Below are 60,948 nucleotides of genomic sequence, written 5' to 3'. Positions count from 1 at the left end.
GAAGTATACGGGCTTAAGCTGTGAATTAGGGTTTATGAATTTTAGGTTGATTATGTAATACAATGTATTTAATTTCACAACAGATTTTTATGGTTTATCTTTGAGGAGCCCAGCAATATTCTTGTTCTCCGTGTAAGGTTTTTATTGCTTTCCCTCGGCAAATAGATCCCGGCAACAGATCCTGCCTCACTCACGATATTCTATATACATGTAGCTATATACCAGAACAAAAGTAAACCTTGAATCAAGGTGAACCTTATACCATGAAATAAATTACATGAAAAATCAGCGGAGGCAAATTATATATAAAATTTACAAATTTGACATTACACTGAATTAGAATACAACTTTTTAGGAAAATAGATAAGGAAATTTACTTTTAAAATATACATGTAATTAGTGTTTAACGAATGTAAATATACATGTAAGTGTTAAGTCCCTTTTTTCATCTACATGTACGCCAGTACGACATATATCGTTAGGTTGTGGTATCCTATACGTACGGAATCCGTTTCAACACATGATCTCATTATTTTCTGAAGACAAGTCGCAATGACAATAATGAAGAAGACCGATTAATAAGAACATAATCAAACCTGATACATTTAGTCTGAGCGGAAAGGCTTTGTCTGACCGCTGTATGGTGTTTTTGTTACGGTGAAAGATGACAGCGATAGCTTTAGCAATGTGTTGTGCAGAAGAATTTCATAATATGTCGACAGTAATTGTCCGTGAAGATTGTCATCTCAGTGTTCCTGTACGTCTTACAACACAGGTACTGCGAGATCGGAGTAATGGCTTTTTCTTATAGAATATACACTCTGACGAATGTGGGGGAGGTGTAGAATGTTTTTTTTTTATGTATAGATGACACATACATCTATTTTTTTTAGAACGCATCTGCATACGCGGATCCAGGATTTTTTCGGGGGGGGGGGGGGGTCCGACTCTGAAATTTTTTTAACAAGAAAAAAAATCTCTAAACCCTAAAAACCTATTTCCTGTGGGGGATGCAAGGTGCAAGTCGCTCTTCCTCATATATATGATTCTGCTTATTAATTTACTGGGTTTCGTGTAATATATTTGTTACTTTACCTTAACTTAGAAAACGCTGAAAATCCGGGGGGGGGGGGGGGGCGGGGAGGACCCCTTCTAGACCCGTGCATGCATCTGTAATCATCAATATTTTTGAATTGGTATCTAATAGGTATTGAGATTTGAACACATTTATAAATTATGTGTATACAATTAGATTGTAAACCAAAGAAAGATAATGCGCCTGAATGGTATAGTGGACAATATTATTTGTGATTTCCTTACTCACCAATTGATCATTCCTCAGTATATACGGAATATTTAAGATTTACTTAGAGCTCTATCGGTAAAAATTTATTGATTTATGGAACATGTTAAAATTATTCTAGCTAGATTTTCTCCTCTTCAATGATAAGTTTATCGTACTTTTATTGAAGTTTTGACACATAATGCTCTCCTTATATTAAGACACATCACATAAATAGAAGATATTTATAACCTTTGATAGAATGTTACTCACTTGTATAGACTGTAAATCGCAATAGCCTAACATAAAGTACCTTTTTTTAAAATTATTTGTTGCGAATAAACTGTACAATGCAAAATACAAATCGTCGTGCGAAAATAAAGTCACAAGAAATACTTGTGTGATTTACAGTAAACATTCCTTTCGCCCATGAACAAATACAAAGTATGCATAAAAAGTGAAATCTGACGAAGTTTTGCAAAGGAGTGGATGGGGTCTATATAATCACATTGTCGGAGCCGGACTTTTTATTCTATAGAAAAAATGGAATTGGGTTGGTCGGTATCGTGTATATGTATATTTAATTCTCATCCTTTTACTGAATGGATGACGATGCTAGGTTTGATGGAGGAAAGGTGAGGTTATGTCATACCGGTAAATATAAAGGACTACCAGAGGACCTTTCCTGAACAGCCTAACAACAGGTTTCTCTCAGCTGAGGTGACTAGATGATTGCATGGGGTAGGGCAGGGAAGGGGAGACTTGTAATTTTATCATGACTGGAAATAATGAGCTTTATTTGTGTCAGGATTTTTTTCAAAAAGTCAGTGCTCACTTCACATTTTCCCATGCAGTTTTTCGCATATACAAAATAAAATGAAACCATTGTTTTTCAAATCTCTCTTGCATAAGAGCTTTATAAATCTTTTTAGCTTATGAGATAGTTTCAACCAAGTAGCTTTTGTATTTACAGGAATGAGAATCCTTTAACTCGAGGAATATGTCGCGTTATCAAACCCTACCCGGTCAGAATTAAGCAGCGTTTCTAGCTTTTTAACCGCGATAAGATCATTGTATAGAACCTGGTATATTCTTTAGTAGCCCCACACCTGATTAAGTTTCTTTTACAGTATCTATGAAGGTCGACAGGGTATACTTAAGTTCAAACTCCGTAAGAAGATCTACGGGGTTTGCAATCGGCATTTCTTTGTATATGAAGTCTCTAGGTTTAACATCATAGCATTGTGTATCATCGTAGCAGATATGTGGATAGAAACGGATTTTGGTTGGTATAAATACTTTTTGTTGGTTAATTTTCTTTAATTTCATTTTTTATCTTTTAATTTTTTTTTCTTGATGACAAAAGAATACTCTGCTGTTAAAATTTAACGTTTCACCTCTAAAAATACAAATTTGTCTTTCTTGGACAGGTATGGTGAATATGCACAAAAATATTTAATTCTCTAATTTGATATATGTGCTTAAGTTTATAGTCAAATGGACGGATTAAAAGAAATTAATCCTAAGCGTATTAAAAACAGATTTTAATTGATTGATTGTCGTTCTGCGATATGATTCGGACATAAGAGGATTGTAAATCCGTGCAGGAAATGCCTAGTTACAGGAACAGTTTGACCATTACATGTTATTTTTGACTTAAGTTACTTTTATGCTTTCAGTGTAAAACATATATGTGATCTATTGGGGACTTTATCATGGCTGGAAGAAAAGTGAGTATTCAATTTTTTTTCTATTCTAAAAGCAAAATTATCCGTAGTAACGTTTCGATCAAAACATTCTTAATCTTCACTTTTTTTGGAGGTTAAGCACCTTTCTACTGTTTTTGAACTGATGTAATTCTTGACAATATCAGATTGACTCGGATGAGGAAATAGCTGGAGGGAACACACTGGTTGCCCACGAGTCCCCGTGTGGCCGCCCGAGGGTATTAAATATTGATTTCCTGATTTTTACATTTCCTCCTCCTATATATAAACTTTGAAGAGGATTCCTTTTCATTAACCAAACCGTGTTCATTTATGTGTGAGATCGTTACTGTCGCAGATCTGACCCCCCCCCCCCCCTCCAAAAAAAAAAAAAAAATACAAACAAACAAAACCAAAACAAACAACAAACAAACACACGTAAAAAAACACGCACAAAAAAAACCTCTTTTCATTTGCCTATCCAGTCATTGTCTGTTACTAATCTATCTGTAGAAAGATTTTTAAAAATCTTTTTTTTTTCAATCAGCATATCGAAAAATAAACATTTTTTTCGCTGAATTAAAAAAAGGAAAATAATATGGCAAAGGAAACAGTCAATTTCTATTTGTATTCTTTTTATTATTATTATTATCAATAATTATTATTAATTATTATTTTCGATTCTGTCTGTGGTGGTTTCATCTTATTAAATACTTTATTTTTCAGTCAACAAGAAAAGAGAAGGGAAAGAAAACGGTAAGTAAGAGTAACCGTCCTTTTGTAGAACTCTTTAATTATCGAAGTTAAATAATAGAAATTTGTTTTAGCAACAAACAAAATGGCGACGAAAAGTAATACGAAAGTTTCTGGAAAATCAAGCAAAACACCGTTATCTGGGAATAATTTGTCAAAAACTGATGCAAAGGGAAAGAAAACCGTCACTATAGCAGACGTAAGGCACTAGAAGACCCTTTTATCTTTCACTAAAACTTAAGGTTGTTGAAAATTTCGTTGTAAATCCTATTTGGCATTTGCAGCATAAACTTGACTGCTTGATGCGTGTATATGGGAGGGGATATAGGTTACTTACATACATTATTTTGACAAAATTTAGCATGTCATTAACAATATATGTCGAGTGTCTCAAAAACATGCTTTAACAGTAGTCTTGTGTTAATATTCACAGCTGTTTTATGTAGATGGACTCTATTATTTATGGATCTTCAATGGTGTTTTTTTAATTATTTACAGCTTGTTTGTGTAGATGGACTCCAATATTTATGGATTTGCAATGATTTTTTTTTTATTGTACTTCTTTTTAAAAGATTTTTTTTCTTCATTAAGCATAAAGAATTAGATAAATCTTTGAATTTTATATTGACATTACTGTCATTATTGTAAACTGATACAACACACCATATTAATTATACCCCCCGCAAACGAAGTTTAGGGGGGGTATATTGGAATCAGCATGTCCGTCTGTCTGTCCGTCTGTCTGTCCGTCTGTCCGTCTGTCTGTAGACGAGATTTTGTCCTGACCATTTCTTGGAAACTGTTGGAAGGATTTGTCTGAAAATTTGTACACTTATTATTCGCCATATGAAGGTGTGCACCTGGTATTTTCATTATGATTGGATAATTTTTCTGCATTTTACAGGTGTTTTTTCATTTTTATTATGTGGTTTTGTCTGGATCTGTTCCCAGAAACTATTGCATAGATTTGTATGAAAATTTGTACACTTATTATTTACCATATGAAGATGTGCACCTGGTATTTTCAACATTATTTGATAATTTTTCTGCATTTTACAGGTGTTTTTTTTCATTTTTATTGACTTAGTCATTTCGGGTTCATGTCTAAGGTTTGAGACATAGAATCTAGAACATCTGTACAAAAATGTGAACTACAGCAGCTTAAAACTACTCATTAGAACTAAAAAAAACCCACAAAGTATTAAAAACAGTTTTTACATTACACAGCAAATAGTGTAAATCCATTTGTCCCTTGGGAGTAATGAGTGGACATGCATCCAGTTAAAGATTAATTAATGAGTTCAGTGTGGGAAGCTGTTAGGGCATCTCTGATCAGGCAGGTCTTATCTATATCTCCGGGGAATTGGGCAGAAAGAAATAAAGATCTCTGTTGTCTAAGTCTATTAATTGTTATTTATGTCTGTCAAAATACATAGTTACTAAAACCAGCCTTTTATTTTTAAAATGAGTTTGATATAAAGGTATTAAAATCAATTTGATTTTGTATAATTAATTATGATATTTTTTTTTTCAACAATCAATTTGCAGAGTGTCATGTCTCACAAAGATGACAGATAGTTGCAAACTATTTTTTCAATGTAATAAAAAACACTGTAATTATTAGTGTTGATGTTTTATTAGGCTGCACCTTAGTTTCATTCATTAAAATAAAGTGCCCCACCACAGCATTATATGCCCATCAAATATTGTTAAATTATCATAAACAGTTTAGATTCAATTGGTCGAATGACATCTTAGTGAGACAAGGCAGTCTGCAATTTGTTGTAAAGATATAAAAATTCAAATAAAAAATGTACAATAAATAATTAGTTTAAATTATATTATACAATATCATTTAAGTTTTAATTATTATAAACAATATCAAATTAGTTTTAATTACATCAAATTTATCTTGAAAGTAAGACTAGCCAACAAGAACAATTCAATACAACACAAGCAATTAATTAAGAGACTGATTCCTTTTGCCCATTTCCCAAGAGATGTAGATAACACCTGCTTGATCAGAGATGCTCTACCAGTTAGCTCCTCACACTAAACTCATCAATTTATCTCTAATTTGACATGCAATTTTCTGCTATCAAAATTTTCCTTGACCAGTGCCTGATCATTACACCCATGGGAGAGGTGGAATTTTTCTTGTTACAGATTGCTGTAAAGAACATAATGAAAAAAATAAGACTAGTATTTTCTTGATTTAACACTTTTTTAATAAAGATACTGCAATACTCTGACATCTTTTGGGATTGTGTAATTTAAAAGTTAAAAGACATAGTTTTTTTGATTCTAAGTCTAATGGTTTTCTAGTTATGATTTTTCCATATTTGGCCATAGCGTCTTTATTAAATGTCAGAGCGACCTGGTTTTAATGTGCAACACACCTTCTACCCTAGATGTATCAGCTGACAAAGTTTGATAATTCTATGCCTAATAGTATTACTGTTATGAGCCGGACATGAAAAAGCTAACAGACGGACGGAGGGACATGAACGCTATAACATAATACGTACCGTCTTAAGATGGACATATAAAAAATATAATGAGTAATTAAATTTTCACTGGAAATGTGTAAGGAAATTGTGAAAACCTCTCACATCTAGAAAACATTAGTGATTTGGTACTTTCTCTGAAAAACCCAGCGGGGGGTATTTGTCCCTATTGGACAGTTCTAGTTGCATTTCTTAATATTTTTTCACTACAAATGCATATAATCTTCATATAAATCAAGTTTAAATCAACAGGGTAATTTATTATTTTAAGTGTGTGGGAATTGTTTTAATATAAAATTTCAATAAATATTGAGAGAGAAAGAGAGAGATGAAATGCTGACATGACACATCAATAGCCCCACCTCCAATGAATATTTATTAGATGTCCTGAAAACCACTCCGGATAGATGTCAAATTCTGGTCGGCAGCACTAGTATATCATTACTTCAAATAAAAGAACTGGGAACAATAGTATTGTTCTGCCTCCTGCCTCTAAGTCAGTTTTCTCAAGTTAACATATTTGAATGCTTTTTCAGATTTATATAGATATTCATATGATTTCTCACATATTTGGGAAATCAAAGAGAGATAACTCTTTAATTTGGGTAAAACTTGTTATTTACTGCAAAAATCAATGGAAAACAGACAAGATTTTTACCCCAACCCACACCCCAACAAAATTTCCCTTTTATGGGTATTATAAATTGTAAGTTTTATATAATTGTAGTCAACACTGTTTAATGATTTTGAATTAATTACACAGGGAGAAGATGAGGTTGATGATCAAGCTGAGAGTTTTGCATACAAGATTCTGTCACAGGAACAATGTACAGAGCTCCTGAGTCTAGAAGTCACAGATATTCAGAAGTAAGTACAGTTAAACCATGTTATCTGGAACTTGACAGGACTGAGATTCTACTTCAAGATATCAGACATTTCGAGATAATAAGGTTAAAAAAAACAGAGAGAGAAAAAAGTGGTTGGAACTGCAAAATCACTTGGACATAATCCCTGGTATCAAGATATCGGTGTTCGAGATAATGAAGTTCAACTGTACGCATACATGTAAGGGAGCTCCTCAGTTCTCCTGTTCTGAGAAAAAAAAATCTGAAAGTCAGGCTTTTAAATAACTACTTAGTGTTCCTAATGTTGATAACTTTATTTTTAATCTGTATAGAACAAGGATGTCAAAGCTAAATTTTAAACATTTAAAGCAATGCTTACTACTGAAGATAAAAATCATGTGTAAATTTGACTGTAATTCAAAGCATTTATAAAAGAAAAAAAAATAACAACAACAAATACAAGATATTTTAAAATTACTAGATGACAGACCTTATGAATGCCATTCTTATGATCTTCAATTTTATATGCACCCTGATTTTTTATTGGAACACAAATACAGTAATATGGTACATAAATTTTTAATTATCTCTAGCATTAATGTATTTTGTGTGTTTTTCATGTTTTTTGTTAAGAGGGCTGGGTGGTCGTGGCCATTTTTAGACTGTATTGATCTCCTTTAGAAGAAGAGCTCCATATAAAGATATACAAAAATGATCAAATTTTAAAACTAAAATGTATGAATTTTTCTTTGCCAAATGATAACTGACAGCTTAAGATATCATATCTAAAAAACATAAATTATATCTGATGGTTAATTGTTGACCCCCCAGCCTCCTTAATTACAATCATATCTTTTTGTCAATGAGTGTAAGCAATAAATAATGAAATTCATGCAGGTAATGGAAAATTTCAGTTTGACAAACTGAAGAATTATATGCAATCAGAATATATATAATACTTTATAACTTATATGATATATCATACTTCTAGGTTGTGATCATAAAATTGCAATCTGATGACCATACAAAAAATATGAATACATAAATGATGATTTAATTATTTTTCTGTGAACAAAATTCTTCTCTGGCACAAAAACTTGAAAAATTAAATATTTTAAACATTTGACTTACTATTCACTATGTAGGTAAAAGATTTTTAGAAAAAGATGCATATCTACTTTGATGTTGATTACTCAATCTAAGGTTGATTTTCAAGATTACTGTTATAAGCATACTGCAGGATCCAGTGTGATCATTTTTTAAAAATATATAATAAATAGTGATTTCTCTACAGAATATATTTCATTCCATTCAAATTTAAGTAATTTCATGCTATTTTACAGAAAATTATGTGAAACATTTTCTTTATCCAACTACCGCACGCACCTGCAAGATGCTGCTACATTAGACTACTACACAAGCGCCATCTGGTGGGGAAAACAACAGTCATTTACTCCTCAACAGCTGTCCGGATTCTTTACAGTGGTGCATACATTGTTTACAAATGTCAAAGGTTTGTATTTGATTTAATCATTAAGAGTTAAATGAATAATATAGTGATAACTTCAATCTTTGGTTTGATTTATGCAATTGCTAATATTTTTATATACCCATGTACTTTTTGTACAAATAATCACAATGAATTGTGTACAGATTTTAATGTTCCCAAGTCTTGACAAGGAGCACATGGTGAGTGTGACCTGTAGACATGGGATGCTTATTCCTCCATGGCACCAGATCCCACCTCTGTATTCAGGGGTCCTTATAGGCTTTGCTCATAATTTGTATTGTTTAAATGGACTTTTGAGAATGATCACTATTTATTATCTTCAAATTTCATGACACTGGTATAAACTTGTACTAACAATGTACTTGCTTTATTGCAAACATTTGATCAGATTTAAAACTCTATGATATATTCTATATGTCAAATCAAAGTACAAATATTGAACTGTTTTGATGTTACCATGGTGAACTGGCAGTTTAGTGGTAGATTGAACATACTGTCCTCTAGAAACAGTATACTTACATGCACTTTGCTAGTGTTACAGTGAGTGCTATATACATGTAACAGACACAAATTAACCCCCTCTCCCTTCCCCAAGTGAATATATCTTTTAGCTGATTATTGGTCTTTAGGTATCAAAATGTTTCAATAAATTCTCTTAATGCATTACATGCAATATTCAGTTTGTATGCACTTATTGTTTAAAAAATAGCATCTTGTCTGAAGAAAATATTATTATTTAATGCTCAACTGAGAATAAACAGTCAATACCCCGGGGTACATTTTAATACAAACTTACTGTCTTCCTTTTTATTTGTAGATCAGCACCTGCATTTAGTTGATAATCTGAAGGAAATGCAGAAAATGTTACGCGGAATAGAACCGGAATATTCTGATGTCAAATCAGCAGGATTAGATTTTTTTAACTTACAGCAGGCGAAAAGCATATCAGAGTACATGTTTACAAGGTACTGGATACAAAGCAAGATAAAACATCCCGAAACACACCACCCTAATTATTTCTACATATTTCACTCATTTAAAATTTGAGCTCATGAGTTAATATACAGCGTAAAAAAATCTCGTCAGAAAAAAATTCTGAAAATTTGACATAATGTTCTTTAGAATTAATAAAATCTAAAATTTTTATCAAGTTTTATCGTATTGCTATAAACTGAGTATAGTTTGTGGTACTATTTTTATGTTTTCCTATTGAAATATATATAGAAAAATCATGTTCTGCTGCAAATTTTAAAGGAAGAGTTTTTCTCTCTCTTGGGTTTATTTTTTATGAAGTGTATTAATAGTTATTATACCTGCAGGAAAAGTCAAAGTATGTGATACTCAATCTCTTAAAAAAGAGAGACATTAAATTCAATTTATATTTGAACAATAATTTTTTTCATACAATTTGTATACAGTTATCAATAATATCTGTTAAGGATTTATTTCCTCTGAAATAAGCCAGGGATGTTTTGAATTACTCTGGTTCTAAGTAACAACATTTATGTTTGATTTGTACTCAAGAGGTATACTGTAGATTTCTAAATATACGCGAGGAAATAATTATTGTATAATTTTGTGAGAAACACCACTTGCAAAATAAAATTACTCGATTTATTTTTATGGTGCTAAAAACCATGTAAAATCTCTTGATCAACCATCGATCCTCTTATGAATTATTGTTCTAGCCATTTGACTTTAAAGAGCGCCATTTTGCAGTAATAAGTACTCTCGAAAAATAAGGAATCTACAGTATTGTTCATGCATTTTGATGTTATGTATATTACAATTGTGTAGTTATTCCTGTACTTATTCTTGCTTTAATAATGTATCTTCAGCCTCTTTCAACATTACAAACTGTTTGAGTTTATGTTCTCACACACACAAGCCGAGGAGATTATAGGCACCGATGTAAGTATTATAATCTATACTACAGCTGATAGGCTAAGTATTAATGATCTCCACTTTAGATATATTGTTTACAATCTTATTTTCATTTGATGCATTAGGTACTATATTCTTTAAATATAGATTCTCTTTAATAAATTTCGATAATAGTCAGGAATTTAGGATGTTTCCTTCAGTCAACTCTGAAGATGATATAAGCTGTTACCTGTTAATTATAGAAGACACTCTAGACTATACTCAAGAAAATTTACTAAACTTTTCCAATGCAGCAGTATGCTCAGAAACAAAATATAAAGTATATATTATACATTTTGCTGTTTAATGTGATGCAAGTTTGAACAGCTACTAATTCAGTCATCCACATTATAGTTGAAACTGCACTATATATGTAGAAAACAATGTAATAGTACAAAATAATAATGATATCCATATAGAAGATATTGTTTGTATGTATTTATCTATAATGTTGATGTAATACTACAGCTAGAGATAGAGGTGGCTAAGCCAGCAGCCCTGCCCTTCCCCCCACCCCTGGATGAAGGTGTGGAAGAAAGTCTGTTCACCGCCTACATAGCCACACCCCCTCCCTCACCAGAACCAGAGGTTTGTATAGTGTTTACTGGATCCTATTACGTAGAAAACAATTTCTGTTTGATAACTTAATAGAATTTTTAGTACATTAACCCTCTGTGGGGCTGAGTTTAAGTCTCATTAGTTTTGATGTCATTGTCCATCTGTTGTAAAAAAAAATCCGAGCTTTCATAATCTTTGTTACACTTGATTGGAAAAAATAAAGCTTTTGGTAGTATATTCTTGCTGAAGTTGAACTAAAGATATGCTACATGTATATATACCTTTACAAAGGCTGTTGGGCCTTCAAAATCATACAACAATGTCACATTGACACAAATTTATTTCACATGATAATGGAACAAAAGCCCCACTATTTTTCTTTGAAGGTACTTAAATTAAATTTTAAAAAATCTTAATTAGCAGTGCTGTGAAGATGATCTTTGTTATTGTACTATAGGTGACAGAGGAAGCAGACATTTTACACTTAGAACCATCAGAGGTCAACCTTGGTTCCTTGTTTTCAAAATCTTTTCTTACATTGCATTTTTTTCTTCTTCCCTTTCCAGTTTATCAAATTAATTTTTTTTTTTCAATCTTATATCCATTACTGTATACAGAGAAATTTTTGTTCCCATTTTATTTCGCCGTTGTCACAAGTGGGCAAATTTAAAAGGGGTGAATTCAGAGTAAAAATCATTATGTTTTAACCACAGCTGTGTCTGCATGGGCAAATTTAAAATGGGGCAAAATTGTTTGTAAGTGTGAATTAAAGGCTGAAAATAACATAAGCAAAAATAACCCTGTATACAGTATTTGCTTAATCATACAAAACGTAGGTAAAAATTTCAGCCTTAAATTCATAAATTTACCAGCCCTGCTAACAATGAATATTGATATTTATATTTCTTTCACTCTACATTGTTATGACTTTTACTCAGTAATAAAATTTATCTAAAAATGATTTAATACTCCCTATGGCTTCAACTATTTTTGATTCTCTCCATAGTGAACAAATGCATGTGCAAAATCCTTTCCCAAATTTCTTATTTTTATCTGATACAAAAGTTTAACAAAAGAACCCCACCCCACCCCTCCCCCTATAAAAAATTGTGTTTATTTTGTTTATGATTTAGGCTGAAGAGATTTATTGGTTAATTTTAACAAAATGAAAGAGTGGATGTGTTGCTCTCTTGTTGTGATTTTTTTTTTATGTTTAAGATACATGTAGCTTGAAAAACATCTGAGCTGATACATGTACAATGTAAGCATCATTCAAACCTGATTATTTTTACTTTTCAGGTGGATGATTCTGCTAAAATGTCAGAACCGCCACCAGTGGAGGATATTGATGCTTTCTCTGAACTTACCCCACAAGATGTCATAGAAGTGGTAGAGAGTGTTACAAAGGAGCTGATGTCAGGCCTACAGGTTAGTACAGTGTCTCAAAAGGGCCAATGTCAGTAATGTCACAAAAATGTCAGTAATAAAATGTCACAAAGGAACTGGTGTCAGACGTACAGGTTAGTACATGTATTAAAGTGTCTCAAAAGAGCCAATGTCAGTAATAAAATGTCGGAGGCACCTTCTGGGTAGTACATGTCTTAAAAAGTCCCAAAAGCAGTTATAAAATGTCACTAAGGAACTAATGTCAGGCCTTCAGCTAAGTGCATGTACTTATAGTTTAGAGTCATAAAGGAGCAGATATTAGGTTCTCAGACTAGCACTGTTCTAAAGTTTCACAAAAAAAGATCTTATGTCAATTTTATCATTTAGTATCCATAAAAATTGTCACAAAGAAGCAGATTTCAGGCATGCAGGTTTGTACTTGTAAAAAAACGGTTAACAGACTTGTTGATGTCAGCTTATGGAAAATCTATATTAGGGTAGCGTACATGTTATTACAATATTTGTAATAAGGTGAATGTAAGAATGTGGTACTTATTGTTAAGTGTTGTTTGTATTGTTTCATAATTATATAAAATCAAAAGCTGGTACAAATTTAAAAGCTAGAGTATCCAAAGAACATTACGTTTTGAGGAAAATCTTGTAGCCACCTAAGGACTAAGTTTGAAACATAATTTTATTCGAATTTAGAGTAAAATTCAGAATACAAGTCAAGGTTATAAAAGGTCATATTACTCTGAAGAACTTGCAGCAAGATATTAACATGCTAAATATAAAATTTTCACCTATTGATATAAATTCAAAATTTATAGAATACGTAAGCAGCAGGCATGCTAAGCCTATCATTAGCCATTTAAAGAATGTTATTAAAAAAAAAATAGATCAAAGGTAAAGTGCAAGGTCATCTCATGACATCACTGACCTACAATGTTTGCTTTTGCAAAAGATCTTTTGACAACCAATTCATGTTTTAAATATCTAATTTGTTATCTATGGTGGTTCCAAGGTGAGAAGAGTACAGACCCTGGGCGATGATTCCTATGTACTGACCTGCTTTGCTGATAAATAATTTCTTTGAACATAATCACAGCAGTGCATTAGAGATTAAATCAATTGATGAATTTCTATGTCTATAAAATTTCTCTGTTGATAGAATAATTTCTTTTTTTCACAGCTGGATATAGCTGCTAAACTGAGGGAGAAGGAGAACAACTTAATTCAGAAAATAAACAAAGTTCACAGAGTGGCTGAGACAACGTAAACATTTGGAGGGAGTGTTTGATAGACAGTGCTTGTTATTAAATGTCCACTTGTTTTGTTACTTTAACATGTAAATACAGTTATAAATAAAAATATAAATAAACTACATGTACATGTTTTTTTACTAAATCAAGACAGGAGCATTTCATCCATGGTCGTTTATATTTTTCTTCATCTGAACCTAAATGTAGCCTTCAGTGAAATAAGGGTATTGCAAAGCCCAACGTCCCCCTCACATTATACTCAAAGAACACAGTTTCGATGTATTGTTCACAAATTATATAAATTACATCTCACCGAATATTTTCTCATTTATTTATCATAAAAAAAACGATTGCTGTTTATCTGAAGCAATAAAAACAATTCTTCACTTCTTTAACTTGCTACAATATTATGTACATCCATTTTTGTAAAGCCATCTGTAATAAAAGATATTTTGAGAATTAATTGTCAAGGATTCACGGCTATTTAATAAATGTAACGCACGAATTATAGAACAATACTTTACGTACTTTCACCCATTCTATACGGATAATTTAAAGACATAAACTTTAAAATGTCTTTCAGCGTTTGACTACTATATATTACGGTTTCTTCCCGTTTTATTCTCGCCCTGGTCCAGTGCTCGAATTTATTTAACAGACAGAGTTATCGCTCTTCAAACATAACAATTTAGATTGATTTATTGATTGTATGTTGTTTAACGGCCCATTCGAGAATTTTTCACTCATATAGAGACGTCACCATATACCGGTGAAGGGGTTCAAATTTTGACCTTTACTCGGCACTCAGGGCCATTGAGCAGTGAGAGATCTTTATCGTGCCAACGCCTCGGTTTTTAAGGTCTCATCCGAAGGACCCGCAACTTTCACTTCAAAGTGCCGAGTGATGGCGAAGGAACAGTTGCTACCCATTTTTTATCGACTTAGGTCAGTCGCGGCCGAGATTCGAACTCACGACCTCCCGATCACGGAGCGAGCGCTCTACAGATTGAGCTACCGTGAACGGTCAACAATTTGTTGCAAGTGTAATAGGGCGAAAATAACACGGGGCGAAAATTACCCAGTTAACTGTTTACGTAGATGCACAACTGCAATCATTGCATGCAGAGAAAAACATAATCCTATAAAACATGTTCTTTTTTCTGCAATGTTGCAATCTCCATCACCGTATAATAAACAAAGAAAACATTTGACTGTTCAAATAATATACTCCCTTGACCTTTTGGCTGGATTTAAAAAGCTTCTTCCAATGTGCACCACCCATCTCTGTACCAATTATGAGACGTTAAAAGTCAACTGATATAGAGTGTCTCTGGTCTTGACAAATGGTTATTTTTATCTCATGACAATCCCGTATACTATTGATACCTTTGTAGCAATTCGTAAATTTTTTAAAATTAGCATCCTGGAATTTGTTTAAAAATTATACCTTATTTCTTATCAAGGTCCTCAATAATGTTAAGGACACTGATATTTGCATATACCAATGGCCATCCACCATTTCTGTTACGATACTGTTAAATTTTATGCCATGTGAAAAAGGGCATTACTCCAGATACTGTGTTCACAACATTGTTAACAAGGTGTGTTTGTGAAACACTGATGCCCCCGTATGGCAACTTATAGCAAAGGTTAAACTTTCTCAAATGCAAATCAAATATGTTGGTACCCAAAGTAAGGTCTTGTCTCAAGAAATATACCTGTGAAATATGAAAGCCTTAGCAGCAACCATTGAATGGATATGGAAAACGTTAAACTTTTTCAAAAGTAAGTCAAACATCAAGGTCAAATGGTCAAAATTAATGGTGCCCAAGGAAAGGCTTTCTCACAAGAAATACACACGTGAAATATGAAAGCCGTAGCATTAGTCGTTCAAAAGTTATGGCCAAGATTTAAGTTTTTCAAAAGTAGGTCAAACTCAAGGTCAATGGATTACAATTGTTGATATCCAAAGGAAGGCCTTGTCACAAGGAATAGACATGTTAAATATGAAAGTCCTAACACAAACTGTCCAAAATGTATGGCCAAGGTTTTCAAAAAGTAGGTCAAATTCCAATGTCAAGGGGTCAAAGTTTTTCGTATCCAAAGGAAGGTCTTTTCACAAGGATAACATATGTGAAAAAATGAAAGCCCTAGCACCAATTGTTCAAAAGTTATGGCCAAGGTTAAAGTTTTTCAAACGAAGGTCAAACTCCTAGGTCAAGGTCAAAGTTGTTGGTATCCAAAGAAAAGGTCTTGACACAAGGATTACACATGTGAAGTATGAAAGCCCTAGCACCAATTGTTCGAAAGTTATGGCTAATGTTAAAGTTTGGTAAAATTTTTCAAAACTGGGTCAAACGTCAAGGTCAAAAGGTCAAATGTGATGATACCCAAAGAAAAGTCTTGTCACAAGGAATACACATGTGAAATGATAGCTCCAACCAATCAAAAGTTATGGGCAATGTTAAAGTTTTTGCGGACAAACAAACAGCTAGACAGACAGACAGGGCAAAAACTATATACCCCCGATAGTTACATTGCTAATAACATTACGTCACAGACTCGAGATTCCTTGAACGCTCCGCCCACTTTTCATTTTAATTGGTTAAAATTATTAATAGATATTCATGAGGGAGTAGTTCCAGGGAGTAGCTCCGATTTTTCAGGGAGTAGTCCTCAGATGAGGGAAATGGTATCATCCCAAGGAAATAAACAGTTTTATGGTATTAATTTTATACAGAGTAATAACAGTAGAGGTATAATAATGTTCTTTGTTACACATCTCAAAGGTCTGTAATTTGATTACTGGACTTAGCAGCAATCGGTAGAAAAGGAATAACAATATCTATCTTTTTCACAAACTTTTCCTTTATTCAACAGACCCTAGTAAGTTTGCAATCATGTTTGATACTGAATTTTTCTTCTATATTAATGCAAAATTAAAGAGACCAAGTTATGGGGAAATGGATGTATCTATTTATTGCATGGTTGACAAGGATTTTAGGAAAGTAACTTTATAATTATACATGTTAAAATCACATCATTTCCCTGTAAATGGGAAATTTAATAGACAACTTTAGTGGGATGGTATTTCTCATACCAAAAAGACCCCAATCGGGTCCTTAGTTTCCAAAAGAACTTGTTTAACTTCAGACATCAGATTCCTGCGGTCCCAGCGGCCCATTATCATTGCCCGTTCCGCCGAGCGGTCCGTTCTCGACGCTCACTACGTTTATGGGACTAATTTCGGACCCTGTTTCACTTTGTGGTCCATTAGCGACCGTTCCGCTGATTTGTAATAATTCATTTAACAGAGTCTGTGCGCTTTGAAGATGAGAATTCAGTCGCCCGCCAGGGCTTCGAAAGTTGGGTTTGGGTGGTGTAGGGGGCTTTCGGCGACTTCGCAAAGAAGCCATATTTTCTGCACTCTTTTTGTCTTTGTTTGAGCACTCGTTGATATCTATCCTGGCGTTGTTAAGGCTATTAGAATGCATCAGCAGCTTCTTGTAGGCGAGAACTTCCAGGTGCCGAAGCGCATTCTGGCGACCTCGGATCATGTTGAGGACTTTTTCCGTGTCGGCTTTAGTTGAAGCGTTTTTGAATTTTTTGTAGCAAAGAGGTTCTCGCTTGCGAATATCCTCCTCAGAATCGTAATCTACTACAAAGCATTAAGATTTCAGTTTTTATCTTTACACTGCGTACAGAACTATTTCTTGCTAATTTTTTCACTTTATTAAGTTTTAATTGATACCCCGTCCCCTATTTATTATACTGATGTAACTTACTTTGAGAACAGAGAGTGGCCATTTCCATCTTGGTATGATCTAGTGCTTGATCCAGCGAGTTTGCTTGTACATTTGCCAGGTGCATCAAACGAGTCAATTCACAGAGTTCATGGTGCATACAGACAATGTCTCTCTGTCTTTTCTTTATCTTTGCCTCTTTCCTTCTGCAACAGAATAACACAGTCCATAAGTCATATTCTTTACTTATCTACTGTACAATTATATTGTTGCAGCGTTTTTGAAATGCACATTTAGCTTGGTCAGTAGAACGTAATATATTTAACTGAAGGGGTGAAAACTGTGTCACAGAGCTTAAAGAAACTTGATATGTTCAGAATAGTAATTAAGTAGTTTTGAACCCCACCTAAACTTTTGCATGGCGCTGTTGAGTTGGCGACATGTCTTCTTATACTCGCCATCCGTCTCTCTAGCATCTTCATTTAAACGTGCATAACTAGAGCTTTCGCTACAAGAACGTGAACCTGTAGAGGCCCCAAGAACTTTCATGGATGCTGAATCTGAATCCTCGTCGTCCTGTTCACTTTCTGGCAATAATCGTTCCACCGATAATTCCGATAATCGCGCTGGCGACATTTCCAATGATTGAGCGGAGTCTTTCTGAGTCACAGCTTTGGTCTTTTTACCACGTCGGAATAATTTCTTAAGCATTGCAATGGTTAGATATCCACAGACGGAGAGAATTATGACATACGAGCATCGCTTTATGGCTGAAACGTACATTCATTCATTGCCTGGTTTTGACGTGATTGCTTTTATAACGTAGCTATGGAGCTGACGTCATAGGACGTTTACGGTAGTAAATTCCACATAATTATGACGTCAAAATATAAAAGAGTCGTGTAAAGACTTTCTACAATCGTAACAATGCATGTATTTCTTGTGATGAATCTTTATTGATTTTTCCCCTTCAGTTTTAATTTATGGGCTTTTACTACGAAAGTTTTTCTTTTAACGACAAACTATTAATTCAAAGTGACAAATGATTTCATTTAAGTAATTAATTTAAAATTATAAATTATCAATTTGAAATTGCTAACTTTTAATCTGAAATTATTAATTAACAACTTCAAGTTAAATTTTATTTTTTTTTTCTTTTTTATATCTTTTATGCATGTAATTGTCATTCAAAACATTAAATTGAAAACAGATTTATCTGTGCAACAGAAGTAGCTGATCCGGGTATCGACACTTTGCCTTCCAAGGATATTATCTTCCCAAGTCATAATCCTGTGCAGATCTTTACACAGGTTGTTGAAAATGTTTAACTTTCGAATCACATTTTTTCACATAATGTTTGAAAAAAAAATGGCAGAGGCAAATTATAGTATTGCCAAACCCCCTAACTCCGTCACTACCCTAACTCCGTCACTTTCGGGAAACTCCGCGCTGTTTGTGAATGCGATTGTGACGTCATTTTTTACATGCTGAAAATCTTCGAGAAATTATGACGGTCAAGAATGCGTCAAAAATAATTATTTACATTTGCAAATATTTTTCTTAGATGAACCTATTGAAGAGAAAATATGTTCAATTCTGTATGAACTAATTAGGGGGTCAGAGGTCATGGTGTGACCGAATCACACAGCGAGATGATATCTTGTCTACATATTTCTGTCACGGTGACACTGGTTTCGGAACTTCTAAGCCGTTAAAGCGATGAAAAAGGTAAAATTATTGAAACATATGTGTGTTTTTTTCGTTCAAAAATGATCATTAGTTCTTTCTTCGGTGTGAAGAATGTTTTTTATTAGCCTAAAATCACGCTTACCTTTTTAACCGGAAATTCCTTTGAAGGTAAGTAAACTGAAGACGATACCACCGCTTTTGACTTCATATATTAAGAACTCATATAATAAAAGTAAGATTATTCTCAGTAGCGATCATTGTTTTTTCATTATGAACAGATATTTCCTGAACTGGACTGCTGAACATCAATGTAATTATTCAAATGTTGGAGCGAGGTGAACTCTCAAGACCAAACAGCTTCTAGGTCATTGCGCATCACAACATAGCAATACGGCGGGCCGTTCGTGTAATAAATGCTGTTCTTTTCAGAATATCCGTCTCAAATGTAAATAAAAGTAATAAACAACAATGTTAAAAAGTTCACTGGGAAATGAACGTGGTTGGTACGTGATCAAATCTTCTGAGATGCCCTTCGGGCTTCACAGGATTTGATCACGTGACCAACCAAGTTCATTTCCCAGAGAACTTTTTAACATTGTTGTTTATTTCTTAAATAACAGTTACACGTGATCTATTGTATCTATCGTATTTTATGTGAAATCAGTAAGCACTTTTTCCTTTATGCGCTATACCATCGATACCTCCGACATGTGCGTCAATATGCTCATTTTTACATGTCAGTCGTATTTATGAAGGTTTTTGACAAAGGATTAATAAGACATACCATATTGAATATGGCTAAAAATATTTTATTTTTCGTCTCAATTTGCCCTAATATGCTACACGTTGGAGATAACGTAGCGTGACGTTATTACATATAAAATACGTTACATTAACGTTATTTTTTCTGTTGTTGATACTTTTCCTAAAATACAATTTAATACCATTTTTTTTAAAAATCTTCAAAACTATTTTTTATGTTTACAAGTTCAAGATGAAGAGAGAAAATACCAAACTGGAAAAAAAAAATTATTATCAATTCGTTGACATATTGTAGAGGGCCCTGCAGGTGACGGAGTTAGGATTCATTGAACGTAATGTACACGGATGTGATCCGCGTTCTATTTATAGTAGTTTTGTATAAGCCCAATAACTGAATTTTTTAAAATAGACCTGAAAACAATGTTTAAGTTCTTTACTAAGTTTAGCAAGCAAGAAACAAATTAAAAAAAATTATTGAGAGAGTAACCTGGCGTGTTTTCCGCTTATGGTGACGGAGTTTGGGTAGTAGAGGATAATATGAATGCTGAAAATATAATAAATCCCCCCTCCCCCCTTTAGCAAAAAAGCAAATTTTGGGGTTGTAAAATTGACAATATTTTTACTATAAAAGGTGGAGATAACAACTGTGTCAATATCACAAGTTCATTAAGCAAGTTCATGATTTTTTTTGAAACTACATCTAATTGAATCGGGTTTGATATTCTACATATAGGTATTGAGTCCGATGGAAGAAAATGTCTGATGACAGTCAAAACACGAGCAATGAAAAGTCTGGGCCTATTCCCGGGTTTCAGGATGTAAACACTTTTACACAGGTATATTTCAGAGACAAAGTGGGCGTTTAAGAATTATAAATGTTTTATTAAATTTACCTATTTATTCAGATTTCAAGCACGTGGAGATATTGTCTCGAATTTCCTCCAAGTCCAAGACTCCAACATCACTGGAAGGGAGTAATAATGAAAACTAAAGCGAATTGTGATTAATTGAATTCGTAGCTCATAATCACTAACGCTTATTTTTTCATTTAATCTTTTTTATTGAAACTACATGTACATCATTTTTTTAACTTTATTTTTAGCAAGCACTGAAGTCTGTATTACAAGCGACTCGTGCATCAAACGACTTGCCTGCTGCTGGAGATGATTTTGATTACTACTCAAGTTTCCAAGGCGTGCGGGACATTCTGGACATTGAGGGGAAGCGGGTCCTCAATATGTAAGGAAATATACAAATACTTGTTTAATATATTTGTAAAACATGCAATTGGTTCTTTTCAGTCTTCATATATCCAAGTATCATTATGAATTAATGATAATGAAATAATGAATCCATTATCAGTTTTCATATTTGGGGGGGGGGGGGGAGGTTGTCAGATTGTAATAGATAATTTAAGGAATAACTATCTTGTCAATTGTTATTTGCGACAGTTATTAAATGCTGATTTAACAGTCGCAAACTGAGTTTTACCGATGACGTGTCAGCATCGCTGGAAAATGAATGTTTGCGACCCTCAAATGAGCATTAATGGTCGCAGGAAAAAAAAAGAGAAGATAGTTATTCCCATTCTTATGCAATTTATGTTTGATGTTAACGTCTTATTTTGTTGCATTTTGTGATATGAAATACGTTATGATATCACTATCAGAAGCTTTCGTTCATGTTTATACTCATTTAACTGCTTCAAATATCAGTCCATTAGCCCATCAAAATGTGTTTTACAAAACAATTGCCTATGAATGTTTTTTGAAATGCTCTTGATAGTATCCAGAATGTGTTGCGTTACCACAATGTGAAGGGACACATGACATCATCATCTGATGCCCATGACCTGGAGGACAAATTTGATGTCTTGATGGATGCTAATGACCATATTTTGGAGAAAGTGGTAAAACTTTATAATAATATCTGTGACACACACTATTCTCTAAATAAAAAGTATTCATTGATAAATTTGGAGAGCATTTGGTTTTCAATAATAAAAAAAATAAAGTGAAGAAAAATTAAATTTTTGAGGAGATATTGGCTATAAAGATGAATCTGTATGCTTTAAAAATTCCTCTTCGGCAGGGATCCTATCTGGATGAATCTGCTGGCCTAAAGAAAAAGGAAGAAGATTTGATCATTGCAACAGCCACTCCAAAAGTTAAACAAGCATCCACTGCCAGCTGGAATAAGAGGGTATGAATCTTCAAGTTTAAAGAGATACACTAACTGTATAACTATTTTATGTAAGAATTACTGGTATGAGTTTATATGTGCTGAATATCTCACTTTTTAATTTTATTGTATAAAATCCATGCAGGAACATCTTTGTTGTAGTACATTGACATTGTTTATCACCTATGTGATGTACCTGTAGCTTTTTCTTTTAATCTTTGTACACTTGACAGAGCTCTGCATCCCCAAGCATATCTGAGTACAAGCTTCTTACAGCCAGAAATATACAGAGACCTCAGCTGAAGTTTAGGGACAAGATTGACAATGAGAACAGACCTTTTGTCCCGAGAATTACGGAGAAGCCAAATGCTCTTCAGTCTCTGGAAGGTACATAATATACTGTCCAGCATCAAGATGGTTTGTAGTAAATTTTTGCACTGTGGGTATTGTGAATTTGATTTGGTAAATAACGTTAACAAATAGAAATCTATATACTGTATACTGATATACCCTGTATTTTTTTATTAGAATAAAATGTATTAGAAATTTTTTGTGAAAATTATCAAGAAGATAGACCGATGATAAAAGAGAGTAAAAAGATGCACCCAGCATTAAGAGCCAAAGTGAAATTCAATTAGAAAAGATGAAAATAACCATGCACAAAATTTAAAGTACCCAATACTTTGTCAATAATTGACCATCTAACTGAAATTGGTACTGTGAAATCACAATTTTTCATAACCACAAAATCAAATCCCCTTGAACCAGTAATTTTTTCACCAAACCTAGAAAAATTGACCCCCAAAAATAAGGGCTATGCAGTATTTTATCAAAGTTGAATGTATGAAGCAACACCTTTCTTTATTTTGTAAGTGCTCTGGTCACTTATCAAGGTGAATAAGGTATTTACATTTTTGGAATTTCTTTCTTTCCTACAGAGAGTTTGAAACTACATGAAGATATTACACCAGAAATGTTAGAGGAACCAGATTTTCTGTAAGTCATTTCCACCCTTAAACATTAAAGAGAAATCTTATTTCTACTTCAATTTAAGCTTATCTGCATAAATTCTTAAATTATTCAAAAAATCTATTAGACACATTTCAAAGATCTTGTATGAGAGCAATTGCTAATAACAATAGAAATAATTTTAATTTAATTACAGTTATCCACATCCATACAAGTTTGAACTACGTGTGTTTAAACCAATAGAGAAGCAACTTCAAGCCTCGGAACCCATTGTAAGATTTTGATGGTATTTTTCAATCTGACATGTTCTAATATCAAACAAATTTTCTTAAAGATTTAAAGAATTATTTTTCAATGTTGAATAAAATTGTACATCTGAAATTGTATTAAAGTTATTCACTGGACTTTTTTTTCAGAGGCCACTTTCTACAGCTGATACCCCCCTGACCTTTGTCTCCACGGTGACAGAATTTCAGACAATCCTTGATAGATTACGAAAAGAGGAAATTCTAGCTGTTGATTTAGAAGTAAGTCAGTTACAAAGAAATATTTTAAATTATAGGGTTCCTAGTCTCAGTGTAGAAATTCTGACGAATTTGTCATTGTTTTGTATGTTTGGGAAGATTATGGAATTTTTAGCTCTTCTGAGCCAAAGGCTCAAAGAGCTAATGCTATGGCCATTTGTGCGGCGTGCGGTGTGCGTAAAATTTTTAGAATATGGGCCATAACTCAAGAACCCCTTGGCCAATTATTGTCAAATTTGTCACAAGGTATCCTTGGCCCAAGGGCTCCCTTTTATACTAAAACTGGGGTTGTGACCCTTTAACAAGGGGAGATAATTAGGAAAATAGAAACAAAAGTACTGGTTGCTAAAAAATCTTCTTCTCAAGAACCACTGGGCAGATTATCACCAAACTTACACAAAAGGATGAGGATATGTTGTAGATTAAAATTTGCACGGGGATTTACCCTGGGGCAAAGGGCGTGATCTCAAGGTCACTTCAAAGTTGACCAAAAATTACATTTTATTAAAATGTTGATATTTTGCTTGCTATAAGGACTAGGATCATCAAATCTTGTCAGTTGATGCATCTAAGGACCTCATATCATGTTGACTCAAAAGTAGGTCATGGTGACCTACTTTTTAAATTTTGCGGCCATTCTTTTTCAAAATGATTTAGAGGCATATTTTGAACAATTTAAGGCCTATGATCATCAAACTTTGTCAGTTTATGTATCTTAGGTCCTCGAAGTATGTCAACTAAAAAGTAGGTCACCTTGACCTACTTTTTGAATTTTATGGCTTATCTTTCTCAAAACAATTAAGGTCATTAATTCGAATACCGAGAGGTTTAGAATCATTAAATCTTGTAAGATGATGCATCTTGGGGCCATAAAACATATTTATTAAAAAGTAGGTCACAGTGACATACTTTTTGAACTTTGCAGGCATTTGATTTCAAAGCGTTTTAGAAGCATAATTTGGACATTTTTAGTTTTATGATCATAAAACTTTGTAAGTTGATGCATCTTGGGTCCTCAAAAAAGGTCAACTGAAAAGTAGGTCATCGTGACCTACTTTTCAATTTATATGACTATAATTAAATATTTCAGGTACTAATTGGCTTAGAATCATCAAACTTTGTCAGTTGATGCATCTTGGGTCTTCGGAGTAGGTCTACTAAAAAGTAGGTCACCATGACCTACTTGCAAAAATTTATGGCTTTAATTAAATATTTCGGGTACTAATTGGCTTAGAATCATAAAACTTTGTCAGTTCATGTGTCTTGGGTCCTCGGAGTGCAACAACTGAAAAGTAGGTCATGGTGACCTACTTTTGAAAATTTATGGCTTTAATTAAATATTTCGGGTACTTTTTGGCTTAGAATCATTAAACTTTGTCAGTTGATGCGTCTTGGGTCCTCGGAGTACAACAACTGAAAAGTAAGTCACGGTGACCTACTTTTAAAAATTTATGGCTTTAATTAAATATTTTGGGTACTTTTTGGCTTAGAATCGTCAAAATTTGTCAGTTGATGCATCTTGGGTCCTTGGAGAACGACAACTGAAAAGTAGGTCACGGTGACCTACTTTTGAAATTTTATGGCTGTATTTAATATTTTCAGGAATTATTTGGCTTAGAATCGTCAAAATTTGTCAGTTGATGCATCTTTGGTCCTCGGAGTAGATTGGCTGAAAAGTAGGTCACTGTGACCTACTTTTGAAAATTTATGGCTTTAATTAAATATTTCAGGTACTAATTTGCTTAAAATCATCAAACTTTGTCAATTGATGCATCTTGGGTCCTTGGAGTACAACAATTGAAAAGTAGGTCACTTTGACCTACTTATAAAATTTTATGGTTATAATTTTAGAAAATATTTTAGGTATTAATTGGCTTAGAATCATCAAACTTAGTTGATGGGTCCTCAGACAATGACAAGTGATAAGTGGGTCACCATGACCAACTCTCAGGTACTAATTGGCTTAGAATCATCTTGGGTTCTCAGAGTGTAAATTCGAATTTCAAGGGTTTATCTAAATATACAGGATACTTCGAGGGTTCAAATAGAAGTGATAGGTTGCACAGTTTATCAGAAGAGTGATTCAAGGCCCATGGGCCTCTTGTTTTGTCAGTGAGATATTCTCACAAAGCTTTACGTCTCTTGTTTCTAGTATCAGTCCTATAGGACTTGTGTTGTATGTATGGGGAGGTTTGGAATTCTTGTAAGATGTGATTCTCTGGTTTTCTGGTTTTTCAGCATCACTCCACGGGGCTGTCCAGGGAATTACTGATGGTGATTTGTGTTGTGTTGTACAGTATGTAATTCTTAATTAGTGTTTTGGGTTTTTTTTGTTTTAGCATCATTCCTACAGGACTTTCCAGGGAATAACCTGCTTGATGCAGATCTCAACAGCAACAGAAGACTTCTTGATTGACACTCTGTCATTAAGAAATGACTTATCTCCCCTTAACGAGATACTCACAAACCCTGCTGTTGTAAAGGTAATACTAGTAAAACCTCTACAAAGTGTGTCAGTACATGGTTTAAGAGGATGGCAGTTGATCACCTTAATTATATATTAAACTTTAGAATATGAATGTGCCAAAATAAATTTCATGTGTATAGTTGTGAAGTGTTGAAGAGATTTAGAAAGAAAGAATAATAAACATAAGCATTTCAAGAGATCTTTCCACAGAAAGGTGGAAAGACTTAATAATCAGACAGGTAATACATAATCAGCACAGGCTCTTAAAATTAAAAAAAAAAAAGTGTTTTTTTGGGTGTAGTATATAAGAGCATGGTCAGACTGTTTAATATTGCTGTTATAATATTAGGTTTTCCATGGAGCAGACAGTGATATTGATTGGCTACAGAGAGACTTTGGCCTCTATGTAGTGAATATGTTTGACACAGGACAAGCTGCCAGGGTACTTAACCATGCTCGTTTTTCATTGGCTCATTTGATGGAGCACTACTGTAATGTCACCACAGACAAACAATACCAGCTAGCTGATTGGAGAATTCGGTATGTGATTATTTAATATATAATAAAAATTACCGGTATATTAAAAATTTTAAAAATTTTGAAGTCTCTCCATTAATTGATAAATATTTACATTTCCAAATATTTTTCCTTAAGATTCTTTGGTAATTAGAAAAAGTTCATGTTCTCATGGACTACCGTGGGATGTGTAAGAATATTTCCATTGTGATGTGTTTGAAGTAAAAAAATAGTCCAAACTTTTTTTTCCAAAAATGATCGTTGAATGACAAAAATATGTGGCAAGTCTTCAAAAAAATAATATAAATATAAGATATGAATTTAGTTTTTGAGAATTCATGAGGTACATGAACTACAGTGCTTCATGCCTGCATATTTATCGTGAAGTGCTAACGCACTTTATGAAATATGCAGGTGTGAAGTGTCGTAGTTGATGTCCTCATGAATTCTCAAAAATTAAATTCATCGCTTAAAGAATACAAAATTCAGTAAAGTAAAATCAAAAATTCCTATTTTTAATGATTATCAAGATTGCATGTATAGCATTGATAAAATAAGAATATCATTGAAAATGGACAGTTCTTTTCCTTGTTACTAATTTTTAAGGAACTTTATTCAGATTTGTGTTTTTTTTGTTAGTTTTTGTTAAAATCTTCCTATTCAGTGTATATCTGTTGTATACCCTCTGTTTTTAGACCTCTTCCTGAGGAGCTGATGCAGTACGCTCGTGACGACACACATTACCTGTTGTACATCTACCACAGAATGAAGCAAGAACTGTTGGCGAGAGGAAATGATCAGAAGAATTTGTTGATGTCTGTCCTACAGAGGAGTACAGAAATCTGTGCCAAGGTCAACTCATAATAAAATTTATATGTTTATAACAGAGTTACAGATCTAGATGTTGGAAAGAAATTTAACTTTGTAATAATATACTTGTACATGTATATGTGTCATGACGTATAGGTACATGTAACAGTGATGTAACTTACTGGTATTATAACATACAGATACTGTGACATAACTTACAGGTACAGGTACTTCTACCATTACATTACTGTAAAATTACCTGCAGGTACATGTGACTGTAATGTTATCTTCAGATACATATACCTACAATAGAATCATCAGGTACAAGTAACTGAACATATACATGTACCTGTTATTTTATCTACATACATGTAACTTTTAATATAATACATGTATTTTCTACACACATGTAACTGTACATAAGTATAACAAACACAAACACGTTCCTGTAACTGTAATATAACCTACATGTACATGCATGTAACTTTGATATAACATGCATGTAACTAACTGTAATATTATATTCAATAATGTATTTGTAATTTTATACATGTAACATGTACCTGTAATTGTAATACATGTGTATTCTACACAATTATAAATGATATACTGTGAAATTAATTTTTTTGGGGGGGGGGGGTCAAATTTTCTTAAGTTATTATATAAATGTATTTGAAATTTTATATTTCATGGAGGAATGAATTGTGGAGTTAAATCGACGAAAATAAAAAAAAATTTAAACCCCCAAATTATTTTATGATTTCACAGTACTGGTAATATAAACATACCTGTAACTGTTGTATTATCTACACACATGTAACACTGATATACAAGTAATTTACACCTACCCTGTAATTGTTATGTAATCTACAGGTATATAAGAAGGCAGTGTTTAAGGAGGATACCTACCTCGAGTTGTACAAGAAAAGTAAAAAGGTGTTTAACTCGCGGCAGCTACAGGCACTACAGAAATTGTATCAATGGAGGGACAAACTGGCCAGGGTGGAAGACGAAAGTACTGGGTAAGAATTATATAACTATAGAAGTTGTATTAGACAGGGACTTTATCACAATAGTGGATGACAAATATAATGAGGACTAAGGAACTGTGTAAAGTAAATACAGTCAAACCTCATTATCTCGAACTCGATAGGGACCGAGAAAAAACTTTGAGATATCTAAGGATTCGAGATATCGAGGGTAAAATATTTAAAGAATGAGTAGTTGGGACTTCCAAATCACTTCAACATATCCATGGTATTCGAGATATCAGTGTTCGAGATACTGAAGTTCAACTGTAACTGACTTTCTTTGTAAGTCAGAAACAAAATGGTTTGAGTGTCGTAATTGTGATAGCTAAATGATAATGAAGTAAATTGATGGTTAAATGTTTCTTTTTATAGGCCCTTAATATTTTTCTAAGTATAGTTAAGGAACTCTTAGTAAATTGAGAATTTATTGATGAATAGTGTATTGTTTGTATACAATGTCCATTAATCTCAACAGATACGTTCTTCCCAACCACATGCTTCTACAGATAGCGGAGATTCTGCCACGAGAACAACAGGGGATCTTTGCTTGTTGTACGCCCATTCCTCCACTAGTGCGACAGTTTCTGCCGGAAATACACAAGTTTATTTTGGAAGCTCGGGAGGCTCCTTTGATAAAGGTATATAAATATCATTGTACTGGCTTTATTATTATAGATGTACAATGTTACACACTCCTTATTAAAGGTATACAATATTACATTCTCCATTATATAGGTATACAATATTACTTACTGCACTAAAGGATTGCAATAGTGCACACTTTACTAATAAATGCATTCAGTGTTGATTTATTACTATTAAAGTTCATTAAAATTATAACCTATTATAGTCTACTTCAACTGAAAAATACATGTAGGTTCTAAAAAAGGTTTTCATCAGGTACATGTTTATACCCTTTTTGAAATACATCTGAAGATGACCTTATTATTTGTATCAGGTGTCATTACCACAAGAGAAGAGACCTAGTTCATATCAGCATCCTAGATACGACCCGAACAGTCTCCTAAACTGTCACCATGACCTCAGTCACATGTCAGAAAGCCAGCAGTCTACTACTCTCCCAGGTAAATCTCCCTCTCTCTCTCTCTCTTTCAAAATATGTTCTTGTCTGCCCTGTTTCACCCTTTCTCTTTTTTCTTTTTCTTTTTTTTTGGAATCTGTCTTTATGACTTCAATTATTTGAAAAAAATAATACTATATACAGGAAATGATTACCGGTACCTGCTTTTTATTTTTTGCCACTTCATCCTCATCCTCAGTGGGCAAATTTAACACAGACCGCATTATCTCTCTTGTTGCAGTCTGCGTTTGTAAATTTAACATGGGGTGAAATCATTTGCAAGTGTGATAAGTAGAAAACAACGCTGTTTTCTGTACTCTTAATTATTTTTTAACTCAGATGTTTCCATGGTGACAAAGTCCTCCATGCTGTATGGTACCAATAACTCTGGCTTGATAGTAAGGGTCAAGGCCAGTCCCCTTCTTACAGCATTTGGTGACAAGGTTTGATTTATTTCTTTGTGTTCTTTTGTTATATGATGTGATTACTATTAATTGTATGACATACATCTACACCTATTACATTTCTATTTATACCACCAGAGGGAGAAGAAAAAAGTCACAAAGGGACAGAGGATTGCTGCAGCACTTGCTTCTGCCTTCTTAAGCCCGTTTACAAAGGTACTTGATTACTAATTACCTGAGGATGTGTCCTGACCTTTATCCAAGGTCAGTTGGACAAGAGTGTTTTGTCTGACCAACAGCTTTGTAACATAGAGACTTTGGATGCTCATACTTGACACATCTGAAAGAATATCATGACCTTGACCCAAAGTTAATAGGGCAAGTGCTAATAAACTAGGGATGTGTGATTTTATCGTTATACTGGTATATCCTGATTTTTAATTGTGTGATACGTATCCTGATACGGAGACTAAGATACCGCTATTTAGGTACGTAGTTATAAATTACAGAACTTATCCATTTATTTGTTCAATCTTTCAAATTACAGTTACAGGAAGTGTAAAAAGTGTTGAAAACAGTAAAAGAATGGCATCTTAGTATCCTAAATTGCTAGATATTATGTAAATAAAAAAAAAATGAAAAGAGTGAAGTGATGTTTTTCCAGCATATTTTTAGGAAAAAATAATCATTTATTGAATATTCATTTAAAGTCATTGTAAAATTTGCTTGTAAATATATCATGATATTATCGTGATATTTTTGGGGGGAAAATCGTGATATATTGCGATACGAAGTTTTTGGCGATATCCATCCCTATGATAAGCTGGCTGAAAAAGTATATAATTCCTTTTGGCTTGTATCTGTGTTAGGAGGAACATTGAAGTCTCATTGCTTATGACCAAAGAATGTGCCGTGACCTTGACTTGTGATTATGTTGGCAAGGTCAATAATAGAAATAGTGTCAAATTCGCTACAGGGACACATTGGTGGCTCATACATGACAGAAATGTTAATTACTTGCTTACTTTAGGGGGGAAAGATTGAATTATAGCAAGACAATATTAATAATTGAGCTCAAAGCACTTTGGGAAATTGAATTTCTGATGCACATTTTATACATTTAATCATGCATGGTTTTAACATCTTTCTTTATTACAGTTTCTGCCAGATGATGGTAAACCTTCTGCAGAAAAAGAGGTAGTAAATTGGACAATTCTTAATGATATTTATTTTTTTAATTCCAAAATAAATTCTATATTTCAAAAAAAAATAAAATATGATGTGTTTTACAAAGGCACAGAGTCTAGGAAGTTGGACATTAAAGAAAAATACAAAGAGGAAAGAACGATCTCCTAGCCCACCTAAAGGTTAGAATAATCTACTAATATAAATATAATAATAGTATAATCTATCTAAAGTATAATTCTGTCATCTGACACAGGGGAAGTCTGTTAATAATAAAACCTCAGCATTAAATTTTCCTAGGTCCACCTCCAAAGAAAGTTAAGCCTGACCCAGTATCAGAACAGATTGAATTGTCAGTGAGAGAGGTAAGATTTCACTGAAGGCTATTGTTTACATAAGAATGAGTACATGTAAGTGATAAAGCTAAGACTGAAATAGTCTCGTTGTAATTTTATAAAACCGTCAGTTTGAGGCACATTTCAGCAGATGCAGAGCTTATATTAACAGATTTAGGTAATCTTCTTCCTTGATTTTATAAAAAATATTTTTAATTTTGGTATGATAAGTATTTTTGCAGTAACAGGTAGATTAGATACATATCTAAACCATATTTCATTTAGATGACTATCCAACAAAGACAGAGGGATCGTGAGAAAGAAGACCATGTCAATCTCAAAACTACTGACGATGACAAACCAAAGAAAAAGAAGAAGAAGAAGAAAGAAAAGAGAGAGAAGAGAGAGGATGCTGAGTTTGCTGCCTTTGATTACAGCCAGGCAGACCAAAATATGTTTTTAGGTAGGAGCAGGCTTAAATGTGTCACTCAGTGATTTTTCAACATTTTTAAAAAGATGTCTTTGGTTTTTCAATAGGGAAAAATTAACAAAATTGTGGTAAGAACAGGCCAAAATATATTTTTAGGTAGGATATACCCAAAGATGTAACTTAGTAAAGTCAAGCCAAAATATGTTCTTAGTTAAGGGTAGACTTAAATATGTTTCTTAGTAAGGGAAGGGCAGACCAAAATACATCTTAAGTAATGATTGACAAAAATAGATTTCTAGATATAAAGAGAAGACCAAAATATATAATCACCTGTATGTTTCTAAAAAATACTTAGAAGTTCCAAGGTGAGCTCAGACCAAAATACATGTATGTAGGTTCCAAAGTAAGTTCAGACCTAAATATGTAGGTTCCAAGCCAAGCTCAGATCAAAATATGTAGGTTCCAAGCTAAGCTCATACAGTACAATTCGTTTATTATCATAGTTTATTTGTCAGGCCAAAACTTTATAATAAGCGACTTTTATAATAACCATAGTCAGCTGAAATTCATGTCGGACGGCTGAAGATACAACGTTTGTGTAAATTATTGGATGTATTATACATCTTACGTTACTTATAATTTCGAATTTTTAGGTTTATTTGAAATAAAAGTTAACTGACATATCATTTCACAATATTTACTTACTGTTTCAACTTTTTATTATAAATAAATTCACTTAAATAAAGCTTAATACTCTTCAAACTCAATCTTCTAGATCCCTTGGCATCCATCTTGTTTATTTTGATCTACTTTCATTTTCAATTTATGGTCAATTCAAATTACCAATGTTTCGTTTCGTTTTGTTTTTTTTGTCATATATTAAATAAATTAACACAGCAACAAAGCATGCATTCAAATTGTTTCTTTTAATCATCCAAAGTAGACATTAAAAAATTACCTATTTACACTTAATGTCGCCGTATAATTAAAATTAATTGATACACTGATGAGCATATGCATTAAAGTCGCTTGGACAGACTGGTGAAAGAGTTAATTTCACTTAATTATTTCTTAATTAATCGGGTAGTTTTGTAAATGTAATTAACTATGAACATTGATCCAGACACCAAGCGTAAGAAAGCTTGGGTTAATATTGACACTAAATTTAGTTTCAACACATTTGGTAAAACGTATTTATTACGAACGTATAATTCAGGATTAACATAAGAAGAAAATAAGTTATGAAAAAAAAGAGTTCATGTTATCCTGTCATGTACTTCATGAAATAAACAGACTCCCTGTCAATCACTCAGGTAAGTGCACTGAAGTGTGACTAATCTCCCCAGTCTTTCACTATTGGCAAATTTCAAAGTGAAAATCAAGCCACTGTGTATAGACAAGCGACAGTGCATGAACCACAGGTGTAGATAGGTGTTATCTTTTGTTTTGTTGATTGTCCCAAGAGTGAAAAGGTGTGAAAAAAATATTACGGACGGAAATTTTCTATTATAGTAAGCGAAGTGTATACTTTTACCTATGATAATAACAGACGAAATTTATAATGAATTATTAAGAAATGGTTTTGTGTTTCAGATATCTATGATAAAAAAAGAAGTATGATATAAAACCGGTATGATAAAAAACGAATTGTACTGTACTAAAATGTGTGGATTCCAAGCTAAGCTCAGGCTAAAATGTGTAGGTTCCAAGCTAAGCTCAGACCAAAATTGGTTCCAGTATAAGCTCAGACCAAAATAGGCTCTTGCATAAGAGTAGATTAAATTTGTTCCTATGAAGGGCAGATTAAAATTGGTTTCTTATAGAGAAGACCAAAATATGTTCAGACTGAAATATGTTTTTAAGTAAGGAAAAGGCAAAATTTTCTCTGAGGTAAGGGCTGACCAGTTTACGTAATTTATGTACATTATACTTGAATTCAGTCAGATTTTAGAGAAAGGGAATTGTAGAATGGCTTGCATCTGATCATTATGTGTTATGATATATTGTACATGAAAAAACATCTGTAACATTTTCTCTTAAAAGTTTGCATTTCAAACTTTTCAAGTTGGCAAATCAAAAGCTTTGAACTTTTTTCAATGGAAGATTGACCCAAATACATGTAGATCTGTTTACTAACCTTTCTTTTCAGGTGGGGACAGTAAGAAGAAAAAACCTGATGTGTTTAACCCTTATGCTTCATTACAAAGCAAAGGAACCCAGAAGGTCAGTACTCGGCTGTGTTCTCTCTGTATTACTGATGTAAATACAATATGTAGTGTAAAAGACTTAATATGTCTTCATGTGAACTAGAAATGAAAACCAAGGAATGTTTTAACTTGAAATGTGATTCTGTGCTCTGTTTTTGCACTGGGGAAGATGTATTGTAAACATACTCTTTTCTGCATAGGTTTAATTTACACTTAGTATGGGGTCACAAGACCTTTCTTTGGGTACCACCATATTTGACCTTTGACCTTGGAGTTTTACCCAGTTTTGCAAAATTTTACCAAACTTTAACCTTGGCCATAACTTTTGAATGATTAGTGCCAGGGCTTTCATACTTCATATGTGTAATCCTTGTGACAAGACCTTCATTTGGATACCAGCAACTTTGACCCTTTGACCTTGACCTTGGAGTCTGACCTAATTTTGGAAAACTTTAACCTTGGTCATAACTTTTGAACAATTGGTGCTAGGGCTTTCATACTTCACGTGTATTTCTTGGGAGAAGGCCTTTCCTTGGTGGGCACCATTAATTTTGACCATTTGACCTTGACCTTGATGTTTGACATTTTTTTGAAAAAAAATGTTAACCTTTTCCATATCTTTTCAATGGTAGCTGCTAGGGCTTTCATATTTCACAGGTATATTCCTCGAGACAAGACCTTACTTTGGGTACCAACATATTTGATTTTAGTTTGAGAAAGTTTAACCTTTGTTATAAGTTGCCATACGGGGGCATCAGTGTTTCACAAACACATCTTGTTTTTTATCCAACAAATTGTGTGTTTCTATTCCCAAGCCTTGGCAAGGAGATTAAAATATATAAAGAGTTCGATAAAAAATCATATCTTATCACAAACAGTAGGAGATTATTTTTATCTCATGTTTTACAGTAGCTACATGTATTTCATGTTTTACACTGTGTTATATATGTAAATCATAATATTAGACTTGATCATATTCATGCAGAAGCCATTGTAATGTCACAAATGTGTACATGAAAATGATATCGTGAGTTATATCCACTGTATAGAGTAAACATGCGATAAATAGAAATTATGATTCTGTGGAATTATGACCCACTGGTAAAAAGTACATGTACAGGATTTAAATGTGACATATAATTTCATCAATATCAGATATTGCCTCTGCTAGTTTGAAAATGGTGATGTTCGCATAGCTTGTTTTCATCTTTTGATAGGTTGGAAGATCAAGTCAGTCATTTTCCAGATCACAGAAAAGTCACAGCTACAAACAGGATGGAAAAGGAGGGGGCAGGAGCCACAACTGGCCAAAACAGAAGTGAAGGGACAGGAGCCACAACTGGCCAAAACAGAAATGAAAAGAAGGGTGATTTTGTATATTTCTTTAGTGACTACAATTAACTGAAAAAAACAATATCACAATTTTATTGGCATTTTCATAGTCATATTAAAATTTCAATATTAAATAATGATATGCAACATTTGATATCTTTAGAATTGTCTATTCAAAAAATACCACAGTGATGTCTTAAGGATACATAATACAAACAAAAATATGATGCATGAATTGATAATGATATATTTTGGACTGATTTGAATAGAAATGACATAAACAATAGATTCCTAAAATATAGTTTAAAGAAATCATAGAATTTCCTTGATGTTCAAATATGTGATTTGTGCCATTGTCTATATAAATTGATACAAATTTTTGCACACATTGATAGTGTTATTGCAAAATCTTTTAAAAATTCCACACTTATACTTTTGCAAACATTATTCAAGCTAACTACATATATATGATATTCAAGCTATCTACATGTATATGAACATACAATGTATTGATTTCTGAAAAAAATTGTATTATTTATCCTTTAATGAAAAAAAATATTAAGTACTAGTTAGTAACTTCAACAAATACCTCCTAAACTAAACACACAAAATGATGACTGTATAATATTTTTAGGATTGATAGTAGATTTAAGGTCTTTCAATGATACGAAACTGAAATAATGAGAAATGTACAAGGCTACATTCTTTTTGATCTTCCCTTGTATGTATTTATACATCGTAAAAGAAATTAAACATCTTCTAATGGTTCAATATGGTATATATACATATTTTCATTAAAGCCGTTAAGGCATGATTTATTATGTGCTGAAATGTATTTAAAAGACCATAGACCCCCAAAGGATGTACTGATTTTTTTCATAGTTACGTTAAAAAATATTAAATTTATTTCTCATGGTAACATTGACTTCACTAATAGCTAACTCAATTCTCATGTGATGTCATAGAGATTATATCTTCCAGTTCTTCTTTAAAGGTTTTAATCAATGTCTTCACCACAGAAAATCAAAGTATTTACATTTTATATTTTGCTTAATCCTTAAATAACATCAAAACTTACGTCTCAGTCAATTTAAGAATATGATTAAAAAGTGTTCAGCTTTTTAAAACATGAATCTAAATTCACTAAGTATAAATATTACATGAGATAAGGAACAGTTATGCTGAAAAGTCCAATAAAACAATTCGAATGGAGAGCAGAGCATACAGAAGCTGCAACGTTATTGTTGACAACTTACACGAACGATCACGTTACACGAACGATTCCGCACGATAAAATCTGTTACACGAACGATCCTTCACGCACACGATTCTACACGTTACACGATCTTACACGATTGCTAACGCAAACGCACGATTCTTCACGCAAAATAGTTCAAATTCTTTAGGAATGGATATTTTCAAAACGAAATAAAGCTTAATACTCATTTTAGATTTCAAATAATTATTGATATTATTTCATCGACTTTGAAAAATGAAGAAAAAGAAGAGAAATGGATATTTCTGGAACTAATTACATGTAAGACTGATTAATTTTTTTTAGATTACAAATAATTATTTACGTAATTCTCCGACCTAAGAAAACTGATTTTTTTTCATTCTATCAGAAGATGTACATGTAGGTGGACCGTGAGTTTTGATTGAATTGGATTTCATAATATGCAGAAATAAAAGGAAAGTTTGAAAAAATGGCATGAAAATGAATTAAATTATTAGTTATGTCCATGTTTCCATTTGTGAATCTCTAAAATCAACAGTTATTTTACAAATCATTTATTTGAAGAAATTATTAAAAAATAAATAAATAAAAGTAAGCTGCAGAGATAAACACTGATAAACGAAACCCCGATAATCATGTCGTGTACATATACATTCGCCGACTCAATATTTATGTAAGCATTGAGAATTGTTTATTTATTTATTTTTAAAAATATCTATTTTTGATCTATTGATTTTAAAAATATCTTGATCATAATTAGCAGTAAACATAATTAACATCAGAGAAAAAATCCTCAAACATCTAAGTACGGTTTATCACAAAAAATCACGCTATTTGACGAGGACACAATTTTGTACGACCTACTTTATTGCTTATTTCCAAGCGTTAATTAGTTCGTTCTGCTTTCAATTATATAAATCGCGCTTCATTTATTTTATTTGGATTGAAAAAAAAATAGAGAGCGAAATGCTTGTATAACAAATAACATTCCGATAAGAACTTACAAAACGAAATTTACACGTTTCTTAACGCACGATCACGCACGATTAAAACCGCAAACGGTTGAGTCTGACACACGCACGATCTCGCACGTTACACGAACGATCACGCACGTTACACGAACGATTCTACACGACTGGTTTGTCAACAATAACGTTGCAGCCACTGTACACTGATATCATGTTGTAAATTTTGAATTTACTAGGGGGAGGTAAATGCAAAATTTACAACTGTAAATTTTGCATTTACCCCCCCCCCCCCCTAGTAAATTCAAAATTTACAACATGATACTGATCTCTGAAAATATCAGAAGTGGGATCAGGTGCCATGGAGGAGTAAGCATCGCCTGAAGGCTGGTTACATCTGCAGTTCTTTATCTTGATCAAGTAACGGAAGTAATCCATAAACAATTCAGTATAAAAAGGCCAACAATATTATACAAAAAAGGCACTAAACCTTGACCTAATGACAGGTTGTATCACCCATAGAATTTGCCAAATGTTGGCTTTAAAGGAGATAGTTATACCCTTGAAGGCTTTTTTGTATCATCAACTTATTTATCAGTAGAAATTTTAGAAGTTGTTCGTAAGTAGAATATGCTCCTATGTATCAAATCCACTGGGAAATGGTAATAATGGTGATATTTAAATGGTATATTGCTACATAAATAAGGGAAGTTCACAGTAGAAAAGTTGAAATCATCCCTTTTAACATAAAGTTTAGTATTAGTTTTCAATCAATATTTTTTTCTAGTAAAGCATTCTGTTGTGAAAAATGAAGATTATGAATGGTAATCAAGCTCAAAAGTCCATTGAAACAATATAAATTTGGAGCAGAACAAACACGGACCTCTAAAAACATCAGAGTAGGGATCAAGTGATTGGAGGAATAAGCATCCCCTGTCGACCAGTCACTCCCGCCGTGTGCTCCTTGTCATGATCGGGGAAACGGAAAAATCCGCAGACAATTCAGGTTATCTGTTGTCTTTTTTTTCAGTTCAGGATGATATATCAGATCAGCATATGAATGAAAATGAGTATTGTTAATTGACATGTACATGTATCTTAATATCGACATGAAAGCCACAGGAAGAGACTTCTTCTTATGTAGAAGTTTTTGAAAAAAAAAATTCTGCTTCATAAGAATGCTAAACTGGTAATAATAATAATAAAGGGACATAATTAGCCCAAGGTAATTGCAGCAAATTGTAGAATCGGAACGATTTTTACATAGTGTTTGTAACCAATCACAAGAATTGAAAATTTCCGAGTTCTATTTTTAATGAAGAAGCAGTTGTCTATGATGTGCAAAGGCTGGTCTTTAATTCTTGCAGATTGTTGTATAAAATGTTGAAAACTTATTTTGGTGCTATTGATTTTGGCAAAAATTTGTGATTTCAAAATTTCTTAGGAGTTTGTTGAGCGTCCATATTTGGTTAACACCACTTCTCAAAAATGGTGTTGCACCATACTGCTAAAGTTCCTTACTGCTGTAAATATTTTCGTGAGTATTTTTCTCGGTCTTAGAATTTGAGTAATCCTTTAGATATCTGATAATCATCTTATCCAGATTTCTCTGATAAAACTCTCAATCTAGCGAAGAGTCTTTGATATTTTTGAAAACATCGAATTCTCTCCTCTTGAGAAATTAACGACATCTCCAGCATGCAAAATGGACCTCATTTTATTGCAGGATATATCAGCAGCATCGATAAGATCGTAATTAATAACAAGCAGCCTCTTTCTGCTGTCGGCCAAATAACTTTCCCAAATACAATTCCACTCCTTATAAGTATGAAGAGAGTCTTCGTTTAAGTAATTGACAGAGAGGTGAACGATATAAAATCTCGACACTGAGATTTGCCATGCTATTTCATCAGAACGAACACTACCAAGAGGCAGGTCACGTGTCGGTAAGAAAACATGGAAACCTTTCAGAAGTAAAAAAGGTTCTAGTGTTTTAAGAATCCATGAATGCAAGTCTTGATTTTCCTCATCGTAGGAAACAAACACGACAGAGTCCTGGTCCAGCACGCCTTGAGATGGTGATCGTTCACACGCTCTTGAGGTTCTATAGAAAAGCCTTATTTCATACTTATATCTATAAACAACGGCGGCAAATAAAGCTATACATATGATGAGAAAAGAACAATATAATAATAAGATATAAATTGAATAATCGGATTCTTGTTGGCAATCCATTTGTGGAATGTATCTTATCATTTCCTCAGCACTGATTCCACGCGCACACTTAAAAGCAAAGCCAGTACTACAGTTTCCGTGATTTCTAGTTATCAGCCAGTCATGCATCCAAACATGTGAGCAGGTACAATTAACAGTAAAATCCTGCTTCTGCAGAAAAATACAGGGATCAAAACAAGAAAACTCACGCGGTATACCATCTAATTGTGACTTTTTTGGAACAGAAAATTCTTTTAGTCTGTTCATTTTTCCTAAGGCCCCGTGCTCAAAGGATGGCACTATTGGCAATTCTACAACAGAGACGCGCGACAAATAATGCTCCTTTTTAATGTGACTGATAGCGCTTCCACGAAGATAAAATTCTATTTCATCAGTTTCTGGAAGAATGTGAGGTAATCGTTGAATATTCGACTGTGAACAATTTATGCGCAGCGTAAAGACCAGCCGGGTCTCTCCAGCGCTTAAATATCTTGGTGATTTTAGACAGGAACATCCTTGAGGACACAATGGCTGACCTGTATAATCACAAATAAGCTCTGAAATCCGATCTCCCTCAAGAAAATTTATAAGTAAACTTCCATTTAAAGCTGGCGGACTCTGACAAAACATATAAAAATAATTTCGATCTATGTGCTCTGTCAATGGTTTAAAATAAGCCATAGGTTCTGCCAATTTACAATCACAAGTAATTGGATTGTACCGAATATCAATTCCAAAATAAATAATTTTCCCGATATCGGTAAGATCTGGAAATCCTACTTTTCTCCAGTGTGGAAGTTCTCGGATGTTATTGTGTGTTGCGTTAATAAAGCCTCCAGAATAGCTGACACTCTTATTAACAGTCCAATTGTAGTTGTTTACTAGAACTTCTAGTTTGTTATAGGAAAGATCCACCAGACAGAATGGTCTTACAATGGCGAAATCTCTTACATCCAGTGACATTAAAAAGTTACCTTTCAGAATAATAGTGTGGAAGGATGAGAGCTCCAAAACCCCTGTTTCTATGTACGCGATCAAGTTATAGGATAAGTCAACATATTTAAGATTTTTATTGTGGATTAACGAAACTTTCTTTAGAGCACTGATCTTGTTTCTGGCAAGTAATAGAATCTCCAAGCTTGGGAGACAAGACAAAGCTGGTATATCTGTGAGCAGGTTGCCTGAAAGTCGAATTATCTTTATCAAAGGAAAAGCACATAAATTTTCAGGAAAAGTCTGCAGGTTTCTGAAGGTGTAATCCAAATTCATGCTCTCTGCATTTGAACATTGATCTCCTAATATCGTTCCATTTAGAGAAAAAAGCAAATGGCACGCATCGGTATCATAATTTACGGTGCAGGCACAACAGATCTGAAACACAGCACAAGTAAAACCAAGTGCACATAAAACGGGGAGCACTGATAATTTAATTAATTCCATATCTATTGCTCAAACTTCTTAAGCCATGTTGTTCGGTTTAACACTTGACTTTAAGTCCCAAAAATTGCACTTCAAAATGCAGACGTATTTTAAATTGAATGGAATGCATGCTCGGTTACCCAAAGGGGAGAATAGATTACTTGACACTCTATGTTTTTTACCAATATAGAAATTAAACATGCAAAAAAAAAAAAAAAAAGAAGAAGAAGAAGTGCAGTTAAAACGGGGGATTTTAAAATCTACCTTGTTAACTGAACGACTTTAATTTCCTGATAATTTATTTTTTACTTGTGAATGCATGGATGTGAATACTGATTTAAAAGAAATGTATAAAAGAATTTTATTTTTTAAGTAAAATGTTTTATTTGTGATAAATTTATAATTTCAGTTCTTAACAAGGTTTACAATTTTCTATAATGTAAAATATTTTATGCATGTACATTTCTTGTGTGGTATATAGCCTTTATTTTTTAATTGCCTAATGATTATGTAATCTGATAAGCCATATGGCTTAAGGAATAAATAAACAAAAAACAGATAGAAAAGTCATTAATGGATGCATAAAAATATAATATTGGATTTAACGTAAACCACTTAATATATACATGTACTCATATTTACACAAACGAATAGTTTAAAAAAAACGAAAATTGAACAATTATACTTTTGTCAATCATATTACAATTTCAGGGAAGACATTCTGGTTTTGTATTATTTTCAATAGCAAACAATACCTAGATATAAAAAATACTAAACTATTCCTTGACGGAAGATATTAAATTTGTTACGAAAACAGTTCAAGTTCTTTTAAAGCCTTGCAGCAGGACTATTTTACGTGATGGTAAAAAAAGTCTTTAATTGAACAAATAAAATCCGATTCAAATGGACATATTACTTTTCACATTTAGTTTCAGAAAGGGTACATTGAGGTTCGGTGTGACACAGAATGTTATTCAATGACTGCCTAAAGTTTGCGGATTCCAAAAAAAAGGTAAACGCACAGCAAAGAAGCAAATAAGTTCGTATGATATCACATTATACTGTATATAAAACACATGTGATTGAAATGGCTTTAAATGAATGATACATTAAAGGCTACAATTTTAAATCAGTTATCCTGTATATCTAAAAGGTCTCCATTTATTGTCATGATTTCAAGAATTTTCACCACCATTATAGTAAACGGTTCCACCGATTAAAACTTAAATAATGGTCTTACTAAATTTCAAGGGTGATTAAGAACTAAATTCTAATATCAGCCTGTTCAGCAATCGAACAAAATGGAATACGTAACCGTCGGGCTGGTAAATAAATTAAAGTCAATCACCGGGGAAAATACGTGTAAATCCAAAAATTACACCGTGATAATTCCCTCTCGCTTCGAAAAATGAGACGTCCTCGTCTCAGGCTTGTTGGTACCAGTATCGCTTGGTTGATGTTGGTAGCGGAAGAAAAGGATGTTGTTTGGTAACACGTTTAGCTGAGTTGAATTGCCCTTCTCCGTTGTTCCTTTGGTTTTGGCTGCATTTCAGTTCTGAAATGCGATAATGAAGGCGGATGTCACAGTTTGAAGATTTTCACATTTCCTCATTAGTTCACTAATCTTTGTCTTTAAGGTCTTATTTTTATTTTGTAATGCAGTTAGTTGGATGGTATGGCCTGTTGATTTAAATTACGGACTTAGTCTGCAGATAAAGTATACTCTTCCTTTGCGTCTCCGCAATAGCAACACTCTTCGGACTACATTCAGCAGCAGTCCGAGAAATACACACCCCTGCAGTAGAATCGTATTTTACTGACTTGTTGTCAGACGATCCTACAGACGGGTTTCCCGGGTTTGTCTTCAAGCAGGCCCGTCCTAACCCCTGGGCTTGGATCCTTTTTGATCAACGAATTATAGATGGACGCCACTGGATATGTAATCCTTTTGGAGGAACGGTAAGGTATGGTCGCGGAAGAGAAATGGACTTTAGCACTCGAAACACTCCGAACGTGTAGCTGGACACGTGAAAAGGTGGCTGCAATAATGTAGCCCTCTCCGATTTTTTTTTTATCTGATGTTTTCTGGAGAGCCTCTCCCCCCCCCCCCCCCCAAAAAAAAAAAAATCGGAGAGGGCTACATTATTGTAGCTAGTGAAAAGGTGGCCGTGGAAGAAGGTTTTTCCCGCACCTAAAGCACCGTGGACTGGATCGTTATGTAGAGAATATTCATACTGGTTCTGGTGTGATCCAAGGACGCGAAAGACAATGACTCTGGAAAGATGTTGGGGAGGAGCGGTAAAATCCTTTTCTCCGGGTTTGCGAGGTGTTGTTTAGGTTGAAGTTGTTGACCGTCTTGGGGAAACTCGCTTAGTTGCTGGTACTCGGGATATATAACTGCTACAAAATATATGCAGCAGTCCCGGGTTTTATACCCGGATTCTCCACCAAATTATCACCAGGAAAAATACGTGTAAAACTTTCCGGCAACAATGAAACATAAAAATGCTAACGATGGAATAGCACTTTATTATAAACTTAGGTCGCTAGGGCGAATTCTGGAAATCCAAAAAATACACTCGTACAATCCGAAGCCGAGGACTTGACTGCTTAACAATGTTGCACGTATCATATAAATAATAATGTATAACAATGGCAATTAGCACAATTCTGAGCAAGAGTGACACATGGCTTAGATAGAATACTAGTAACTCATGACATGTTAAGTAAATTGATTAAAATTGACACATTTTGAGTTACATGGTAATTCGCATAATTAAAGTCTTTCATGTTTTTTGAAGTAATTACAGTTGTTTAAAAGAATATCTCAAAGTCAGCTAAAACATGTCACTAAAATTTTTTTTTTTATCAAAAATTACATCGTGATAGATATTTCACACTGACTTTTTCGTCTGTGAACTTTGGGGAAATTAGCCTGGTAGGATAGCTACTCGCTTTTTCTACTGTTATGCTAAATTGGCAAAGAGAAACAATTCCTATTAAAGTTGAACGATGTTTATTGTAAAGTCAGCAGATAGAAAGTGAATTTTATAAAAGTTGTTACACAAAAAAAATTATAATAAACAGGTACAAGTAATTATCGAATAAACAATGTCAGATAAGTAAATAACTTTTGAAACAACCTGTAGCGAAACCCGCTAAGAGAAGGTATGATTATTAAACAACAAATAAAGATCGATCGGTTACGTGAAATCAGTCATGCATAGCGCTTACAAAAGTTTTTACAGTTACAAAAGTTAAAAATCAAAAGTAGACAATAAAATCAGAAAACTTACAAACATTCAACTCCAAAGACAATGTTTACAAAACTTCGGGAAAATTTAGTTACCTTCTCTGACTAGAGAGTTCCGAACAGGGATAAATTGCCAAAAATGTATAAAAATAGAAAGATTCCAAAAACGCTATTTCGTGAATAATTCAACAAAGAAATGATTGCTAATAATGTAATTATATAATTTTAAACATTACTTGAACATTAGATGAAACAAGCAATTTGAAATTAATAAAACATTTCAGATATTTAAAAAAATGAAGTGTAAGTCAAATGAACAAAGTAATTTATCCTAATTTCGTATCAAAAATAATTTATAGGAAATCATTAAAATATCAATTAAAAATAACTATAATGAAAATGAAATTAAATCTAATCTTTAACTTTCAAATAAAAAAACCACAAGCTTACCTAAATTGGCAAAGAGAAACAATTCCGATTAAAGTTGAACGATGTTTTATTTATTGTAAAGTCAGCAGATAGAAAGTGAATTTGCTAAATTCACAATCTCTCCGGACTCTACATCGGAATTGAACCCTTGACCAGTCAGGAAGCTTGTTACAAAAATTACTACAGGTAAGTCGGCAATTTCTTTTGATAGACTTGACACTGATTACTTACAAAAATCTGGCTTTCAACGAAGGATAAAAAGACATCATCTTTTAAGTATATGAATTCAAGTAATGTTAAAAGAAAGGGACATTTCTATAATGGTCGTACATGTACGAAATAAGCACTCTGCTGGGATATCTGTTACGTTATATTTAGAGTACGAGTTTCCCACTGTATCGGAGATACAGGGCGGGGCTTAAGGCGAGAGCGATAGCTCGAGCCGGGCCCCGCCCTATATCTCCGATACAGAAGGAAACGAGTATTCTAAATGACTTGTGACATGACCTTTCTTTTGACCTCGCTAATTTACATGCGTATTTGGGTATATATCTCTCAACCAATCAGATGATTTTGCAGAAAGTTGATTTAGTACCCCATTTTTAGCAATCGCAACTGAAATGCCTAGTGAGGTGGACGTGCAGGTATCTATCAATTTATAAATAATTATAATTATGAGATGCATTATATAATGTGTTTTCCCAAAATTTAATTTATGTTTGATTGCGTAGATTTTTCCTTTCTATTTAGCTCTCGCTGACTTTTTTAAAAATCTAAGCTACGAATTTAGTGCAAAACATTTAGACACATAAGAATCATATATGGGAATGTATTTGAAGCAAAAATGTTTAGGGGAGGTTGTATTCTGAGAGAAATGTCCGACAATGTCATCGACCGGTCGTCATACATGTGTATACAAAATTCTTGGCTCCAAATTGAAATAAACAGATGTAAGAAAGGGGGCATATTACCTTCATTTTTGAAACAAAACGTAGAGGAACCAAAGGCAGATCCAGCACTCACTTGCGCGCGTCGGTATACCCCCTTTCGATTTTTTTTTCTTTTTGGCTTTCGTAAATTATGCTTGCTAAGTTGTATACACTTTTAATCGAAACGATCACGCACATATAGTGTCAGGCCTGATTATGAACCTACCCCCCCCCCCGAAACCCCCGACCTTCCAGTTTTGACATTTTTTCTTCGAAGAAAACTATTTGTGTACTGCCCCCACTCCCTCCTTTCTAAAATTCTTGAATCCGCCACTGGTAACTTTACGTTGTAAAATTCTATTCTTAATTCATCTCAAATTTTGAATAAATACTAACAGCGCTAACATGTGATTTGAAGGATTCTTAGATCTATATGATTTAAGATACGGATTCAGTTTTCCGTCATCGCTAAAAATAAACCGTACTGTATCGTTGATATTTTGCAGATACAGTACAGTTTCTGCTCATTTGCATAAGAAACGCCCACTAAAAGTGTTCTGTATCGCAGTTATTGTACGGCTGACTTAAGAGGAAAACTCGCCGGGTCATGTCACAAATTAAAGTTTTAGAATTCATAGAATTTAAAACTAACTATAACAAGGTTATAATTCATTATAATTTGACATTTTAAATTTGCTTTAATTTTTATGAAAATAATTCCTTTTTTTTTCCTTAATTTCAATTTTGTTTAATTTCATTATGTTTCCTTAAAATAATCTCAATTTTTTTTTTTTTTTTTTTTCTGTTTCACAAAAAATATACGCTTTCTTGAATCCATTAAATGCGGAATTTGAGCAATCTGTCACCTTTCGGAAATCAATTTACTCATGACAGATTGTGAAACAATTATTTTATCTACTAAAGGAGATGGGCGAACATAGCGTGCAGAAAGCCTATAGCTTCAAATATAAAAAAAATCATGTTCAGTTTGTGAATTCAGTATTTAGAGTAAAGTTCTCATTATTGAAATGTATGAAATTATGATAAACAAAAATTTTCTGAGGAAAATTTTCTCGGAAAATTTATTCTTTTATTAAAAAAAATAATGTGATATTCATGGGGGTTCGAACCCTAGCAAATAAAAATTAATCCTGAGTATCATTTTCTTTCGAGACTAGCACGCTAACCACTAGACTACGCAAGATCTGATGAATCATGTTTGTGATATGACCTTTGACTTAATGGACTTAAAGTATTTCTCGAAAAGATACGAATGATATGTCATAAAAGTATATTTTTAAGGTATAGTGGGTCTTTGCTCCATATTTTAGGAAACCAAAAAATGTATATTTTTATGCAAACTTCGAGGATTAACTTTCAAAAAAATGGAGCGAAGACCCACTCATATCGAAAAATAGTGTTGTAGTATGAGAAAATGACTCTTTTTGCCCTCTTTAGTGTGTGTACAATATTTCATAAGCAAAAAATTTCAATCTTTGTGAGATTTTTGCAAATTGTAGAGATTTTACATAAAGTATATATTTTAATGTTAGATGAAATATCAAGGAAAATTTTGATATTTTTCACCATGTTTGTCACACTATAGGCTTTTCGCTCGTCATGTTCACCCATCTTCTTTTTGAATATTGAATTAGAATTCCTTGAGAATCGAATATTGGAAAGATTTATTTTCCACAACAAGCTGGGTTTGTAGAGTTTTTATAGATTTTGACCACGGGATTAAAAAGCAAAGGCTTTATACATAGAACATTAACAGAGAAACAGAGTACCATCATTATGCTTACTTGAACTAGCAACTTGATTATAATTCAGAAAGTTCCAGAGAAGAAGTGAAAATTATTCGAAAGTTATGCGACGACGCACTTCGCAGAAAGTCAAACAAAACAGCAAATTTTAGTTCATCAAAACTGCAGGAATTCAAGCACTATGGATTTTTAGAGTTATTGGGATCTTGGATTTCTTTTGGAAGTACAGTGTTCTTTAACATTTTATAGGCATCATGTATGAACGAGGCCCTACCTACACCTAATTATTCAACAAGTATTAGCTTTCCTAAAAAGCTTGTCTGACTTGAGCAAATTTTTTTTTACGCGAAGAATCAAGAAAAGTTAAAATGTAGTGTAATCAACATGAAATGAATTCTTTTGCTAAGAAACAAGAAATGTTCATTTTAGTGACATAAACATTTAATAAAACTTGAACATGAATTTATTCTATATACACTTTATTACTTGTAATTTCTTTTTTTTTTTCATGGATGTAGAAACCCTGGGGGGGGGGGGGAGGGGAGTTTGAGGACCGTGTCCCCAATAATTTTGCCGATTTATACATATCTACTTTACGCTTGTGTCCCCTAAACCACATAAATATTAACTTCTGATAACTTTTATTATGTTCTATAGGGAATTTTTCCTTGATAGTGTCCACCCTAAACTAAAAATTTCCGAAAGTTCTTCCAATGGGCCTGTTCATGGATACACAGATATAACCAGTTCTTTTGAAAAAAAAAAAAAGCCACAACACAGAAAAATCTAAACATCAATTGGTGAACAATTTTGATAATTAAAATATGTTTTATTAAAACAAATAAACGTGTTACAAATGAGCTAACATCTTTGCATTTAAGCCAAAGAATATTCAACATCTATCCTTCACTTTGAGTATTTTTTAATCTCTGAATAAATCTAACGTCTGCAAGTTATGAATATGTGTAGATTTATAAAAATTCTAAAGGTAGAGAGACTTGGTATGCATTGAAAATAAACATCCATTTGTTAATCTCATAAAGATAATCGACAAGTGTTGACCTGACCAGCTTCTGTTTTGCTGGACATGAATGATGCATTCGAGAATGGCCAAATGTTATGTAACCTGTATTAATGTATAATGAGATAAATAATGATATCAGCTCCAATGCTCTGGCTTGTTGTTTCCTTTTCTCCGCATGCTCTCCAATTGACAGCTAAGATAGTAGTATGAAGTTTCCTAGATCAAGTTATCATAAGAATTCCATTGAACGACTTGACCAACAAGCCTTGGCTAAATCTAGTACTGTCTGACGCCATGACGTCAGACAATTATCTGTTTCATTGTATATAGACAAGTTTTTCAATGTGTTGTTACCATAGGATTTCCCCAGATTAATTTGTAAATAAAAATATATTTATAGTATAGCAGATATATTCTTTATTTACAGATCAAGTTGGGAATGCCTAAAGTTGTTAAACTTCTTTCATATTAAAAAATTATTTTATAAAAAAAAATTATAGACATGAATGGCAAACCATCAACTATATAACATTTCATGATTTACTTTCCTAAACATGTAGTCAGCTAGGGGTACAGCAATGCATCGACAATTCGAAAGACCTGTGTTCGGCACTAATGACCATCGAGAAGTTCTTTATCCTGCTAACGTCTACCTTGACGCGGGACCTACATTTTTAAGGTCATATCCGAAAGACCCATGACTTTCACTTCTAATGCCGGGCGCTTGGCGAAAAAACAGTCACAACCTATGTTTTACGTCTTTAGTTTGATGGGGCGCTGGGAACGAGAATCGAACACAGACCTCCCGTTCATGATGCGAGCGCCCTGAAACTAGGCTACCGCGAAAGGTTTTATACAAAGAAATATAAAAATGAAGAATACATGCCGATTGTTGAAGTATATCATTGGCATGTTACGGTTCGATCTTGTAATTGGAGCATTTGCGTCAGTAATATGCCGCAAAGCATAAAAAAATTGAAAAGAATAAAAAAAAAAAGATCATAAGAATAAAAATATTTAAGAAAAGAATGCTAAAATCTAAATTTTCATTTCTAAAAGTAAAAAAAAAAAAAAAAAAAAAAAAAAAAAAAAAAAAACTAGGGAAACAAGCAATTGTCAAAACTTGATATATCATGATCGATCGCTATATTTTCTGAAATATGAAGATACAATGTGATCCCTTTTCCCAGTACAAACTCAATACAAATCTTATTGTCATTTTCTCTTATTTATGTACCAAAAAATTGTCGCCTGCATACGGTGCTAGTTGATTAGACACGCAAAATCATGTTCTCCTTACAATATTTTTTTTTCGCTGAGACTACCTACGGAAAACAAACAAGTTGATGTGAAGGGGGTATGATTAATATTTGCAAATTTTATGGGGTATTGACTTACGTTGTTCATACAAGTTGTTGGACTATTATTGTTTTTAAACTAAATTTGACTACGATACTCTCTTTTACCAGATCAAAACTGGGACTCTGCGAGTGGTACCGATCAACAAGGAATGTCTACCTCTCTCTGACACCCGGTCTTTAGATTGATGTTTCTAGGGTTCCATGTTGAACTGCTCCTATTTTCAGCTTAATTACTGTATTGATAGCTACAATATTGCAATCTTTTAATACTTTCACCAATTAAGAAGTAATCTTAATATCTATTTTTTGTTTTAAAAATGATTATTCAAGGTAAAACCGCGACAAATTATCGGACCAGGTAAGACATGCAATTTAGGCACCCGATATGAAAAATGATCTATTCAAAAGGGAAGAAATTCAAGTTACTCATTGTAAATTGTTTGTAAGATTCCTTTCATAAAATCATTTAAAGTGAATAAAGAAAGCATGCATAAAAGATATAATTTTTTTATTTAAAAAAAAATGAAATAATGCATATAGGAATTAAGTTACATCAAACAGAGTTTTCCGTATTTTAAATATCTTTCTTATACAAGTGGCCTTGAGATTATATGTACTGAGCGTAAAATAGAGGGAAGTCCCCTTTGGAAAATTTACAAAGATCGACATAAAAGGGGCACATGGTTCAATTGTGGAATTGCTTATTCATAATGACAATGTCTGTATATACTTAAAAAATCAAGATTAACTTAAACTTCAAAAAAAAACTTATAAAGGAAAATTAGCAAATGCTTGTTGCATTTTAAATCATATCCCCGAGTACAAGTATTTACCTGTGGTTCATTTCCATTTTGCTGTCCAAAAAAGTTGAACCTTTGTAAAATGTTACCCAAATAATACTCTGAGAAGGACGAGTAATGCATATGATTTTATCTCAAAACAATAAAACCTGTTTGTTGTGTAATGTTGCATAAGTTGTTTCAGTGTAAGCGTTAGAATCTTGTTCCCCTCCTTACTCTAAAACACTGTTCAATAACATAATTTAAGAACAATGAATAAATAAATTAAATTTCCATACATATATGTAAAAAGAAAAATATAACATGTTTATAAACATATAATGACGATAAAACTACATGATACAAATTTGCTTAAAACGTAATGTCTCTGACGAGACTGTAGTTCTACTGGTGTGTACTTACAACAAAGGAAAAGAAAAGTAGCACTTGGACTTGAATCTTTGCAAGCAATATATAGAAAACAATGAAGCAAAGCAATGAATAGAAAAAATGATCCTTGGTTTAGTCTCTGTCTGTGGTAAGTTTATTACAATCAGACTAAAACAAGGAGGAGAATCTTTTGTAAGAATTTTACAGAAATTTCTATATTTCGTGATCATGGCAAAATCACTCATCAAAATTTAAAAAAAAAGACGAAGACAATTATTTATCCAAGTGTAGTCTACTTGCATGCCAAGTTATAATAAAATCAGACCAAAACTGTAGGAGGAATGATGTTAACGTTTTGAATGTATTTCACAGAAATTTCTATTTTTAATAACTAAGGCAACACTTCTCCAAAATAAAAAAAAAACGATAAATAGATTATGTATCTCAGTGTAATCTACTTGTTTGCCAATCAGACCAAAACTTTAGGAGGAGTAGCATTTTGAAAGTATTTCACAGAAATTTCTATTTTTAGTAACTATGGGAACACTGTTCATCCATATCAAAAACAGATAGAAAAAATGCACCAAAGCTTGGTGCAATCTATTTGTGTGCCAAATTTTCTTGAAATCAGACTAAAACTAAAGGAGGAGTAGCGTTTTGAAAGTATTTCACAGAAAATTCTACTTTTAGTAACCATGGCGACACCGTTCATCAAAATCCGAAACCCATAAAAAGAATTTATTTATGTAACTTAATGTAGTCTACTTATGTGCTAAGTTATATTGAAATCAGACCAACAGTGTAGGAGGAGAAGCTTTTTGAAAAATTGACAGACAGACAAACGAACGGACTGACGACGGACACCTTACTATCGCTTAAGCTCTTCTTGTCTCTGACCAGTGGAGCTAAATATTAAATTATAGCTTGCTTGGAACCATAAAAGTGACAGTTTATCAATTATTAAAATATTAATCACTGTAAAAACAAGAAAAAAGAAAAAAATAATAAATGCTGTGAAATATAGGAAGTCTTTTATGATATACTGCTAAAACTAGTACAGCAAGGATTTAAATTAAACTTTTTTTAAAAATATAAAATATGTCTTTAAATGTCTATAAAAATGTCTTGGGACTGTACCTGTTTTATGTCACCAGGAAGTGCATTCCAATACCCTACTGAGCTGGCCTCCTCCGAATGTCATCTTTTTTCCCGATTTCAATGTTCTGGTTGGCTTTTAAATATAAGACAGAGCTAAATGACCCATGGAGAGACTGGTAGACATATGTGAATATTCTGAATTGCGGAAGTACACAAGTAACCAGTGAAGATTTGCAAGAATAGAAGTGATATGCTTCCGTTTCGATGTTTGATAACGAGACGAGCTGCAGTGTTCTAGGCGCGTTGCAGCCGTTAGAGGATGTTTTTTGCAACTCCATATAGTTGCAAATGTAGTGCCGTTCCATAGTCCAATATTGCAGTTAATTCAACGTTTAAACTGTTTTGTAGGCTTCTTTTGTAAGGAAGCGCCGTATATATTCCCGATGTTGCATAACTGAAAATGACATGACTATCGAGAATACCTGTTTCTCTATAGTATAAGGTGTTGATCAAAAATTATATCTATAGGTTCTTCACATATTGCACGCTTTCAATCATATATTCATCAACTTTAAGTTGTAATTTTGGCAAACGCTTCTGATGCTGCCTTGTGGTAAAGATTACTAATTCGGTCTAATCTTGGTTTAGTTTTAGTAGTTTCGATGTCATCCAGGAACCAATGTCGCTGATACATGCTTCGAGTCGAAAGAAATGGTCGTTTCAATCCTCCAGTGGTCTAATAAACATGTAGAGTTGTGTATCATCCGCATGGTAGTGAAACAACATTCCATGTCGACGGCGGTTTTGAGAAAAGGCAGTACATTTGGGTCCAAATAAAGATTATTGAGGAACCCCAAAGAGTAACTGACGTAAATCTGACCTGACGGATCCTATGGTGACACTTCGTAGCCTATTCTGGAGGTAATATTTGATCAACTCAAGAGCACTGTCACAGAATTCATAAGATTCGGTCAGACGTTGGAACAGGATATTATGGTTAATGACATCAAAAGCAGCGGATAAATCCAAGAGGACCAAAACTGCTGAAGATTGTCCAGTGCTGATAGTGTCATTGTGGACCTTAATGATGACAGTTTCCGTAGAGAATAATTTGGTGCGATATGCCGATTGAAGTGGATCACGATGATAATTTGCTTCCAAAAGATCATTTACCCTACGAGCTTCAACTTTCTCCAGTATTTTTGAGATAAATGTCAAGTTTGATACGGGTTGATAGTTTTTCAACACTTCCATATACCGGTATATCATGTTCAGGTTTCTTAAGGATGAATAACACAAACAAATTTTTTCTTCCAAAATTCATAAATTTTTGCTTAAATAGGTGCCTCTAAAGAAGTGGTATCTGTTTAGTTAAGCACTCTTATGTTTTTTAAACATTACACATAATTTGGAGAAAAGTGAGAAAATATAAACATTTCAGTATGATAATTGAAAGGTTTTAAAAATGATTATCTCGGTATAACGATTTAGTTATCTCGTTATAGCGATTTAGTATATCGCTATATAGAGTTAGTTACTCGTTAAAACGAGTTATTTATTTCGTTATAACTAGGTTACTATGTTGTTATAACGAGTTAGGTATCTCATTATGACGAGATAAAATATGGAGATAACGAACAGTAATCAACCTCAAAAGTCTAGTGAAACAATACAAATCGGGAGCAGAGCAAACATGGACCTCCAAAAACATCAGAGGTGCGATCAGGTTCCAGGGAGGAGTAAGCATCCCATACCGACCGGTCACACCCGCCGTGTGTTCCTTGTCTTGATGGGAAAAGGGGAAAATCCGTGGATAATTCAGTGTGTAAATACATGTAATGGCCTAACAAAAAAGAAAGAAAAAGTTCAGTCAGCATTCGACTTAATGATAGACTGTATTTGCTTACAAGCTTTAAGTCATTATATCCAGAAAAGAACTTGCGAAAAGATGATTTCAAACGAGATCATTGATATTCTTGTTTTATAAACTTGTTTGTCAGTAGCTGTAGCTTGTCTCGTTTTAGAAATTGTTCGTAGCAAGCTCTCGCGTATCGAATCATCTGGGAGACATAAACCCCACATGCAGGTGATAAGGGTTTATTGCTATACAATTAAGGGAAGTTGACAAAGAAAAGAAATTCATCCCGTTATCATCACGTTTAAAGTTTTGTTGAGATTGGTGAAAAATAATGTGCTTGCAAAGTATGCATAATAAATATTGCTGTGACTTAAATAAAGAATGACAGCTACCTACGGGAGCGTGAAAGTCTCTACACTTGTTTTATAACTTGTATATTGTCTTATATTTTATTGTCTTATCAACATATAAAATATTATTATTCCTTATTTATACACATATTTTGAATTGTATTTAGATGTTTTAACATAATTTAAGGCACCTTATTTTATTTAATTGATTTTATTGCTATAAGTATTATCGACTAAAAAATAATGATTTCAAGAAATTGATCAAAGCAAGATATTTAATCATATCAATATAGTAATGTCAATATGTAGAAATAAATACAAAGTTATATCGATATAAATATATGAATATCCGAGAAGGAAGTGAGAAAATATTGGTATTGAATTAACTTCGCGGGGGCGGGAATACTAATGAATCTTCACTTCACTGAAAGCTCCTGTATATATATATATATATATATATATATATATATATATATATATATATATATATATATATATATATATATATATTAGGGATGTCAATGAATAGTCGACAATTAATTGTCAGTAACTGCCTGTGTTGTTTTTGTAATAAAATACCAACCAATATAATGGGATTTGTTTGTAAAATTATTAATTGGACTTGATCTTATATCATTACCAATTATCTTTTTGTTATCTTTCCATCTGTCCCTCTGTCAGTCTGTCCCACTTGGTTTTCCACATTTTTTTCCTAAACGCTTGCAGATATTGAGCTGATTTTTGGTATGTGAGTGTATCTTGATGAGTTACAGATCAAGTTTGCAATTCGCCCCGCTTCATTGATTTTTGACGGAATTATGGCCTTTTCAATTTTTCAGGGTTTTCTGCAATTTTCTTCTAAACGTTTTCAGATATTGAGCTGATTTTTGGTATGTGACTTTACTTGATAAGTTATAGACCAAGTTTGCATTTCGTCCCGCTTCATTGATTTTTGGCGAAATTATGACATTCTTAATTCTTAACGGGAACCAGATTACACTTGCCGGTAGGGGACCAGTATTGCTAATGCAATACCCTCAGAATGCTTGTTGATAATGATAAACATTTCAAGAATGACAACGTACGCTAATGAACGCCTTGGAGCACCGAGCTGTTAAAATAATTATGTGTGCGAGCAGGAAAATGAAAATATATTGTTATATGTTTCTGAAGATTGCCCACATGAATAAAAGACCAATCTATTAAAGCAAAAGCAACTCAGTAGATTAAAAACTTTTGATTATCAATCCCTGTGATACTCTATTTATCGCCTGGGCATTGCTCCTACATGTACAAGTATATATTTTCATACCTGAACGCTAAACTGTGTAGTGATTTTAAGATCTCACAGGTTTCTGATATACCACAAAACGTTTTACAAAAAAAAATGTTTTATTCTAGTAATGCATGTTTTAAGTGAATATTGGACTTTTGCGAGAAGCGCTGACTTTTACAATTGACAGCTTACTTTTACACTTAGAAATATACGGAAGCTCTTTTGCGATATAAATATTTAGCTTAAAGTTCTCATTCACAACAATCAAACTTGTTTACTCCGCTACAAAATGTAGTGCATTGCAACTGCAAAATAAAAGTAGAATAAATCGCAGTACTCTGAACAAATGTTATACAACAAACAGAAAATGTATTCTTTAAAGAATTTCCATCTGATGTTAGGAAGGCAGCAATAGGGGGTAAATCAAGCAACATAGACTGTTATATTTTAAGATATATATGATATGTTATAAAGTAATGAATAACGTTAGATGACCTGTGGTCTCCCTAATGATATATCATTCCACAATTAGCGACCTTATCAATATAACACTCTAGCCGACCTCTTGTCTCCTTGTTGATACTACGGAGTTGGTGTTCCACTGTCTAGCATGGATGGAGGGTTGGAGTTTATCCCCCCTTCCCCGAAATTTCACTTAGCAAATTCATACTCAAAGCTAAACTTACAAAAATAAACAAGAAAAAACGGAAACAATGTGAATTACTTCTGATAAACATAATATGTATGTGAAGACAAGCAAGTTGTCCCCCCTTTCGACGACATAAATTTAGAGAATTTGGGGAAAATGTGTGCCTTTTTCTTGTCAATTTAATCAGAGTCTGAGTTTTTGTTTTTTAAAGTGGACTTGGGAAATCATTCTGCACATAACACGCTTTTTAATCAATTGTCTAATTACAACTTTAAGTGACCTTTGGTCTCCCTAATGATGTACAGTGTAAAGTGACCTTTGGTCTACATCATACATATTAATACAGATTAATGGGCCCTCTGGTCTCCCTATTGATGTCCAATATAGGGTGACCTCTGGTCTTCATATTCATATACAACTTTATGTGACCTCTGAACTTCCTAATGATGTACAATATAAGGTGACCTCTGGTCTCCGTATTCATATACATGTTGATGCGACTTCTGGTCTCCCAAATGATGAACCAAAAAAGTTAACTCTTGTCTCCGTATTCATAAACAACTTTATGTGATCCTTGGGCTCCCTAATGATGTAAAATATAAGGGTACCTCTGGTCTCCCTAATGATGTACTTAATAAGGATTTCCCTAATTCGGTACAATATAAGGGGACCTCCAGTCTTCCTTATGATCTAAAATATAAGGTAAACACTCGTTTCCCCAATGATGTACAAAATAATGGGACCTCTGTTCTCTGTATTCATATACAACTTTTTGTGACTTCTGGTCTCCCTAACGATGTACAACATAGGGGACCTCTGGTCTCCGTATTCATATACGACTTTATGTGACCCCTGGTAGCCCTAATGATTGATAATATAAAGGGACCTCTGGTCTTCGTATTCATACAACTTTATCTGACCCTTGGTCACCCTCACGATTTACAATGTAAGGGGGCCTCTGGTCTCTGTATTCATATACAACTTTATTTAACATCCGGTAGCTCTAATGTTATGCAATGTAGTGTGATCTATGGTATCCATATTCGTATACAACTTTGTCCTCTTGTCTCTCTAATGATATACAATATCAGGGGACCTCTGGTCTTCCTTACGATGTACAATATAAGGTGACCTATGGTTTCCCTCACGATGTACAATATAAGGGGACCTCTAGTCTCCGTATTCATGTACATCTTTATTTTACTTCTGATCTCCCTAATGATGAACAATAAAAGGTTACTCATGTCTCCGTATTCGTACACAGCTTTATGTTAGTTACCCCTGATCTCTATAATGATGTTCAATAAAAGGTTTCCCCGGGTCTCCATAATGATGTTCAATATAAGGAGACCTTTTCTTTCCGTATTCATATGCGACCCCTGGTCTCCTAATGATGTTAAAAGTCTTATATGAACAGAAATTGTATATGAATACAAAAACAGGAAGTCACCCCACACTTTGTGTATCATTAGGAAGACTGGTGGTCACATAACGTTGTATATGAATTCGGAGACCATAGGTCATCTTATATTGTAAAAGTTTAGGTAAACCAGAGGTCACTTTATAATGTACATCATTAGGGAGACTAGAGGTCACCTTATATCGTTAATAAATAGGAAGACCAGAGGTCACCCTATACTTTGTGTATCATAAGACTGGTAATCAAATAAAGATATATATAAATACGGAGACCATAGGTCATCTTATATTGTATATCATTAGGTAAACCAGAGGCCACTTTATTTTGTACATCATTAGGGAGACTAGAGGTCACCTTATATTGCTAATAAATAGGGAGACCAGAAGTCGTCCTAAACTTTGTGTATCATTAGGAAGACTGGTAGTCACATAAAGATATATATAAATACAGAGACCATAGGTCATCTTATATTGCACATCATTAGGTAAACCAGAGGCCAGTTTATATTGTACATCGGTAGGGAGATCAGAGATTAACTTACATAGTATATCATTTGGGGGACCAGGGGGTCACATAAAGTTGTATATGAATACGGAGACCAGAGGTCACCTTATATTGTACATCATTAGGGGTGCCAGAGGTCACATAGAGTTGTATATGAATACGGAGACCAGAGATCACCTTATATTGTATATCGTCAGGGAGCCCAGAGGTCACCTTATCTGGTGGCCACATTAGTTTCCTCTGGTTACTTTTTTGGACCCTCTTGTCTCCTTTTTGATATTTCATAAGTACTAGATGACCTCTGGTTTCCGTATTGATATATCCATTATTACTAGTACATTATTCCATATGCAAGAGGATGCACCTAATCCCCTCTCTGAAATTTAGGAATCTGTGTTTTATGCCCTGTTCACAAATGTTCCTTGTTAATAGGATTTTTAAGATCCATCTCTGTTTCTTATATTAATAGTTTTCACTGTTCAGTAGATGTTTGTAGTTGAATATCAGTAGTAAAATTTGTTTGAAAATAAATCTAAGATATTTAAACCTAAATTTTGATTTCATTTTTTCTCGTTTAAGGGTTCAAGGGCTGGTTTTTTTTTTCTGAAATAAAATGTAAAGTAATCTCCAGCCTCTGTATTGATAATTGTGAATTACTGTAGTGGCTTCCGGTCCTTCCTAAGTATACAAATAATATTTGTAAACTGAAGAAGTGACTATAGGTAACTGTTGACTTAGCATTACATTATTCTAGAAGGATGTGCCAGTTATCTCATGATATCGGAGGCTCCAGAAGTAATCTAGGTACACTTGTACATGCATAAACATTAAAAGTAAATGAAATCCTTATAGTAACCACAGGAAGACCGTCTTAGCATTTCATTATCTTATAAAGAAGGTGTTTAAAGTTCACCTATAGTTGTGTTTTATCACATGGTCATCTGATATAAGAAAATATGGGTGAATTTTAAACACCTTTTTTAGATAACGTAATATTAGAAAAGATGTACCTCCGGTAAAAAATTAAGATGATATACTACTTATTACTTCCTTTACAAAGATTAATACTGGTCTTGCTCCGATATCATAGTACGGATAAAGACGAACTCTGAACACCTTCCTGGGAAACTGTAATGCTATGACAGGGGTTACCTCTGGTCACTATAGGATATTATATTAATGTTTAGATAAAGATAACATCTGGTCACCCTCTGATATCATAACAAAAGTGATTACCTCTGATCACTCTAGCTCACCTATATTCATTATTGCTGTGATATTAGAGGGTTACCTGCGGGAATCTTAATGTAAGCATCATGTTTATCACATTATATTGACCAGAGGTAATCGAAAATGGAATATGGAGATAATAAGAAACAGTTACCAAACTCAAAAGTCTATTGAAACAATACAAATTGGGAGCAGATCAAACACGGACCTCTGGAAAACCTCAGAGGTGGGATCAGGTGCCATGTAGGAGTAAGCATCCCCTGTCGACCGATCACACCCGCCATGTGTTCATTGTCATGTTAAGGCAAAATTCATAGATAATTCAGTGTTCAAATAATGGCCTAACAATTACTATGAAAAACGCCAGTCAGCATTCGAATGATAGATTGTATTTTCTGATAAGGTCATTGTATTGACCATAGAAATTGCGAAATGATGACTTTAATTAAGACTGTTGATATCCCTTTTTCACCAACTTGTTTGTCAAAAGCTTGTCTCGTTTTCGAAATTGTTCCTACGTGGAGCATGCCCTTGCGTATCGAATTAACTGGGATACATAAATCCAAATAGCAGGTGATAAGGATTTATTGCTAAATAAGTAAAGGAGGTTGACGAAAGAAAAGTAGAAGTCATCATGTTTATCATAAAGTTTTGTTTTGAGGTTAACATTAACGTTTTTTTCAAGTAAAATATCCAAATATAAAACAGGTGTGTCAGACTCTGTGGTATTTTTAATTCAAGTTCACTGGGATATATCAAGACAACATATAAATGGAAGTAACTATTGTTACTTGATAATAAGTCGTCGATATATCAAAATGTCGAGTTGAAGGCCACAACAAGTGTTTTCTTCTTCTAATGTAAAAGTTTTTGAATAAATTTTGCTTCATATGAATGCAAAAATAGGTCTTCTAATAATGGGGCGCAATTGGTTACCATGGAAATTCTGACAGATTGTTGGAGGACGTGATCTCCAAAAACTACATAGATATTTTCAATCAGAAACTCAAGCATTTTTTTAAATATCTACTTCAGAGTACTTGTGTATAAAATCAGAATGTTTTTAACAAAAAAAATGTTTGCAGGTGATCAATGACAAGATAAGTAAAATTACGAGTTCCTTTTATTGAAAAAAAAAACAGCTGTTTATGGCATCAAAAAGCCTGGTTGTATAAAGTGTTGAAAATTCGTACGTTTTGATGTTATTGAGTTTGGTAAAATTTTATGATTTTAAGTTTTCTAAAAGTTCCTTCGAGTTTTATCTAATTTACACCACTTCTCAAATTTATTGTTGTACAATTATCCTGAGGTTTATCTTTTACTGCTGTTAATATTTTAGCAAGGTGTAAAGGAAGAGGCTTGACACAATTAATTTACTGAAACCCGCTATGTATCTTTG

The 60,948-nt window shown here is 33.3% G+C and overlaps 4 protein-coding genes across 7 annotated transcripts; 2 read left to right on the top strand and 2 right to left on the bottom strand.

Annotated features, from left to right (window-relative positions):
• Positions 1-2,982: 2,982 nt before the first annotated feature.
• Positions 2,983-13,856, top strand: LOC133192973 (ciliary-associated calcium-binding coiled-coil protein 1-like). Of its 3 annotated transcripts, XM_061328976.1 has the most exons (11): positions 2,983-3,012; positions 3,156-3,227; positions 3,715-3,744; positions 7,012-7,115; positions 8,437-8,606; positions 9,421-9,568; positions 10,442-10,514; positions 10,995-11,114; positions 11,542-11,583; positions 12,384-12,512; positions 13,663-13,856. In XM_061328976.1, exons 1-11 carry the CDS (start codon positions 2,998-3,000, stop codon positions 13,747-13,749), a joined length of 990 nt encoding a protein of 329 aa, XP_061184960.1. In that variant the 5' UTR covers positions 2,983-2,997; the 3' UTR covers positions 13,750-13,856. The 3 variants fall into 3 exon arrangements, with proteins under 3 accessions (XP_061184960.1, XP_061184976.1, XP_061184968.1); XM_061328992.1 differs by lacking the exon at positions 11,542-11,583; XM_061328984.1 differs by lacking the exons at positions 2,983-3,012; positions 3,156-3,227; positions 3,715-3,744 and adding an exon at positions 3,816-3,940.
• A 2,726-nt stretch (positions 13,857-16,582) lies between these two features.
• On the bottom strand, positions 16,583-18,287 carry LOC133192925 (uncharacterized). Of its 2 annotated transcripts, none has more exons than XM_061328932.1 (3): positions 17,882-18,287; positions 17,518-17,681; positions 16,583-17,390 (listed from the first exon to the last, which is right to left on the bottom strand). In XM_061328932.1, exons 1-3 carry the CDS (start codon positions 18,256-18,258, stop codon positions 16,882-16,884), a joined length of 1,050 nt encoding a protein of 349 aa, XP_061184916.1. In that variant the 5' UTR covers positions 18,259-18,287; the 3' UTR covers positions 16,583-16,881. The 2 variants fall into 2 exon arrangements, with proteins under 2 accessions (XP_061184916.1, XP_061184923.1); XM_061328939.1 differs by having other exon boundaries at positions 16,583-17,387.
• Positions 18,288-20,674: 2,387 nt separating this feature from the next.
• Positions 20,675-35,549, top strand: LOC133192899 (exosome complex component 10-like). The gene is made up of 22 exons (XM_061328909.1): positions 20,675-20,762; positions 21,029-21,165; positions 21,712-21,835; positions 22,018-22,128; positions 22,341-22,494; positions 23,046-23,103; positions 23,273-23,348; positions 23,493-23,603; positions 25,940-26,083; positions 26,417-26,607; positions 27,279-27,435; positions 28,267-28,415; positions 28,900-29,062; positions 29,383-29,509; positions 29,845-29,948; positions 30,048-30,125; positions 31,068-31,106; positions 31,204-31,276; positions 31,395-31,459; positions 31,715-31,892; positions 34,009-34,082; positions 35,284-35,549. The coding sequence occupies exons 1-22, from the start codon at positions 20,682-20,684 to the stop codon at positions 35,386-35,388; spliced, it is 2,499 nt and encodes an 832-aa protein (XP_061184893.1). The 5' UTR covers positions 20,675-20,681; the 3' UTR covers positions 35,389-35,549.
• Positions 35,550-38,861: 3,312 nt separating this feature from the next.
• LOC133197875 (uncharacterized) lies at positions 38,862-41,083 on the bottom strand. The gene has a single exon (XM_061334061.1). It carries the CDS (start codon positions 41,081-41,083, stop codon positions 39,227-39,229), a length of 1,857 nt encoding a protein of 618 aa, XP_061190045.1. The 3' UTR covers positions 38,862-39,226.
• Between the last annotated feature and the right edge of the window lie 19,865 nt (positions 41,084-60,948).

The sequence above is a fragment of the Saccostrea echinata genome, unplaced genomic scaffold, assembly GCF_033153115.1.
Source record: "Saccostrea echinata isolate AGI-Se365-2 ecotype Australia unplaced genomic scaffold, CSIRO_AGI_Sech_v1 ptg000001l, whole genome shotgun sequence".
NCBI classification, from domain to species: Eukaryota; Metazoa; Mollusca; class Bivalvia; order Ostreida; family Ostreidae; genus Saccostrea; species Saccostrea echinata.
Note: the sequence above shows the minus strand (reverse complement) of the source record. Positions and strands in the feature narration are given on the sequence as shown.

What these genes read in the sequence shown, in the direction of transcription:
- LOC133192973 (XM_061328976.1), top strand. An exon ending in CTCCCTCACCAGAACCAGAG is followed by an intron (nt 11,115 to 11,541) that starts GTTTGTATAGTG and finishes ATTGTACTATAG; the next exon opens with GTGACAGAGGAAGCAGACAT. An exon ending in TACACTTAGAACCATCAGAG is followed by an intron (nt 11,584 to 12,383) that starts GTCAACCTTGGT and finishes TTTACTTTTCAG; the next exon opens with GTGGATGATTCTGCTAAAAT.
- LOC133192925 (XM_061328932.1), bottom strand. Translation starts at nt 18,258, where the DNA reads ATGTACGTTTCAGCCATAAAGCGATGCTCGTATGTCATAATTCTCTCC. An exon ending in AGCGCCATGCAAAAGTTTAG is followed by an intron (nt 17,682 to 17,881) that starts GTGGGGTTCAAA and finishes ATTCTGTTGCAG; the next exon opens with AAGGAAAGAGGCAAAGATAA. An exon ending in GGCCACTCTCTGTTCTCAAA is followed by an intron (nt 17,391 to 17,517) that starts GTAAGTTACATC and finishes AATGCTTTGTAG; the next exon opens with TAGATTACGATTCTGAGGAG.
- LOC133192899 (XM_061328909.1), top strand. Translation starts at nt 20,682, where the DNA reads ATGTCTGATGACAGTCAAAACACGAGCAATGAAAAGTCTGGGCCTATT. An exon ending in GGGAAGCGGGTCCTCAATAT is followed by an intron (nt 21,166 to 21,711) that starts GTAAGGAAATAT and finishes TGCTCTTGATAG; the next exon opens with TATCCAGAATGTGTTGCGTT. An exon ending in GTACAGAAATCTGTGCCAAG is followed by an intron (nt 27,436 to 28,266) that starts GTCAACTCATAA and finishes TGTAATCTACAG; the next exon opens with GTATATAAGAAGGCAGTGTT.
- LOC133197875 (XM_061334061.1), bottom strand. Translation starts at nt 41,083, where the DNA reads ATGAATTTGGATTACACCTTCAGAAACCTGCAGACTTTTCCTGAAAAT.